This window comes from Canis lupus, chromosome X (assembly GCF_048164855.1).
Source record: "Canis lupus baileyi chromosome X, mCanLup2.hap1, whole genome shotgun sequence".
Taxonomy (NCBI): Eukaryota; Metazoa; Chordata; class Mammalia; order Carnivora; family Canidae; genus Canis; species Canis lupus.
Window position 1 is genome coordinate 114,742,934 of NC_132876.1, and position 72,089 is coordinate 114,815,022.

Below are 72,089 nucleotides of genomic sequence, written 5' to 3' on the forward strand. Positions count from 1 at the left end.
AGTTAAAAATAGACCTGCCCTACGACCCAGCAACTGCACTGCTGGGGATTTACCCCAAAGATACAGATGCAGTGAAACACCAGGACACCTGCACCCCAATGTTTGTAGCAGCAATGTCCAAAATAGCCAGACTGTGGAAGGAGCCTCGGTGTCCACCGAAAGATGAATGGATAAAGAAGCTGTGGTCTATGGATACAATGGAATATTCCTCAGCCATTAGAAACGACAAATACCCACCATTTGCTTCGACGTGGATGGAACTGGAGGGTATTATGCTGAGTAAATAAGTCAATCGGAGAAGGACAAACATTATATGGTCTTATTCATTTGGGAAATATAAAAAATAGTGAAAAGGAATAAAGGGGAAAGGAGAAAAAATGAGTGGGTAATATCAGAAAGGGAGACAGAACATGAAAGACTCCTAACTCTGGGAAACGAACTAGGGGTGGTGGAAGGGGAGGTGGGCGGGGGGTGGAGGTGACTGGGTGACGGGCACTGAGGGGGGCACTTGAAGGGATGAGCACTGGGTGTTATTCTATATGTTGGCAAATTGAACACCAATAAAAAATAAATTTATTTAAAAAAAAGAAGCTGTGGTCTATGTATACAATGGAATATTCTCAGCCATTAGAAATGACAAATACCCACCATTTGCTTCGACGTGGATGGAACTGGAGGGTATTATGCTGAGTGAAGTAAGTCAGTCAGAGAAGGACAAACATTATATGGTCTCATTCATGTGGGGAATATAAAAAATAGTGAAAGGAATCATAGGGGAAAGGAGAGAAAATGAGTGGGAAATATCAGTGAGGGAGACAAAACATAAGAGACTCCTAACTCTGGGAAACAAACAAGGGATAGTGGAAGGGGAGGTGGGCGAGGGGTGGGGGTGACTGGGTGACGGGCACTGAGGGGGGCACTGGACGGGATGAGCACTGGGTGTTATGCTATATGTTGGCAAATCGAACTCCAATAAAAAATAAACAAAAATAACTAAATAGATAAATAAATAAATAAATAAATAATAAATAAAATAAAGTATGGTTAATCATATATATATATAAAAAAAGAATTTGAATATAGGCAGTTGGATGCCAGAGCCTCACTCAGGAGATCAGAGTTCCTTCACCTCAGCACCAGTGATATTTGGAGTCAGATAATACTGTGCCATGAAGGCTGTTATGTGCACTGAGAATGTTTAACAATATTGCAGGCCTCTACCCACTATATGTCAAAAGCAAACCGCGCCCCCCCCCCCGCCCCCCGGTGGTGATGATCAAAAACGCCTCCCACGTTGCCAAATGTCTCCTCAGGAGTAAAATTACTGCCAGTTGAGAATCACTGCTATAGATGGTTGGCGGCGGGGTGGAGGGGGGATACTAGTTTAGAGATTAAATAAACTGCCAATCTATGGTAACTAGTGAACAGCCCAACCTGTATTCAAACCTAGAATGACCTGGCGCCATATGTCATTTTGCTATATTGATCAATACGGCAGAAAAACCAAGAGCAGAGAAAAAGAAAGGAGGAAGAAATGAAAACAATACCCTTATTCTGTTGGACTGATTTGCTTTTGTTTAGAGCAAAAGAAACAGAAACTGTCCCTAAAGGCTACTAAGAGACTGGTGAAGACTGGTAAAGACTGGTAAAGAGTCCCTGATGTTCTTAAGCTTACCTACAAGTAAACAGAGATATTCTAGGGACGACTGGGTGGCTCAGCGGTTGAGTGTCTGCCTTCAGCCCAGGGTGTGATCCTGGAGTCCCAGGTTCAAGTCCCACATCAGGCTTCCTGCATGGAGCCTGCTTCTCCCTCTGCCTGTGTCTCTGCCCCTCTCTCTGGTCTCTCATGAATAAATAAATAAAATCTTTTAAAAATATAAAAATAAAATAAAAAACAGAGATATTCTATAAAGCAGTGTTTCCCAAACTACTTATTACAATCACCTACTGAGCTTAAAAAATACTGATATCTGAGTCCCAACCCCGTTCAGAGGTTCTAATTCAATTGGTCTGGGATGTGGCCTGGCTTTAGGGTTTGTAAGAGCTCTCCAAGTGCTGCTAGTATGAATCCAAAGCTAAGAACCACTGCTATAAATTATTCAACTAGTACATTATTTCTATGGGTCTTATCAATTATGTATATTAAATTGATTGCATTTGTTTCGCTTAATAGAAAACCAAATGGTTACCTAATAAATTGAGCATATATATTACAATCAACATTCAGGGATCCTCAAATTATAAATGTTCATAGTGTTCCCTAGCCAGGAGGAAAATATTCTCTACTTCCTAACTTTTTGGCCATCTTGTTTCTCATCATCATTTCCAGTAGGAAATGAACAAAAAGATGTAAATGATATCAGTTATTTCATAGTTGTTCACAATAATGTAAAATTGTGATGGAAGAAGGTTTTTTTGTCATTATTGGGTAAAATGTGATTTGGAATGGTTTAGGGCTCTAAACACTTTCTTTTGGATTATTCCAATATTTTGATTAGGTGATTTTTTCTCTACAAGTTAACCTTGTCCCTGCCACCAGGAACAATCCAGAATTCAACAGATGCACGAAATGCATTTCTAATATGAGATTTATTCAGATAACAACAGGACATTGTAGGTTTTATAACGTAGCCTTCAAACTATGGATCAGATGACCATTTTCTCAACTTGCTTTCTAGCACAATGACCAGCAAATCTAGTCTAATGGAGTTACAACCCTGCTATTCACTCCAAATAGCCTCCCTTTCAGTCCCTGGACAGTCTACATCTTCTAATCATTTCTCTAGTACTAATGATCATTTCTAATCACACTGAACAAAAATATGTCCAGCAATTTGCATTGATATTTAGGAGATGGTCACTTCTCATACATTGATTTAAGTGTAGGTCACTCCTTACACATCGATCCATGGAATCCATAAGCTTCATCAGAATTAAGCAAAAGAAACCAAAAATTACATTCAATTACAAGTTATCTTTCAAATACTACTCTACTCTGAAGATTAGGGAATGGGTTTGTTTAGTTTGCTTTGTGGTTATTGCCAATTTGGGGGGGATTTTTTTGGAATAAAGAGAAGGCTTGGAAGTGTCATGAGTTTTCCCAGGCCCTGGAAGTAAATAAATACTTTCAAGAGCAGGGTGGAATTGAATAAATTATGGTCAAAACACTCTTCAAAAGAGTTTCTACACATCCACTGTGGCTAATACTGAATTGGAGACTTACTTTAGACTCCAGAACCTAAAGAAAATAGCATTAACCCTCAGATAGCAGAAATATATGAATTCATATAACTCATATATTCCCAGAGAGTTATGTGCCATTTAATTTAATGACACTTAATTCTATTTTAATTGCACAAATAGTCCACTCCTCCAGTTAACTCTTTGCAAACAAAGCAGAGGGAGCATAAATGCCTCCATTTTTTTTTTTTTTGAGTCTGAGTCTTCATGGCATCTGGGGCCTGCTTTATGTGTTCAAAATATGCCTTTCATGTTCAAAATGTGTGCTATTTATTGGTTGGCTAGGGAAACGTTCCTTGAATCACATAAATTATTATTCTCTACGTTATCTTGTATCACTTCTGCTCTTTCTCATTCCATTGCTCCTTTCTAAACTGGAGGTGAATATGGCCCAGGATGAAGTCTGTGAATGGAAGGATGAGGTGACAAGAAAGAAGTATGGAACATGTGTAAGTGTGGGGGTTTTGATGACTATTGATTGCTTGGCTCTGCTTTCAGTTTCCATCGATTTATTGGTGTTGACTGGATCTACCACTGTGATGCTTTGTTTCTAAGAGCCAGTATTTTTTTTCCCTGCAACAGCATGTCCCTGGTACATATAGGTCCTTTCTTAGAGACCTCAACGTAGCCAGGAAACAGCCAAGAGTTAAGAAATAAGCCAAAATACCGCTGAGCAAGCAAAATAGATATGGCCATGCCTCCACTGTCCAAATTTCATAAATAGGAAAGCCCTTTGGAGCTCTCTGCACACAGTTCTAGTAAATTCTACTGTGTGATTTTCTAGCAAAGCACATTAAAACCAGCGAGTTTGTTTAGAGGTTAGGAAGGGAAGGTTGCCAAAGGCTGGGACACTGGCAACTATGAAAATGACACCTGATTGGCTTTAAGAGAGAAAAAGACCAAAGAACAAAAAAAGAAAACCTGGAATCAAAAGGAAAACAGGAATCAAGGAATCAAAACTCAGAGGAGATCTGATCACGCTTCTTAGAAGCAAATAACCATACTTGAACTGTATGTGAGGACATCATTGTATTCCAGCGTGGGAGAGGACTGACATTCATCACAGTAAGCCTGAGATAAAAACACAAGAAGAAGGTATGTTTGGGAAACTCATGGAGAAGGCAGGAAGTATGGCAATGCATTTTAGAAATATTTCTAGCCAAAACGGTTTTGCTATTGTTTTTGCGTTTAAATGAGTAAAGATTGGAGAGTGGGGGAGAGATCTTTTCTCTTAAGATTTATTTAGGGGCACCTGGGTAGCTCAGTAGGTTAAGTGTCTGCCTTTGGCTCGGGTCATGATCCTGGAGTCCTGGGATCAACCCCTGTGTCAGGCTCCCTGTTCATCGGGGGGTCTCCTTCTCCCTCTCCCTCTGCCTGCTGCTCCCCCTGCTTGTGCTCTCTCTCTCTGTCAAATGAATGAATAAAATCTTTTTTTAAAAGGAAAAGACTTATTTATTTTAGAGAAAGGGAGAGAGAGCACGAGCGGTGGGGGTGGGGAGCAGAGGGCGAGAGAGAGAATCCTCAAGCAGACTCCATGCAGAGCACAGAGCCCAACACAAGACTCTATCCCAGGACCCTGAGATCATGGCCCGAGCTGAAATCAAGAGCCAGCTGCTTAACTGACTGAGCCACCCAGTCACCCCCCACACACACACCAAAAAAGATCTTTTACTTTTTAATCTGTGAAAAATAAAATAAAATAAAATAACAGGGAAAAAAAAGATCAAATTCAGAAGATTCAGAAGTCATTTAAATATGCCATTTCTTCCAGAACATGCTGGATACATTAGGCATTACTGTATTTCAAACAAAGCATGAATAGCTCTTTAGAAGTGTCATGTTCTGCAAATATCACTCTAACAGCAATAATGTGATTCCCAAAGGAGAGAGAAACACACAGAGACAGAGAGATACAGAAAGAGAGAGACTACTAACTCTCTGCCATGTCAGGGCTTATTATGTCTTTCTTGCCATTTGCTTCCCAGCCACATATGCTCTCAGTGCCGACCCAGTTATTAACATGACACATAATTCATTCCGCTTTTATTTCACTTATTCATCAGACTTACTTTCCATGCACCTGGATAATATTCATAATTTTCATCTTGATGGCCGCCTAACATTCCATGTTTCCAAATTGCTTCCAATTTTACTAATTATCCGTAAACAATTGTTTAAAAAAAGAAGAAAGAAAGAAGAAAGAAAGAAAGAAAGAAAGAAAGAAAGAAAGAAAGAAAGAAAGAAAGAAAGAAAGAAAGAAAGAAAGAAAGAAAGAAAGAAAAAGAAAGAAAGAAAGAAAAAAGAAGAAGGAAGGAAGGAAGGAAGGAAGGAAGGAAGGAAGGAAGGAAGGAAGGAAGGAAGGAAGGAAGGAAGGAGAGAAAGAAAAGGCTTTTCCCTTGTTGCCTCTGAGACAGCAGGATGGGTCGCCAGCAGCTCTGGCAGAGCCATGGGACGAGGAGATTTGGCCAGGGTTCTCCTTCTTGCCCTGTCCACTCAACCTGGCTGGTCTGATGCAGAAATACAGCCTCAATAGGCACCACCCACGCCTCTGTCAGTATGCTGAGGATACAGGCTGCCCTAAACTGGATTCAGTGAACTTTCTAGAATGGGTCATCCAGGATACCCACCTCAACTGTAGATATCCAAGATACCTACCCCTTGTGCTCACTTCGGCAGCACATATACCAAGATACCTACCCCAATGCTAACTCTTTGTGCATAAAATAAAAATACTTCAATTATCAGTGTTCTAAAAAGAAAAAAACAAGAAGCCTGAAACGGAGTCATTTGCCACCCGCCCCCCCAAAAGCAAATCCAGACTTAATTAGTTTCAACCTCTCCCAGGAATGAGACCTTTTAAAAGTCAGCCTGAAATGTCATGATTAGCACTGGTGAGGTCATCTGCATGATAAAAGTCCTTCTATTCCCTTCCCCCCCAAAACAAAAGAAGTAAAAAAAAAAATCCTTTCTTTTCTTTTGCTAATAACTTTATGCCCCACTCTCTTTCCTATAAAAACCTTCCATTCTGCACAACTACAGTATCTCTCTACAAGTACTTGTTCGCTGGGGAGTCCTGCTCCATGAAGAATCACTTAATAAAGCCAATTAGATCTTCATTATTTTTGTAATGTAAACTCTATGCCTAACGTGGGGTTTGAACTCACGACCCAAGATCCAGAATCACATGCTCTACCGACTGATCCAACCAGGCGCCCAAGACCTTTAAATTTACTCCGTTGCGCCCAAGACCTTTAAATTTACTCCGTTGCACTGGGTGTTATTCTGTATGTTGGTAAATTGAACACCAATAAAAAATAAATTTATTATAAAAAACTAAATAAATAAATAAATAAATTTACTCCGTTGAATTTTGTTTCCTAATACAACACTGTAATAAACATCTATAGCTATAGCGGTATAGATATTTAGCTATTATGTTCTTTTATAGTTTTCGATTACTGTCAAAGGATAAATTCCCCAAAATGGAATTAGCAATCTAAAGTGAGAAATGGGGCTGCCTGGGTGGCTCAGCGGTTGAGCGTCTGCCTTTGGCTCAGGGCGTGATCCCGGGGTCCTGGGATGGAGTCCCACATTGGACTCCCCACAGGGAGCCTGCTTCTCCCTCTGCCTGTGTCTCTGCCTCTCTGTGTGTGTCTCTCATGAATAAATAAATAAAATCTTTAAAAACAATAAAGTGAGAAATGTATCTGAAGCATGACTTGCTTTCAGGTGGTCTTAACACTAATCAAAACCTTCCTCCCCCAGATTAGCTTCAACCTAACCTCCCACTTGGAGCCTGCTTTCTCCCACTGCTCTAAATTGCCCAAGATTTGTTCTTCGCAGAGACAGCTAGAAAATTTTGCTGCCATCTGGCGGACACTTCGTGACGGCTGCTGTGGTGTCCGTTAGTCCCGGCTTACGGCACAGCTGCCCCTGTGCTTGTGAAGAGCACCTGTCCTCGGCGCTTATACCGTGAGCACACATCTCCATCTGTGACAAGGGCCCAGTGGGCATTATTGTTCCTCCAGTAACAGATGAACATTGGCTCTGAGAAGGAGTCACTTGACCCAGGCCACACAACCAGTAAGGGACAAAGCCAGATCCTCCATCCCCTAGGGCAGGTCTGTCCATTTGACCTCCCTGAGCTCATGGTATACAATATCCATGCCAGGCAAAATCGGAAAATACTGGGGGTGGGGAATTATTAACTTGATTTTATTTTTAATAATCCACAAGGAGAGTGCTGCACAGTGCACGTAGGTGTGCTTTACTTCTGCGTCATGACCTGTAAAATACCTTGTGCCAAGAGAAAACATGCCATACGTGAAATCCTGCCCCCAAAATACCCTTACACGTTGTTGGGCTCGGATGATTTTAGCCAGGTGAAATGAACAGTTATGATTTAGAGATTAACCTAAGCCTGAGCTTGTGGAAGATGTAACTTTTTTTTAAATGTGAAGGAATAGAGTTGGGAATGCGGCCCACAAACGCCAGCTTGTTGAGCGTTAGATGTATGGTCCCACTCATTTACCTGCGATGGCATTTGTCACTAAAGCGCGTGGCTGTGAGGTTACCGCACCTCCCCGTTACTTTTTAAAAGGATTTCTCCATCTCTAACTCTATACAGCTGTGCCCTCTGGTGGACGAAGCGGGCACTGTTTTTGCGGAGCTCTACATACTTAACATAGTGCTTTATAATCCCATCTAGCTAAGCAAAAATGTTCATCACTTGAATTTTGAGTAATATTTCATAATTAACTGGCTCTATCCCACACCAATCCCCTAATCCTCTTTCTAAATTACTGTTAGGGAATCTCATCTGCCCAAGATTCAAAACACTGTCAAAGATTAGCTCAGCGCTGTGAGCACTGTCAGCTGATACTCACTCTTGTTACTTCTCCAAAAAAGTACTCATAATTAAATACAATAATGTAAATGGGGGCTAATCTTTTGGGGTTTCCCACATCTCGAGGAAATGCATAATTAATCCTTTCATTGTAGATTTTCAGTTTGCAAAAATCCCGATAACCACAATTATTGTCCCGCTTCGTTTCATTATTTCAGTTCACCAGTATTTATTCCCATGCTAGGTTTTGATGACACAGAGCCAAACAGGCATGGCCCCAATTCTCAGGAGGTTTATCATTGAGTGGAAGATGCTGGGAAGTAAATCAGTAATTGTAGAATAACACAGGTCATGAACACTGGGGATGGCCCCGATCCCCCCTTCAGTGAAGGACTTGTTGCTCCAGCCACAGGAAGCCACCTCACCCAATGCCAGGCCCCTTTCCAGAAGCCATGTGACCATGCCACATGGGAGAATAATGGCCGACCCATCTCCACCCAACTGGTGACCACTCAGAAGAGCCATCCTAGCTCCTGAGAAGCCTATGGGGTCCATAAAGATGGTTGCTAGGCTGCTTCCTAGTTCAACTCCTCTCTCTACCCCCGTGGTTCTCAACTGGGGTCATTTTGCCCCACCAGGGATACTTGGCAATGTCTAGAGACATTTTTGGTCATCACAACTAGGAGGAGGAGGAGAGAGAAGGGGTGTGTGTATATGCACACATGAGCATGATACTGGCATCTAGAAGGTAGAGACCAGAGATGCTGCTAAACCTCCCACAATGCACAGGGCAGCCCCAACAACAAAGTATTGCCTGCTCCAGAACGTCAATATACTCTTCCACCCAATCCTATTTATTCCATTTTCCTTTCATGGGTGTTGGTGCCAAGGTCATTTCTTCGTAAGCACTGTCCACCCTAAGCTCCATCACAGAGCCAACTTTCTGGGGAAGAGTGGCCCAATAGGGATCTACAACAGGAAGCCATCTGGCTCTGTACGTGCACATTCAAGAAAAAGAGTAGTATGGATCTGTTTAAAATTATCAGCATAAAACAAAAGTGGGAGGATATACGCTAATTATAAAGAGTGGTTCTTTTAAAGTAATGGTGTTGGGAGGGATTCTTGATGTTTTCCTTTGTGCTTACGTACGTGTGTCTTCCGAGATTTGTGGTTTTCTTCTTGTGTTTTGTTCTGTGCACTAACACATATTACTTTGCAGTTTGGGGAAGGAGAACGTGATGATTGCAAAAAAAAAAAAGAAAGAGAGAGAGGGGGGTGGGGGTGGGCCATGGCCAATAGTATCAAATACTGCAGAGGCCAGACAATAGTAGGCAGCAGAGAGGAGCAGTCAGCAGAGAGCCTCAGGGACACAGTTGTACTGCAATGAATGTGCTGGAAGAGAAGTGGTGGCAGGAGGGACGAGAAGGAAGGCGAGGAAATTGAGGTGGCCCACTCTGTACAGGAGTAGGAGCAAAAAGACAAGTAGAAAGAACAGTAAGGAGCGAGAGATGAATACGCAACCAAACCGACCGTAGGGATCCGAGAGCCTGAGCAAGGCTGATGCTGATGGGGAAGGGGAAGAAAGAGGCACTGACATGAGAAGAGGTGCGTAACTGAGGGAGCAAGGTGCCCGTGAGGCCATGGGACCGGACCCAGAGAACACGACGACGGATTGGCACAAGCCAGGAAACGTACGTCTTCCTCTGAAACCAGAAGCACGGTGAGTGCAGGGCTCAGATGACGCTGCAGTCCCAAGTCATGACACCTGCACCTGCTCATTCTCATTTCTGTCGGGAGTGAGGGTCCCCCCCCTAAAGGGAGGGCCCGATGGTGGGGCACAGCTGACGAAGAAGGTGAGATCAGGTGGAAAGTGTAGGTGAGACTCTGGGGGTGGGGGGACCAGGAGCCGCCACTAGGCGATGCTCCTGGGAATCTGGTGTGCAGAACAGAAGCAAAAGAAATGCAGAAAAACAATTAAAGCTCCTTACAGCCTGCAGCCCATTGACAAGTACTTGAGACAGGCAGAGTGACCTTCCTCCTCTGCCTCAGTGTGAATACTTTGCTAAGAGCAAGGGGCAACCTTAGCTTGACACGAGCCCGACCTCCAGGATCCCGTAAAAGTCCCTTTGGAAACTTCCTTTATCTCTAGGAGCCCCCCCACCGCCAAGATCTGTGTTGGCAGTCATCCTCCAAACGTGTGGCCACCGATACACATCCGGAGGGTGTCATGAGTGAGGTCCTACTAGACGGTGGTAGGTGAGCTTATCTTACTAGCAGCTAGCCCCGCGAGGTCCTGGAAACCTTGCTCCCAAATTCCCTAGAGACCCACGCTCTCCCTAACCCCCTGCCAACTTGAGAGTCTGTAAACTGCCACTCCTCACAACCCCAGCGCAGCCCTTCCAGCCCACGGGATCCTGTCCCCAGGCTTTAATAATATCACCCCCTCTTTTTTTGGGCCAAAATTCCTTCTCGATCATTCACTCCTGGATCCCAACATTTCAAATCAAAATGGACCTTCCTTTATGCAGCTCCCAGGCAAGAACTCAGACCTGTTTGCAGGTGCTTTAGCACCACTCACTTGACCCACGCAAGGGACTGGCTCCTAACTAACTTCTTGACAGCACCAGGGCAGCAGATAGGTTGCAGGGGGTGGAAAAATCCAGAAACCCCCAGAAGATTAGCCATGGGTTCCCACACCTGGCAGGATCATTAACACCTGTTCCTCCCTAAGAAGAACTTTGGGGGAAAAAAAAAAGAAGGACTTTGGGGCTCCCCTGGTACCACAATCTGGAACTATTCTGTGGCCCTTTGTGCTTTAGACAACGGCCTCTGTAGATTCCCCTGCCCTGAGAGATTTAAAGAAATTCTATGGGGCACCTGGGTGGCTCAATTGGTTAAGTGTCTGCCTTCAGGTCAGGTTATGATACTAGGGTCCTGGGATCGAGTCCTGAATCAGGCTCTGCACTCACTGGGGAGTCTGCTTCTCCCTCTTCCTCTCTCTCTCTCTCTCTCTGGCTCTCACTCTCTCTCTCTCTCAAATAAATAAATAAAAATAATAGCTTAAAAAAAAAGAAAGAAACTCTACACCCAGTTTCCAGGCCTTCTGGCGGCCTTCACTCAATCTCATCCCCAGCTGCTGGGACAAGCGGGAGCAGAGTTCTCCAGGGTGTTACGCAGAGGACACATAGTGCTGCATCTGGAGCCTCGTTTTCTCCCAGAACTGTCTTCCTGTTTCTCCCAGACATGTCCCTCCCACTCCCAGGATACACAGACATGAAACGCTGTGGCAGATGGCCTTAGTAGACTGTGGACTCCTAGATACTCCATTTAAAGGAATGGTCCTCGGAGGGGAGTGATTTGTCCCCCAAGGGTAATTTGGTAATTTGGGGTTGTCGGTAGTGGAGAGGGGAGGGATGGGGGTGCTGCTGGCATCCAGTGGGTGGAGGCCAGGGAGGCTGCTCAACACCCTACAGTACATAGGACAGGGCCCACAATGAAGAATTATCTGGCCCCAAATGTCAATAGTGCAGAGGGTGAGAAACCCTACTTTAAAGGGTTCCTCATCTTTAAGATTTTTTTGAAATCCAGTGAAGGGTGTTTGTTTGTTTGTTTGTTTGTTTGTTTGTTTGTTTTGAAATCCAGTGAAGGGTTATTTATAATCTGAGGTTTACACCTGACACTAGTGAAAGCCCATCCCAGGCAAGAGGGCAAAGAGTAGTAGGATTCATAAATTTCCACCAGATGGCGCGACAACACAAGACAAAAATCCAGCCTTCTGCTGCCTCCATTTCTGAACCGGGTTTCTCTGCCTGGTCAGGCCTCTGGAGCTGACAATGCCCATCCTTTTCAAATGGGAGCCTCACTTTTTAGGTACTTAGTGTTTCCCAGCAACAATATTTTTATGCAAGTGAATTTGAATGAATAATAACTAAAATTCATTCTGGAGGATGAATGAAACAGGGCTGGAAGGACACTGTGGCGGTGCATCATCTCTGACCAGGTCTTTGACCACGTGGGCCGTGCCAACAAACCAGGGAGCGTGGAGGTCCAAGACAGGTGAAATTTGAGGCCCTGGCCCCATGCACCTACCTTACTACTCTGGACACCTGACTCCCAGAGAGAGAGAAATAGTTCAACAGTTTGAGCCACTCTGCTGAGTCTCTGTGACTGACAGCAGCCAAGGTCATATCCTATCTCATTCCACAGTATACTCCTTACGTACAGCTGCACGCGCCCACCGTACCACAGCACATACTGGTCGGTAGCCGCTCACCTGGAACGTATGCACGTAGGCCTGCTTTGTCCCGTGTTTCTCAGCAGCCCCTTGAGCTGTGTCTCCCCGGTGTCTTACCCTTCTTCTCTCTTTCCTTCCTCCCCTGATGTGGTTTCTTCCCTAAGGCAGAGGTTCCAGCAGGCCCAGATGATTTATCAGCCTCATTCCATACCTGACTTTGCCCAGAAGACACCACACTCCCACCATCCCCTTCCCACTCTATCCATAGAGATCTCATTCTTCCCACATCCATTTTCGGAACAGCAGAGGAAGACTCCTCAATATATATACCTTTTCTGCCCCTTTCCCTTATTTTATGTTCTTCATATAACCAAGATGTACGATGACATTATTTAGCTGTTCATTGTCTATGCTGTACTCAACGGAGTGTCACTTTTATGAGGACAAAACCCGTCTTGTTCACCATCGCATATCTGGTAAATAGGCCACCACTGTCCAACAGAAATATATAATAGATGATGCATGGGACATCCGTCGTTTCAAATGTAGCAGTCACATTAAGAAAGCAAAAAGAGAAAGGTGAAGTCAATCTTAATCTCTTTTTGTTTAACCCAAACAGTCCTTCCCTAACATGTAAAATGAGGAATTTTACATTCTTTGTCTCATGCCAATTCTTCAAAATCCACTGTGATCTACACTTAGGGCACACCTCAGTTGAGACTCTACAACGTCTCAACAGGCACAGGCATGTGGTGGCTGCAGTGGACAGTGCAGATGCAGGATACTTGACAGTAGGCATCCAGCACATATTAGTTAATCTTCTACAGTGATTCTTCTGTAATAGAGGAATAACGTGGTAACAGCATTCACGCCACGCGTGGAGCCTAGTTCGCTTAGCCCCCTGCTGTTATTAGGCATTTAAGTTGTTTTGTTTTCACTTTTAAAAATGATTCTGGGGCAGCCCAGGTGGCTCAGCGATTTAGCGCCTGCCTTCAGCCCAGGGTGTGATCCTGGAGACCCCGAATTGAATTCCATGTCGGGCTCCCTGCATGGAGCCTGCTTCTCCCTCTGCCTGTGTCTCTGCCTTCATCTCTCTCAATGTGTCTCCATGAATAAATAAATAACATTTAAAAATAAAAAATAAAAATGATTCTGCAATGACCATCAGGTTTAACGTCTGTTTTTCCTTGAAATAAATTCCCAGACGTGAAAATTGCCAGGACAGTAGTACGCCCCTTCTAGGGCTCTTGCCGCGGTTGGCCAAACTACCCCAGAAAGGGATAGGCCACTCAGGCTGCGGAGGGCTTTGCCTGGTTATTAGTGAATGCTCTGCAATAACCCTGTTCACGTTGTGTCACAGGCACTGGCAGCTGCACTTGCCAATAGGATTGAAACCCAGACTTGAAACTTTATGCATTATTAAATGTCAGATAAATGGGGAATACCATACTACAAATATTCAAGAGCAAAAGTACCAACTTATTTAGCAGTTTTAGTTGCCCAATAGGTTGTGTACTAACTTGAAACATTTCTCTCATCATAAAATGCCTTTAAACATTTTTCTATAACTGAACAGAAAGTTTTCTTTATTGCCTAGTTTCTTGTATTTGAGAATGGTTATCCCATGTGTAAGGCATTAGGAGTTCTTCCATTGCCATTAATTCACTATTGCTCACAAATCATGTAACTACTAAAATATTGTACAGAATTTTTTTCCCTCTAATTAGTGTGTATATGGATAAGAGATCTTGTGATGATCACTTGCAAACTTAGATTTTGAGAATTATGTGATTCTGTGTGGCAAAAAACCTGAAATAAAGAAATTTTCAAAAAAAAAAAAAAATTCCTGGGCGGGAACCCGAGGCTCGGGAGGTCAATGAACGCTAGAATCGCACTCGAACTAGGTCCAGGTGACTATTCCCAAGCCTGGGCGTGTCCTCCTGGGCCACGACCCCCAGCCTTCCTAGTTCAAAAATACAAAATTACAAAAAAACAGGAGAGGCTAAGTAAAGACGAGAGGGAAGATGAGAGCGCCGAGAGAAGGGCCAAAAGCCGAGGGTCAAGGAACTGGCGCGGGGGACGAGGGCGACGCCGAAACGACCGTCGTCTTCCCGCCGCGCCACGCGCGTCCGCGGACCCACAGGTGCGAGAGGCGGCGGCGCGCCGCGGGAGCCCCGCCCCTGCCTCCCCGCCCGTCTCCAGCCGTTCCCCACGCTCCGCCCCGGGAGGCGGAACCGGATCTCGCGACACTTTCCCACATGGCGCAGAACGCAGCGCGGACGCGGCGGCGCGCGCGGGACTTCCGGCGCGCGCGCCACGTGATCCGCGCCGGAACCGCATTTCTGGTCTCCCGGGCAACAGCCCCTCCCCTCCGCGCCCGTGCTAGCTCCTCACAGGAAGTAGGCCCCTGCTCGCCCACCGTCCGAGATCCGCGAGCTACGAGCCCACGAGGTGACTCCGGGGACGGCTGGGTTTCCTTGGGGGAGTGAGGGAGGAGCCTGCAGGCCCCGGAGCCTGGCTTCCGCTGCTACCGGGAGAGCGGAGGGCTTGCCTGTCACGGGTCGTAACGTCATCCCGCGGGGCCCGTGAGATTCTTAAATCCTTGCTGGTTAATGGCGCCTGGACACTGGTTCCAGAGACTCTCAGCTGCAGCGCTTAGGAAATCACTGGATGACTTTTAAGAATTGTCATGCCCGGGTCTCCATCCCGGACCACTTAAATTCGAATTTCTAGAAGTGGGGCCAGGCATCCCTATTCCTATTAAACTCCCCCCGCCCCTGGGATTCTGAGGTGCCGAGTAACACTGTGTTAAGCCAAGTCTGGAAAGTGAACTCGGACTTTGGCCCTACCGCCCAGTATCTGAACAGAACATCACCCAGAGCAGCCTCATCCTTGCAAGGATGTCCGGAATATTGATTGACCCGTCTGCTCAAAACTTAGGGTTTTCTCTTTCCCTTACACTTTGACCTCTGTGGGAGGCCAAAAGCATTCCGGTGGAAGTTACCTAGACAACATTTGGCACCTCTGGTCTTTTATGCGCCTTACACGTGGGGGTGGAGAAGGCCTTCGCCTACTTTTCTAAGTATTTAAGTGCAGTTGAACCAGGGACCAACTAAGTGCCTTTTAGTTCTGAAATCCTGGGAGTTTCTTAGTACAGATCACACGATTCTGAACAGTTTTACCTTTTTCAGGAATGATTTTTTTTTTTAAGTTGTTTCATAGGCTAGGTTCTGTATTCCTAGGGTTTTGCACCTTAAGTCAGAACAACATTACTCGAAAGTCTAGACCAAAGATTAATAACACTTCTGGGTCTTTTTACTCTCAGGGTTTCCATGAATTGTGGGGTGGAGATAACCTTTACAAATACAACCTATAAATAGAGCTTATAACAGCTCCTTTGGGATGGTAATGCCAACAGATACCATGTATTTTTAAAGATCGTTGGTTAGTGACTCGGGATATGTATAACTGAAGGCAAGTTCACGGTAGGGTGTACAGATCTCCTCTATGTTCATTGCTGTGCTGGGAAAGTATATAAAGCTCCAGAGAGAAACGTTCATTCTAAAACTGTTTTGTACATGGTGAAAGATTATTTTGGTTTTTAAGATCCAGCATTAAGGGTGAAGTCAGATGAGAAGGATTGGGGAAAATTGAACAATTAAGGCCGAGTGGAGGCTGGAGAGATTTCAAACTAGGTGTATATGACTCTTGGACCTCTTCTCTCCCAATAGGAAATTCAGCCATATAACAGTTGGACAAGTAAAAAAAGACTGTAACTGGTTGGTCAAAGATCAGATGAATTGAAAAAACTTTTAAAAAATTTTATGTATTTAAACATCTGCTTTTGGAAAAGATTGGGACCTTTATGGTTACTTGAGTGACTAGCTACTCAGTTTATTTAGGAAAGGCAGAAGGAGAAGGAGACACTGTTATAAGGAAAAAACAATCTCACCAGCATGCAAAGGCAGGAAAATATACCTATGGTACTTATGCTGGAAGGAAAATAGGAAATATAAAAGAAACAGATTTCAAAATCCATGCCTATATGTAATTGATTAAATGAGTGGGATGTACTAATTCCCGTATAAATTCAGAAAAGACACTGATTAAATGGAATTACCATGTATGTCTTTATAGACTTGAAATAAAGCTCCTGAAACCTACTGGTGGTTTTAACCATTTTAAATGAGTCGTGCCTTTTGCTGGTAGGCTCCGAACTTGCATAACCTGCTTGTTCAACCCTTGGTCCCTTACAGTCACACTAGGTTTGCTTTGTGAAGGATACACTTGCAGTGAAATGAATTTACTGTTTTGTCCTCTGAGTTCTGTTACTGTTACATCCTTACTGGTTATCCCAGTTTTCAACTATCCCATTGCCTGTTGTGCTCATGAGTCGGAGGGTCACTTTGTTTTTCAGTGGCCTCCTATTTCACTTAAGATTTTGACTTTGGCCCCATAGGGATTTCATGAACTTGCAAATAAATCCACTCAAAAATCTGTCACCCTGCTGATAAACAGTGCCAGGTTGTGGGTTTTGTTTTGTTTACATTTTTATTTATCCATTCATGAGAGACAGAGAGAGAAGCAGGCTCGCTTCAGGGAGCCCGATGCAGGACTCGATCCCAGGACCCCGGGATCACGCCCTGAGCCAAAGGCAGACGCTCAACCACTGAGCCACCCAGGTGCCCCATGTCTTGTCTTGTTTTTTTTAAAGAACAGTGCTTAACTACATCCTTTCCGTCTTTCCCCTTCCCCATGCCACACCTTCCTTTGTGGCATTACTTCTAACAGCAATATCCGAAGAGAGTAAACAGGTTTGGGATTGAAGGAATGAAAAGGAAATAAGACTTTTGGCTCCCTCGCCCATTAGTTTTAACGATGGTTGTTCTCGACACTACAGAACTTGGTCTCTGAACTTGGTAGCATGTGCCCTTGTGGGAGGCCTGTGTCTGGCCGGAAGATAGAACTTGGATTCATGAGGGTAGAAGGCATTCTTGAGCCATCTTTGTTGACCACATTACCCAGCAGGGACCATGGTAAGCCACAGGAGGGAGCCCATGAGGGTATTAAGCCAGTTGAAACTCCCATCAGGCAGCTGGTGGTGGTGGGCAGGAAGCAATGCTGTCAGAAAACCTCCTTTTATTATTATCTTAGTTGAGGAAGTTCCTACCGGTGTATATATTATTGAAAGACATCTTGATAGGGTTATTAGTACATATATGGAAATTCATTAGAACCACACATGACTCAGTTTATGGAATTTCCATTTCTCGTTGTATCTTCATTTATTTTGAGCAATCTCCAGCAGACCCCCTTCTACCCTAAAACATATACCGAAAGCCTAAATTAGATCCTCCGAATTATCTGGTTGATTAAGAGAACCAAATCAACCAGGAATCTTATCAGAAAGGTTTGACGTGGGCAGCCCAGGTGGCTCAGCGGTTTAGTGCGGCCTTTAGCCCGGGGCATGATCCTGGAGACCCGGGATCGAGTCCCACGTCGGGCTCCCTGCATGGAGCCTGCTTCTCCCTCTGCCTGTGTCTCTGCCTCTTTCTGTGTGTGTGTGTCTCTATGAATAAATAAATAAAATCTTTAAAAAAAAAGAGAAAGGTTTGACATTAGAGACTTTAGCCAGCATAACTTAATGATTGATTTCTAATGTGTTTCTATGCAAAATTCAAAGCAGGTGAATTTTCATGTATTTAATATTCAGAATTCTACTGGAAGAAGAGGCTAGATAGAAAAATCCAGTTGCAGACTATGCATTATTGTTTGAGGGGAATTTGTGTTTTTATTTATTGATTGTGATGACACACCAAGATCCTGTATTTATAGGAATATAGACACACAATAAAAAGAATATGTATGATGTCACAACCTCTCAACAAAACCACATTACTTATTTGTGGAATTTTTTAATGACTCGATGGAAATAGTTGAATTTCTTCCATTGAAAACGACAAAGCTCTTGTCTGTTAGTCTTCATGTATATTTATGCATTTAAAAATACATCCCCGGGGCACCTGGGTGGCTCAGTGGTTTAGTGTCTGCCTTTGGCTCAGGTCATGATCCCAGGGTTCTGGGGGTCGAGTCCGCATTAGGCTCTCTGCTCGGTGGGGAGCGTGCTTTTCCCTTTGCCTGTGTCTCTGCCCCTCTCTCTCTCTCTCTCTCTCTCTCTCTCTATGTCTCTCATGAATAAATACATAAAATCTTTTTTAAAAAAAATCTCCAAAGTAAGTAAACATACATCTCCAGGATAAGCAGATTAATTGAAGAATAAGTGTATTCTTTAAGAAAGGCTATATGGGAAAATACATGGTGTAAGACTCAGGGCACTGCCTTGCCTGTGGGCCCCAGGCCTCGGCAGTGTTTCATGAATGACCTCAGCGCTGTTTTTTTCCTTCCTTCTCTGGTGGTTGAGGACAGACAATGAATTCGGTCTCTGTACTCGCCTGGGCTCAGCTGGGTAGTGACTATTATGCCATTGTGCTCACTGGGGAGGGCTGCTGGTTTGCTGGTACTGTGGATCCCAGCCTGCCCTGACATTGCCATTCTCTTTTCTTTCAGCTCCACCATCCCATTAGGAGAAAAGCTGCTGTTCAGTCCATGAAGACGTGTGCCATAAAAGAGTAGGAGATACTCCCAAAGAGGTGACGAATGAAAGATAAAATTAAGGACCATTGAAAGGCATCTAAATCTGCTGCAATCATAAGCTTGCTTTTCTTTGAACTGGTGGCTGAAAGTGTTTTAATGTCTAGAATTAGTTTCATGTTGGCTTTTCAGAAACCCAGGCGTTTTTTTAGGTCCTTAAGTTCTCTGTGTGGAAAGAGTAGCCGCTTTGAAAAAGTTAACAGGACCGATTCTTAGAGGAGGTTTTTGTTTTCCCTTAGGAACTCACTGATGCACTTAGCAAGAAAGGATATGTATTCCTTCTTCCGGGGAAGAGCCGGGAACTCTCCTGCTTCCCATCCTTGGTGGGTTGCTGTCCAGCCCATGGCAGCTAGTAGGGTCTCCATCAGAAATCATGGCAGTACTTGTGCATTCTAAGCCCAGTTGATTGCAGGAGTTGGGGTTTTTGTTTTGTTTTGTTTTGTTTTTTAATTAAGTCTTTAAATACCTATGTAGATCTTTAAGAAATGGTTCCATTTCCTTATTTAGTCGTGGAGACGATTCTTTTATCCCAGATATTAGGAACTGGTCACCAAGATTGTTGGTTGGTCATCATCACAGTTGTCTTGCTTCCACTCATCTTATTCCAAGCCTAATTTACGAGATGAGTGAGAATCACAGAGTTCCTCCACGGCTTGCCAAGTGGAGAATGAGCAACAATGAGGGCACTCTGCGTACTGAGAGCAGAGTCTATACAACTGAATAACGTATTCACATGAAACAGGGGCTGGCAAAGGATGGCCCACAGCTTGTTTTTTGTACTGCCTGGGAGCGAAGAATGGTGTTTATATTGCCAAAGGGTTGTTTTTAATTTTTAAAAAAAGGAGAAGAAGAAGAATGTGTGACAGAGACTGTATGTGGCCCACGAACCCAAAATGTTTACTATTTGACCCTTTATAGAAAGAATTTGCTGGCATAAAATACCAAGAGTAGTGCTGGAAAGTGCAAGCCAATAGTTATAAAGCTGCATGCAAGCTACTACTCCTTTAGATGTTTTTCTAGACCTTCTTTATTTTGTTTCTGAGAGTTTACTTCATTTGTCATTCATTCTCAGGAACTACTTTTAATTGAATATCTGTAGGAATTGAAGAATCTTAAAGTACTCAAGATGTAAAAGAATGTGATACATAGGTTTTGGAATTTGAGGAAGGAGAATAATAAAGCTGGGATGAGTGAGCATATGCGACACACAGCTCCAGGACTCTAAACTTGCCGAAGGATGGCAGCAGATTTGATTAGAAGTGTCCCAATGGCCAAAACCAGAAAGCACTATCAAAATAAAATCGATGTCCAAGATGCCTGTATTCCATCATTAAGATAAATTCGGCTTTCCTTCACGGCCTGAATCTTTTTTTTTTTATATGTATGATAGTCACAGAGAGAGAGGCAGAGACATAGGCAGATGGAGAAGCAGGCTCCATGCACCGGGAGCCCGATGTGGGATGCGATCCCGGGTCTCCAGGATCGCGCCCTGGGCCAAAGGCAGGCGCCAAACCGCTGCGCCACCCAGAGATCCCACGGCCTGGGTCTTGAAAGAGTCTAGTACCTTAGCCGACTAGTTGGTCTGCTGCTTAGGGTGCTGGTACACCGGGCTGAATCCGAGCTGCTTGTGCTCCTGGAATTGGCTTCCTTCAGCCACCTCAGCCCACTGTCCTCGCTTCCTCCTTGCAGAAGCGCTCAGAGCGTGCCTTGTGTGATCTCTGAGACAATATAACGTGGCAGCCCTTCTAGCAAAGTATTTGTCGAATCAAAGGCATAAATAAGTAGCCTCTCCTCAAATTAGTTCTCCCTGCCCCCTTTTAATCACAGTCATTGACATTCGAGCAGCCTGGTGAACGTGATGAATTACACTGGAGCCTCTTAAACAGTTGTCTACTTGATAGCACATGCCTACATTTCTATCTCGGCAAAGTGGAACCTCTCATAAGCCATCTTGTACATTTTCAGAATAACTGTACTATTGCTTTTAAAGCCAGGCTGGGATTTTCCCAACTATAAATAAAAACAAGGTCTGCAGTAGTGTTCAATTACAATAATGTTTATGGCATATTTGAGGCTGAATCCAGACTTCCCAGTTCAGGATAATTAATATTTACGTTGATCCTGGTTCTAAGTATGTTTTATGAGGCATAGAAGTCTGGATTCAAAACTCTTAATTTCTAGAAGACACGTAGATGCCTCCCAGACTTTTCAAATTTAATTCCTGTGCTACTTGTTAATCTGTAAAACAAATTTGATTAAGACACACATGTAGTTCACTTTAATGGCATTATGTGCTGCAGGCTCTCAGAAAATTATTCAGATTTCAGTGATACCAATATGAAACCGGGCTGGAATGAATTAGCCACTTACAGGCTGCACCTTACAGTTCAGCACTCAAATATGTACTGATTTCTACTGTAATTTCATTTGTGTTAGTGTTACTTCTCTGGGTGGTTAACCCCTTAATTGTATTGACTTTTCTATTTCTTCAGTAGCTTGTAAAGCACATAGGCACTTAGCCAGGTTTTCAGATAATTGCTCACATTTTAAACCTTTAAATTATAGTTTTAGAGTAATGTGAACTTTACACTTACATCTTCACTGGCTTGGTTAGCTTTTTTCCAGTTTACATTCACTACATGTGTGTGTATTCCTGAACTTAGAACAGTGAACAGGAAGTGTGGGCTGTGTTTAAGATAAATTTACAGAAGATCATGTCAACCCTCTTAGAAATAGCCTATTTGAAAGCTTGTTATATTTAAAAAAGAAAGTGAATAGTTCTCTTCAGGCTAAATCTTAAAAAGATGTGGTCAATTTAACATCTCAATTTTCCACATTAACCATAGCAAAACATCTGATAGAGATTACAAAATAAGCAAGTTCTTAGAGAATTTTAAATTCTACCCTCTAATTAAATGAAGGAGGAGAAACAGGCCTCCTTCAGCATCTGATTTCCCAGAGTTTCAAAACCCAAGTAGCTGTTTGCTCAGCATCACATTGTGTTAGTAGTTTCATCTAACAGATGCTTAAATTCTCATCCATTCTAGGATAGTACTTTTGGTTTTCTTCTGCTTTTTATTTTAAAGATTTTATTCATTCATGAGAGACAGAGAGAGGCAGAGACACAGGCGGAGGGAGAAGCAGGCCCCATGCAGGGAGCCTGATATGGGACTCGATCTCGGGTCTCCGGGCTCACGCCCTGGGCCAAAGGCAGGCACCCAACCTCTGAGCCACCCAGGCATCCCTGCTTTTTGTTTTTATTTAAAGTAATCTCTACACCCAATGTGGAACCTGAACTCACAATGACCCTGAGATCAAAAGTTGCATGCTCTACCAACTGAGCCAGCCAGACATACCAGGATATTTTACCTTTTTTTTTTTTTTTAAGTACATTCTGATGTTCGCTGGCATTTTAGTAGCTCTGAACTCCTGAACAGGAAGGGGGGAAATCAAATTATTTTAAATGGTTCATAAAAGGTACAGCTGCAGATTAAACTTTAGGTATCTTCTGCTATATCAATACCATCACAAGCAGGTAGGTGGGGGCAAAAGGAGTAAATCCTGGCTGAGCAAGGTTGTTGGGCAAAGGCATTCTATGCGGGCACTTGGTGGAGAGTCTTCATGGAAGTTTCTTCTACAGAGATGCAGAGTGGTTAGGCAGGGAGTATGTGGTGTCATAGGCTGGCTGAGAGATGCAAATTACAATCAAAACCAAAACAAGGCTTGTCTGGGGGCTTAAAGCCCAAGGCACAACCCAGGCTGGAGAGAGATCTCATTTGGAGACGCTTCTCCAAGTCCCAAATCTGGCAGGCAAGACCCAGTAATAGTTTCCAATGAGCTGGCAAGACATACTCTATTCAAGCCGTGGGGCCATCTAGGGTTAATTTAAATTGGCATCGGCATGAGTTAAGGATTAGTAAATAAAGTAATAGTTGTAGATTTTTAGTTCATGTTCTATATTAATATTTTTATATACATATTAACTAGTATGGTTCTTTCCAGTCTTTACTTTGAATAGGTTAACAAATATTGGAAAAATGCAGTGTCTTTTGAACCACAGAATCCTCTATTTAAGGGGATCCCTCGTTTTCAGCACACAAGGTCGTACCCCCGGTGCCAGGGCCCTATAGTGTATGTAGCGTGGAGATCAGGCATGGTACTGGGAAGCCCATCTCTGAGGAGCCGCTTGTAAACCATGAAATAGCCACAGATATCACACACGTGTACTGACCACATGTTTGCACTGTGGTTCTTTCCTAGTTTCAGTGCCCATTTGTACTTCCACAGTCAGAGATGGCAGCAAAGGTAAGACTTTTTTTTTTTTTTAACTCATAAGAGAAAAAGGTAAATTTTAGTCTTGAGAGTCTTGGTATTCTCATTCCATGATGGAGAAGACCAAAGAAACAATTCATCCAAAGGCTGAAAGTAAAGGCACCATTGGGAAAGTTGCTAGACAGCTTTTGTCCAGGCACTGAGGAGTGAGCAGATGTTTAGGGGGCAGTGACGGAGCAATAGAGAACATTAGTCCATGTGGTTCTTAGAACAAATTGCTTGGTTATCATGGGTAGAGAGGGCTGAGATGGTTGACATTGTATCTCTGCCCGTATCTTATGTAAAAATGGTAAATATTAGCCTCTGTTCCCACTTTATCCTGGCCATAACCTCAGACTAATTGTTCTGTGTGTGCCTCATGCACACGTAGTTGGTGTGTGTTGTGGGCGTGGACGTGTCCTGTGTCCTCTTTAGCCCAGCAGTAGTGTCCTAATGTAGAGTAGGTATTTAGTAGATACTCGGTAGATACATGTTTACTTGGTTAAACGTTGGAAGGTTCTCTTGAGAAAGAACTATATGGTATGTAGCCTCCACCTCCCTTTATTCTGTAGGCGGCATCATGGAAAGCCACCGACCCTTGGTTTTCTCATCCAGTCTATGCAAGATACTGGCAACATTACCATCAGGCGATGGCCTGGATGCAAAGCCACCATGGTGCCTATAGGAAGGCCATAGAATCTTATTTCAGTTGTCCGTGGCCCTTCCCTCCTGCGGCCCTTCCCGGAAGCTCATACCCTAACCAGGCCAAATCTCCTCGGCCCTCTCGTGACCATCTCCTGGCTTCCACGGACTCGCACTGCGGTTCTTCGCATTCTAGAAGGTCCCGGCAGCATCCACCAGCCCGCAAGACGAAACACGCAGAGGAGGAGGCAGGGTCTGAGTCGGATGGGGGTGTGGAGTGCGACCTGAGCAACATGGTGATCACAGAGGAGCTGCGCCAGTACTTCGCCCAGACCGAGAGGCACCGGGAAGAGCGACGTAAGTGCGTGCCCCTCCCCCACACACTTCCTTTCCTTGCCCTGCCTTTGGCACTGTCTTCTATCCTCTAGTTATCTTATACCTTCCTACTCTTCCCCATCCAGCCACACCCCCACTGTCTGAGTTTCCAGAGGCATTCTAATACAGGACTTTCTCTAGCCCTAGGACACAGCATGTCCCAGGGGCACCTCTGCTGTCTCCCGGGTGTCAGACCCTCGGGCACATGGGGTGCGGGCCTGCGCCTGTGTTCCCTCATCTACACACCAGCCCTTCGAGCGTATTCCACCCCATTCACAGACAGTGCAGGCGACCCTGCAGAAGGTTCATTCACTTATTCCAGGTATACAACTAATCACTAGCTGTTGGGATTCAAATTGGGTCAACCTGACTCCCAACCCCCGTGCTGCTTCTTCTAGCGCAAGCTTCAGGATTGGGTTTGGCCCTGAGACTGCCAGGTTTTTAAAATACTGCTGCCGCCTCATTGGCACAGAGTGCTGAGACCTCCCTGGTGCCAGAGAGCTACCAGGTTTTAATTATGAAACGCTGTCCAGAGCAGAGGTCACTGTGAACCTAAACAGTCTAGGACTCAAACCTTCTGGTTGGATCCCACGTGGAAGCAGTCAGCTATTAGAGTCAGAGAAGTGTGATAATGCTTTTCTCTGTTCCGTGGCAAAGAAGGAATTGTCTCTTTTTAATTTCTTACCAAGTTGCCACAAAGAACTAGAACTGCTTATTGTGCTCTCCTTACTATGAAAAGTCACCAGACCGTTTACATTTGAAGTGTCTCAAACAGATACACTGTTCCCTTATTATCACCAGGATCTAGTTTCAATGTTGCTTTTAATGACTTCTAATTATATGATATTTTACTTAGAATTTTTTAATAAATAGAAACAAACAGAAAAAAACAGAAACATAGAAGTCTGAGGTTGGGCAAGTTTTGATTCCATCTTTGATTGATCTGTGTTTTCCTGATGAGGGGCTTATCAATCCCCAGTAGGTACCAGGAACTGAGCAGTGGGCTTTGTATACAGTATCATGCCCTTTGGTATCTTAAAAGTAGACAATGATGAGGGAGAGGACATGTTCAGGCATGTCCACATTTGGTTGGAATGCCGTTTTTTACAGCTTTTGAAAAAGAAAATATGATGGATGTGGGGTTTCTTTCTGTTGTCCTTACCAGAGGGTAGAAAAACGTGTTTTTCCAACCAGAGATTGATACTTCTATGATAGTAATTCTAATTAAGGATGAAAACAAACCCCAGTCATCCAAAAGGCCATTTTGAATTATCTACTAATTTAAAATTAATTTGATATATGGTCATCCAATAAAAAATAGATACAAAGATAATGAAAATAAAGTGACTGAGGGTGTCTTTGCAATATCAGCAGTTAAGTTACAGATATGGCTAAGAGCCATTCCAGTTCTTCCTCTTACCTTGGTCAGGAAGGATTCTAAGTAAGTTCAAAAAAAAAAAAAAAGTCATAGAAATTACCTGCTAAGTTGTACCTGGCACTTAATATTGTTTTGTTTTGTTTTGTTTTTTAATTTTTATTTATTTATGATAGTCACACAGAGAGAGAGAGGCAGAGACACAGGCAGAGGGAGAAGCAGGCTCCATGCACCGGGAGCCTGACGTGGGATTCGATCCCGGGTCTCCAGGATCGCACCCTGGGCCAAAGGCAGGCGCCAAACCACTGCGCCACCCAGGGATCCCTTAATATTGTTTTGAATGAATGAGTGAAGTGTTTCAGTATTAATTGTGAGCCTTAATTCAGAGGTTTTCAAATATCTCATAAAGTGCTAAACTTGCTTTGCTTATGTAGGACATTTTACAAAGCAAGTTAGGGTTTGAATGCTTGATAAACTTGATGAACTTCATATTTTGTTTTTTAATTATTCCCAAATCTGCTGAGGTGACTTCAAGGCTCCAGATTGCACTGTTATTATCATCACTGCTGTCAGCTGAATCGTGTTCCCTAAAAAAAAAAAAATCTGGGGATCCCTGGGTGGCGCAGCGGTTTAGCGCCTGCCTTTGGCCCGGGGCGCGATCCTGGAGACCCAGGATCGAATCCCACGTCGGGCTCCTGGTGCATGAAGCCTGCTTCTCCCTCTGCCTATGTCTCTGCCTCTCTCTCTCTCTCTCTCTGTGTGACTATCATAAATAAATTAAAAAAAAAAAAAATCTGTTGGGAGTCCTGTCCCCAACCCCCAACCTCAGGGTGTGAGCTTATATGGACATAGGGTCTTTACAGGGATACTTCAGTTAAGATGAGGTCCTTAGGGTAAGCCCTGACCCAGTATGTATCCTTACAAAACGAAACATTTGCACACAGAGATAGACACGCACCCAAGGAGAAGACCGTGTGAAGACTTCGTGTTACAGGGTCCCGCTCGCCTCCATTACTTCTCAGCTAGAGGTTCTTATCTTGTGGGTCACCTACCCTAACTGGCCTGTGCCTGAGCCACCTCACCGCTGAAATGGGGATCCTAATTAATGGAGTGGTAATTATGAAGATTCGATGAGATAATAAAAGATAAATTAGAGAACCAATGCTTGCTACGAATTTAGTGCCCAAGAAATGTTAGTTGTTATGGTTAGTTGCTAATAACTCATCGTTTAGTGTGGATTAACCATATACTGATTTTACTCTAATGTTTGGGTTAATTAGTGCTTCATTGAGATTCTGCATAATTTTACTAAAAATGTTCTGTGCTTCAAAAAAAGTCATATTTCTGCTCCCCACTTTTCAAATTCTTAAATTGACTTAGAATATTTAAAAAGCAAAAGAGTCAAAGTTTTGGTGTCAATCCAATTTAGTTGTTAACACAGTTTCATCAAAGTAGTCATTAAGACTACTTTGATTCCGTTTCAAGGCCATTCTTGTTCGGGATAACAATATACTAAAATACATGGAAAAAATGAATGTACTTCCATATTACTAATATAACAGCACTAAACACATTGAGCTTCTGCTTCTTTGTTCTTTGTAAATGTGTAGTTGTAACATAATTGAAAACTGCTTGTCATAGGGTCTCTGCGATGCTTTTATCTGTGGTCTGCTCTAAAAATATGATCAGGTCTTTGGGAGATGTGGAGATTGTCTGGCAAGGGTGAGAACATGCTGTGATGTCAGAGTCTACTCTGACTGCTAAAGATTTAAAAGCTGCCAGGGCCTGACCCTGCACCCCCAAAAACAACGGGCCTTATTTTTTTCACCAGCACTTTTGGTGGCGTATAGGATGAATACGTGTTCCTTCAAGCAGTAATGAAGGACGAACTCAGATGTAAGCAGTTTGAATGCCCATGGTGCTTTCCAATCCATTACTTCACTAGAAATGTTCATGGAAGTTAAGTTATATACACAGTTGGGATATATTTTAGTAATAATTAAGGACCTGAGCAGTGTGAATACTTGGTTAAAGATGTTTTGTTTTGCTCTTTGAACCACTAGAAGCTACTTACTCAATAAAGGCAAATCCAACTTTGAATATGGATCATCTAGAGAACATAGAATTTTATGAAGTTTCATTAGCAGGGAGAAACATAGAGAAATTTGATTTTATTTTTCAGTATTATTCACTTCCATGGGAGTATATATGTTATATAATTCATCATCATCTGAGTCTTATATTTTCTTAGAATAAGATCCTTCACACTGGACAGCATGTTCTTGTTTGTGATTACTGCTCTTCCAGATAATCTCTAACATATTTTAATGATAAAAAAATTAAGTAGGGTAAATAAAGAACTCCTTCTGTGCAGTGGGAACAGACATGCTTTTGATTATGTTATATGTCATTTCCTAATGAGATATTTCCGTTATTCAAAACTTCACTGGTAATATTACTTATGGGAAAGTAGATAATCGTGGAGTCTTTAAAGGTCAGCTGTGTTTTCAATTATTTCTTAGGAAAAATGTTTATTGTTAGGTTAAGAAAAGTATCATGTTTTAGTCATAAATAACCATCAACTGAGACTGCAAGGTTATAGTCCTAATACTTAGAAGGGAAATGAGTGAAAGTTATCATTCCCAGTGGAGAAGGCGGCCCTCCGAAACAAACAGCACCACTCTTGTCTCAGGCTTCCCCTGTGTCTTGGGGGTAACAGTGGGGTTAAAACAGAGATATATTCACAAAGAGCTTAAACCCAGTTGGGAAGAGGAGACAAAATCAAATTACAACTGATACCTAGCAGAGCCATCTATGGCATGGTCCCCGGGTACTTTGCAGTGATGGGTAGAACCAGTGAACTCAGCCACCAGGGTAGTGGTAGAAAATGAAGTGTGCTCAAGGCCTTGAGGGATAGGGTCAGTTGAGATCAGGAAAGAAAGGGGGTAAGCCCACTCCCCACTTAGCACTCAAAGTGCTATTCTTACCACAGGGCCCAGGTGTGCTTCTAGACATTTGATGGCAGACATCTGCTCCGTCATGCTGTGTCCACTGGAACTGGAAGGTTTAGATGAGTTTTCATTACCGAAGCTTCTGTCAGTCAGCTGGAACCCCATCCGGTTTGTCCTCACTCCACCCTCTATGGAAAACCTGGAGGACCCAGTGAGGCGTACCGCCCCGAGTTTAGGGAGCCGCTGTGGTCTAGTCGATGGGAGTAAAGCGTGGCGGCTAACTGGCTGAGCACAGTTCCATCGTGTGTGTGTCTCATCTAGCTCAGATGTTCAAAGCACATAAAACCAGTCGGTGGGAAGGTGCATATAAGAGGCCGTAGAAGAGTGGAAGGGAGGAGGGGAAATGCACTTGTATACTAAAAGCAAAACTGGTGATTATCCACTGACTTCATTTGTCACAGAGAGGGATGTGAGGTGACGATGAAGACCCATCAGAAATGGCTCCGGGTCTGCTGGCAAGCACCTGTGTTCTGGGGGTGTTGCTGACGAGCCAGATATGAGTCATTTGTGATATAAATCAAGCCTGTCCTTTTGCTCAGTTGTGCTAAAATCATTAATTCTGGCAACATAGAGAATACAGTCAGAAAGACATGCTAATCCTGGAAAAACAAGGAAAAATAACGTTCTTCAACACTCATTTGTCTTAGCGCTTTGTCTTCCAAAATGTTCTGCCTTTGCACTAATTATCTGTGGAATACTAGATGAATGTTTTATTGCTATGTCAAGTCTTCTAAAACCCAAGTCACTTCTCATGATTTTGTTCTCCTTTGTAGACTGTAAGTCCACCTTGGTAGTAGCATCATGTACATTTATAGATTGAGGGGGAAAATATCAAGGTTACATACCCTGACCCAGATGGGATCCAGTAGCATTTCTCCTTAATAGGAGAAATTACTGTTACTTTTTTTTTTTTTTTAGATTTTATTTATTTATTCATGACAGACACAGAGAGAGAGAGAGAGAGGCAGAAGCACAGGCAGAGGGAGAAGCAGGCTCCATGCAGGGAGCCTGATGTGGGACTCGATCCCAGGTCTCCAGGATCACACCCCAGGCTGAAGGCAGCGCTAAACCGCTGGGCCACAGGGGCTGCCCTGTTTTCTTGTTTTAACCCTATATGCATATTAGCCATTATATTAGTTTCCTAGGGCTGCTGTAGCAAATGACCATAAATTGGGTGGCTCAAACAACAGAAATTTATTCTCACAGTTCTGGAAGCCAGAAGTCTGAAATCAAGGTGTTAGCAGGACCCATTCCCTCCAAAGGTTCTGGGAGGGGCTCCTGGTATTCACTGGCCCATGGGAGCATAGTTCCAATCCTGCCCTCTTGTTTACATGCTTTCCCTCCTGTGTGTCTTTGTGTCCTTTTCTGTCTGTCCTACGGACACTCGTTGGGTTTAGGGTTTACACTAATCCAGTATGATCCCATCTGGATCCTTAATTACGTCTGCAAAGACCCTATTTCCAAAGTAGGTCATATTCTGAGGTTCCATATAGATGTGAATTGGGGGGAGGGGGCACCATTCAACCCACTACAGCCCTGTTTTAAAGCTGGAATCTAAAAAGATACTCTGACTTGTATTAAAACAAATTCCCAGGGCAGCCTGGGTGGCTCAGCGGTTTAGCACCTGCCTTGATCCTGGAGACCCGGGATCGAGTCCCACATCGGGCTCCCTGCATGGAGCCTGCTTCTCCCTCTGCCTGTGTCTCTGCCTCTCTCTCTCTCTCTCTCTGTGTGTGTCTCTCATGAATAAATAAATAAAAATCTTAAAAAAAAAAAAAAAAAGACAAATTCCCATGACTGAATAGGCTGTGAGGAAAAAAAGCACTGGGTAACATTGAGTCCCACATCTGTTTTCAGTAAAAAAAATGACCAACTTCTCCATGACAAGGCACCTGTTATGTCTGAAGTATGATGTTCTGCTTCTCTGCTTCAGTCAGATGATTCTCCATCTGGTTGAGCCCTCACCTTGTTTTGATGGGAAGAAAAACTGCTAGTGATTTAGAATCCTTTCTTTCCTTGAGGAAGGAAGCAATAAAAAGAAAACAGAATAAGTGATGCCTTCAAGTGAGGATATTCTGTTCTAAGGTTTGCTTGGGTCCCGTAAGTCAGTATAAGCTAAAGTACTTTCAGGTGCTTAGCGGTAGCTTCCAGTGTCCAGCCAGTGTGAAGGCATTTGGTTTTAAGCTGACTGGTTTTCAAATTTGTAGTCTACCCTTAGGACTTTCTTTTTTCAATTGTTTAAGTAAGTAGAGGCACAGTGACTCAGATGTAAAAGAACAAGATCAGACCCCATCTCATTGGTGCCCCCGTCTCCCCCATCCTCTCTGCCATGGAACCTACAGGATGAATATTTTCTTGCTAAGGGAGCACTGCCCATCACCTTTTGAGATTTGAGCATTTGTTTCTATCCCTGAATTGTCATCATTTTTCTTCAACAGCATCTGTAAGAAACAGCTGTTTACAAAAAATAATGTATGGCCTCTGTCCCAGCTTTCTCTCAGCAGTCATTTCCTGAGCACCTGCTTTGTATCAGGCATCGTGTGTCCTCCTGGGGCTGGGGGGTGGTGAAGGCGACAGTGCCCTTTCCCCATACATGACTTCCACAGGTGGGTTCTGGTGCTAGCTGGTCAGTGCAGGGAACAGTCTAACCGCCCCTTAGGTCTCTGTTTTAGGGCAACTACCCACCATGCTATGGGCGCCTAGGTGGCTCAGTTGGTTAAGTGTCATCTGCCTTCCACTCACATCATGATCTCAAGATCCTGGGATTGAGCCCTTTGTTGTTGAGCTCTCTGATCAGCAGGAAGTCTGCTTCTCCCTCTCCCTCCCCCTGCATGGTCTCTCTCTCTCTCTCTCTCTCTCAAATAAATAAAATTTAAAAAAATAAATAAATACCCACCATGCTGGAAACCGGGAAAGCTCTAAGCCTCTTGTGAGGCAAGGAGGGGACAAGGGTTGAGCCTTAAATTTTCATAAGGAAACCTGAGCAGGAGGGAGAGACAAGAAGAGAATTAAGAGCAGAGGGCTGTGCCTTTTATTCTGTTTTTCTTATACTGAATGAGCTTCATTAACTAAAACCCTGTGATGGTGACCCATGAGCATGTGCCAAGTGTGAACTTGTAGAGCTGCACTGGCTACGTTGACTGGCAGCTACACTTGGCTCGTATTAACAGTGTTTCATCTACACATGTCAACCATCGGAGGAAACATTTCAACGTAGACTTGTTATACTGATTTACTACCTGTAAGATAGTTTTGGTTGGAAGAGTAGCAGAACCGTGTTAAATTACAAAGAAAAGAAAAAGATGCAAAAATAAGGTTAAATTCACATATCCTGGTGGCAGAGAACAACACTTGCTAAGATAGCGCAGATCCAGTGTTTATTAAAACTTGTAAATGCAAAAACTCAGATTTAGACAGGAAGCTGAACATCTGTTGTGTCACTAGATCTGTCAGTAAGGCTGATTATAGTCTTGGGACAAATGTGAAAGTAAAAGGACTGTGGTCTGGGAACCTCTGTTCTCTAGCTGCACAGGCTCTGGGGCCCCCGCAGCTCCCCCTCGAGGGATTGTTTCTACTGGGCCCAAGGATTGGTAAGCACCCAAGTCTCCCTTAGGTGGCAGAGGGAGACTAATGTGGTCCCCGACTAATGTGGAAATGCCACGCTTTCAGAAGAGTCGTCTTTGGAGGGTGGGGGTATACAATCTCAACACCTGTGAGAACTAAACAGCTCACATCGTCATGTTTCAAACTTGGCAAAAAGACCAAGACTGAGGAAGAAAAACATCTTGACCTCCCCTTTGTTGGCACCTTACGCCACTATTGTGGATCACTTCTGCATTTCACAGTAAGCTGGTTACATCTCCTTTCTGGGATAAGGTAATGGTTACGTTGCACTTGTTTGCTTGACAATCATTTGGCGTATCTATAGATGACCTCCTTGCAAAACAAATAACCTGCAGATGTGCTAAGTCAGAAATGGCCTTCCACATTTATAGTGTTCCCAAGTTTCCAGAACTCCTTCCCTCAACCCCAAGGTGATAACGTGTGAAAAATGGAATTACAGATGTGACTGCCTAGCCACAGACATGCCTTGCTGCTCACTTCTGGGTTCCCTTCTATTCTAAACTTTCTGCTTTAAAAAAAAAAAGATACAAGGAAAGAATGATTTATGTCATTGTTTTATTCCCTATAACCATCTTCACTCCTTATTCAGTAGCATTTCTCTCCGTAGCAATAAAAGCTACAGATGTGTGCATTCTGCTCTCCATTTCTCTCTTCCCAAAAGAGTTGCTTACAAAAATCTGTCAGTTGGATAAATTTTACCTTATACAACGTTGTTTCATTGATATGTTTATGTTATTTCTGTTCACATAATATAATGAATTTCTTGCTTTATAAAAATCTATTTAAATTAATAGGATTAAAATCAAGTAACTCTATCACTTGAAATTTAGCCTAAACAAAACTGAAGTGGAAAGTCAAGTCCCACAGTGAGGAAGTCACTGCACTGTTGCAGATCTGTTAACATAGGTCGAAGCTTAGAAGTCAAGTCCTCCTTCCACTGGCAGGATCGCCCTGGCTCGGCCCTGTTGCCTTGCGCAAGTGTTAAATTATTTGACTCCATTTCCTGATGTGCTCTGTGCTTTGGCTGTGTGGAAGGATCGGGGCTCATCGCTGCAACTCTGTAGTACCAGCACTTGCTCTTTGCCAGATTACCTAAAATCAATACCTTTAACACGGGGCTGAGCTTTGTCCCCCAGCACCTCATTTGTACGCAGAAGTACTACTTCTTGTAACCCTGGACTTTGCAGGAGCCATTTCGTTGCCCTGCTGGCCTGGAACAGTGTGTGAGAACAGGCGAGCTCCCCGCCAGCCCTTCCCAGCTGGGCAGCTCGAGGCAGGTCACATAGATGAGAGAGAGAGAGCTGTATTCGGGGCGCAGTGCAGAGGTTTGAGGGTGCTGGGCAACTTGTTTCTCGGCGGCTTTTTGCCGTCTCTGGCAGCGTATGCCTCCCAGCTAGGCAAACAGTGCGTCTCCTAGGCACGCGGGCAACGGTGTGCGGGTGATGCCTGAGGCCCTAGTGAGCCTCTCGGCAGGCACAGCCGGGCCCGACCTGGCGGCGCAGCTGGCGGCCGCATCCCCGGGCTCACCCCGCCCCCCGCCCCCGTGTTGCTTCGTTCTCAGGACGGCAGCAGCAGCTGGACGCCCAGCGCCTGAAAGACTACGTGAACGCCGACCACGACCTGTACTACAGCAGCCGCCGCTCGGTGGACCCCCCGACCGAGAGGCCCGGCGAGCGCCGCCAGGCCGAGATGAAGCGCCTGTATGGGGACAGCGCTGCCAAGATCCAGGCCATGGAGGCCGCCGTGCAGCTGAGTTTCGACAAGCACTGCGACAGGAAGCGGCCCAAGTACTGGCCTGTCATTCCGCTCAAGTTCTGAGCCCGGGCCGCAGGGTACCCAGCCAGCACCCCCTTCCTTTCGGATTCACTAAATCTCTCCTTCTGTGCATTTTCTCAGGGAAATTTCTCTTATACTGAGAAATAAGCATGTTGACCAAAGTCCCAGGGGGCCGATCTCAGGGCTGGATGTAATATGTTGGCCGCTTGAAGTCGGCAAGACGCATACTGTTGCCAACACTGAAAGATTTTCCTTTGACCTAAAATGATTTCATACATACTATGCTTGATGAAGACAATAATACTGTTCAGTTATTAAAGTCCCCATTTAGAGATACTGCCTGGTGTTTTGCCTTTTTCTATTTTCTTGTCTTTAATCCAACTAAACTCCAACGGACATGCCTTAAATGAGTCAGTTGTCCTCTACTGCTCGAACTCCTTTAGCCCCCACTGAAAATGATCCAGTGGGACAAACACCACTTCTCTCCGAGGCAGAGGTCAGCATGCATGTTCTATAAAGGACCAGAGAGGTAACATTTTCAGCTTTGCAGGCCACACGGCCTTTGTTGCGACTACTCTGTTCTGCCCTGGCAGCCTGAAAGCAGCTATGGATGGTAAGTAAACGAATGGTTTTAAAAAAAAAGAAAAAAAAAAAAGTAAACGAATGGGTATGAGTGTGTTCCAACAAAACTTTATGAATGAAAATGGGCCTCGGGGCAGATTTGGCCCAGGGGCAGTAGTTTGCGAACCCACTGCTCTCCTGGAATAAGAATAACCGTCTGACATTTTTCTTGTTATCCCATTATCTCTACAGGGCTTGAATGTCACACAGAATTGAGAGCAAAGAACAATAATTCCCAAACCTGCTCACCTCCTCTGTTGTAGGAAAGGTATAACTGAGCTCTTACTACGTATGGCGAATGTAGCTTTGAGAAGAGAATACATTTCTGAGGATGAAAATCTAAAAATTGATGGAACAGTCCATTTATAGAAAAGCCAGCTGCCTTTTAAATAAGTTATTACAGAGTGTTGCCAGGGTGAGCCCATGTTGACCTGAGAAGATTAGCACATCCATCAAAGGTTGGTGAAAAGATTTAGTATTGACATGTTTCTCCTGAAGAACACTTAGCTCCACGTTTCAGCCCCTGCCCTGAAACAAATGCATTACTTTCATCAGCCCCAGGTGCTTATTTTTCCAAGCTCTTATTGCATTCCTGGAGTTGCGATTTGTGCTTGGGTATTGCCGACAAAAATCAGAATTAACTTCCCCCGAGGTGACACATGACTAAAATTTCAAATCCTTAGTAGCTCTCGTTTTGTTTTGTTTCTGTGAAACTCCTACACTGAAATAGAAAATAAGTATGGCTCAGGCACAAATACAAACCAAGGCCTGTAATTGCAGCAGCTTCTTAGCCATTTGAGAGTGAAACGTTCTCTTTAGAAAGGACTCTCCTACCTTTCCCCAGAGAAACCACCATGCTGGGCCGAGCCCTGCTGGCTTTGTTAGCACAGGTGCAGGCAAAGTTCCTCACTCATGTGGGTGTTCATGATGCCCCCGCGGGAGGCCCTTGTGAAGACCACATTTGAGTTAGTGCCTGTGAAATACAGTGCTGGCCACATGGTAAAGACTCAGAAAATGCCGACATGTATTTCCTGCCTTTAAAAATTGCCAGAGTGCCAGTGGAAGTCCTGGGTATGAGACTTCTTCCAAATGCAGAGAGATGTTTCCCAGTCAGCTATTCAAATGGATACTCTGGCTTTTTGACATCTGGGAGGGACCCATGATTTGTTCATGGATTTATTCAGCAAATTTTTGAGCCCTTTCCGTTCCAGTTACCTAAGCCATAGTCTCTTCCCTCAGGGAACTTGCCTTCTAGGAGCACAGGCAGACAGGTGTGCAATGATGGTAATCGCAGCCTGTGTGCTGCTGGAGGCATGCATGAGCGTGAAAGTGAGGGAAGGGCGGGGCTTCTCAGCCTCCGCACTGTTGCCATTTGAGGCTGGATCATTCTTTGTTCTAAAAAAAAAAAAAAAAAACATACTATGGGTGCATGTATATATACAAAAATCAAGAAGCTTGCATGCACATGATTCATACCACTTTCAGGAATAGTGGTTCTGAGCCTGGAAAGGATCCCACTGTGATGGAGGCCCCAAGATTCATCAACTTTTCTGATATAAAATAGTTTAACTTCATTCATAGGATTAACTATTACATGAAATGTTTATCAAACACTTCTGTAGGGCTTACTGTAAGCACACACTTTTCTAATGGCTTTACAAATAACTAATTTCTTTAGCAATCAACTTGTGTGACTAAACCTGTAAGGAGCTCTTTTAGCTATACAACCTGTTTTCTGAAACCGTGAGGTCAGCTATGTTGCTGAATACAGACATTGTTTGTACTTTTGAAAAGTCAACAGCATATTCTAGAACTTGTCCTAATGGGCTGGGTTAGCAGCCTGTCCTCAAAGACAGTTGTGCAGTAAAATGGAAGGATATTCTAAGTAGGATAAGTAAAAACCATAAATATCCTCAATTCCATTGAGGTCAGGTTTTGTCATCAAATCCTTACTGTCAAGTCAGGTTTTGCTGCCAAACAAATTATTTAAGACATACACACACCTTCCAGTTTCTAGAGCTTTGGGGATTTCAGAAAAGTGGTGAAGGAATACAATTCCTGTTTTGCAGATGAGGAAACAACACAGAGGAATTAACTGACTTAACTGAGTGCACTTTCAGTGGTGGACATGGGTGTGAGACCTAGATATTCTGACTCTTAAACTCCCCGCTTTGGGTTGCTTCACCCCGCTGAAGCCAGCTTCTACAACCATATTCATGATATGTGTAAAGCACACCAAAGAATCTGGAGCTGATTACAGCCCTCAGCAAGATTCCAGTATATTCTATGCTAGAGCAGGGGGTTGGGTAATAGTCCTCGCTCTGCTTCAGAATGCGCCACCCTGGGTAGGGCAATCGCACTCTTTGAACTGTAGAACTGAGGCTCTGGCAGTTAGAAGAAAAGAGAACATACCTGAGATATCGAAGGTAGAGATGTCCTGTAGCTCGGTGATTTGGACAGGTGAGGAGAAGGGTAGGATGGCTCAAGTTTCTGTTTTGGATGGTGGTTCTAGTCACCGAGGTAAAGAAAACAAGGAGAAACAAGTTTGGGACGAGGGATGACTAATTCCATATGGGACAGGGTTTCAAGAGCTCACAGGGCATTCTGCCAGTCACTAGATATTTGGCTTTGGAATTCAGTGGAGAGGGTCTACATCAAAAATACAGACTTTTCAGGGATCCCTGGGTGGTGCAGCAGTTTGGCACCTGCCTTTGGCCCAGAGCATGATCCTGGAGTCCCAGGATCGAGTCCCATGTCGGGCTTCTTGCATGGAGCCTGCTTCTCCCTCTGCCTGTGTCTGCCTCTCTCTCTGTGTCACTCATGAATAAATGAATAAAATCTTAAAAAAAAAATACAGACTTTTCGAGTCCTCTGCCTCAGGAATATGGAAAAGGGGACCATATATATAGGCCAGTGACAGTGGGGTCCAGAAGACCATATATAGACCATATATATAGGCCAGTGACAGTGGGGTCCAGAAGAACAATGACTTGAAAACATAAGAGTCTGTGAAGGGAACTGAGAAGAAATGGCAAAGAAAGGACAGCTGGGAGCTAGGGGTATCTCAAAAGGGAACATTATAAGGGGACAACCAGACAATATGGCTTTTATTGTGATGCATTGGGAAGTTGACCACCAATGAAATATTTTTCAAAGATATAGATAGGTAAGTAGATAGATAGATAGATAGATAGATAGATAGATAGATAGATAGATGATAGAAAGAGAAATCTCAAATATATTGCAAATACCTCCATGTACACATATAGAATCTAAGACTACATCTAAGAACAAATTTACAGGAAGTTCAAGGAGTAGACTCACATGTTAAGACACTATGAAGATACAATCCTCCAAATCCAGAATGTAGGAAATTTGATAGGACGGAAAACCCATTCTCTTCAACAATGGGGCTTTTAAAAAATCTATGTTGCAGAAAGGGGTGGTGGCAAGTGGCAGAGACTTTTAATGATGTGTGCATTTTGTAGGGATCCTAATTTGAACAAAGTAATAAAATTTGGGAGGAAATTTGAATCTGGACTGTTAGAGGATACTAAATTATTTTGTTAGGTGTAATACTTATTTTGTGGTTACTTTCTTTTTAAGATTTTATTTATTTATTCATGAGAGACACAGAAGGCAGAGAGATAGACAGAGGGAGAAGCAGGCTCCTTGCAGGGAGCCCGATACAGGACTCGATCCCCAGACCAGGATCACACCCTGAGCCAAAGCCAGACACCCAACCACTGAGCCACCCAGGCATCCCATGGTTATGGTTTGTTTTGTTTTGTTTGTTTAAAGTTCTTACCTGTTAAAGATATTATACTCTTTATGGCTGGATTCATAGAATGCCTGGGATTGCCTTTTTTTTTTTAAGTTTTATTCAAGTAATCTCTATACCCAATGTGGGTCTCGAACTCATGACCCCAAGGTCAAGAGGCGCACACTCCTCCAACTGAGTCGGCCTGGCATCCCTGCCTAGGATTTCCTTTAAAGTATTGTGGTGGGGTGCATGAGTGGCTCAGTCAGTTAGGTGTCCGACTCTTGATTTCGACTCAGGTCATGATCTCAGGTTGTGAGATCGAGTCCTCTGTTAGGCTTCACACTGGGCATGGAGCCTGTTTAAGATTCTCTCTCTCCCTCTGCCCCTCCCTCCCTCTCTAATAAAAATAAAAATAAAGTATTCCAGTGGCAGAGCATGCGAGAGGTGACCAGTGAAACAAGATAAGCAAAATGTTGAGAACTGTTGAAGCTGGGAGATGGACACTTGGAGATTGGCCTGTGCTTGAAAATGCCATAATAAGTTTTTAGAAAATGAAAGGCAATTTGAGAGAAAGAGATGAATAGCATTGTCACAGAAAGATCTGGTAAACTGAGAACAGAAAAGTGGACTTTGGCCTGACCATTTAGAAACCATTGTACTCTTAAGGACCTTAAAGCAATTTCAGTGGGTAGGTGGGGAAGAAAACCCAATTGTCCATCAAAAGCTAATACACTGGAGTGGGGGCAGGGGGAGGATCAGGGCCTGTCTAAGGGACACAGGAACCCATCAGAAAGAGCCCCCAGTGGGCAAACTGGAACAATTTGAGCAACAAATAGATGACGTGGTATTGGGTTGTGACCCCAAGTAGAAAAGAAATACGCAAATGATTGAATAATAAATGAGAAGAAAGAAGTCTTCACAGAAGAATTTCAAGTATCTGTAGATACTGTCCCTTTTAGGAGGTAGACCTTACTCTCCCTCCTCTCCTGAGTCCAGACTAACCTGGTGACTGGCTTCTAAACTGAAAGGGAGAAAATTAAAACCTTCAGTAGACAAACGTGGCAGCCACCACATTCTCCTAGTGCTCAAGGTTAACATCCTGAGTAATAATTCTGGGGACACCTTGTGCTACCTGATGTGATTTGATGTGACAAGAAGGGCACTTCTCCTCTAGTAAGGTAAGTCTGAAAACCCCGTAAGCCCAGTCTCATCCTGAGAAACACATCAGATAAGCCCAAAAGGAGGGACCTTCTACAAAATGCCTAACTAGCTCTCCTCAAAAACACAAAGTTATGAAAAATAAGCAAGGACAGAAACTGTCACAAAGGAGACTGAGGAGACATCACAACTAATTGCCATGTGGGATCCTGGTACAGAAAAAGGATATTAATGGGAAAACTGGTGAAATCCATATAAGGTCTGTCGTTTTATTTAATAGGAACGTGCCAGTGTTAATTTCTAGTTTTGACAAATGTACCATAGTTGTGTGAAATGTTAATTTGGAAAACGGGGCAATGAAGTATAGGAACTCTGTATGATCTTTACAACTTTTCTATAAATCTAAAATAATTCCCAAAAAAACATTAATATATGTGCTGCCGAAGCGAGCACTTGCTGCCGAAGCGAGCACCCAAAAAACATTAAAAGAAAAAATACAAATGCCATGTTGATTTTTGGTAACTGTATTTACTCTTGTGCCACCTTTCAAAGAGGAAGATATATTTTTATTTTTCTAAAGGAAGAATTTATAAAGCCTTTTTTTCTTCCTCTGAGTGCTGTGGAATCTGACATCTTGAACACTAGAATGACAAGACCAGAGGGAGAGCAAAGTAAGGATCGGACCTTTGTTAGGTACTCAACATGTATAGTGCTGGACAGTTTTCACAAATTACCTGCCTTGTTTCTTCTAACAACCTGATGTAGTATGATCCCCGGTTTTCTGATGAGCAAATAGATTCAAAGTAAAAAAAAAAGAACATGCCTAATGACTAGAAGTTGGGTAGAAATGGGGAGTGCCTGCTAATGGATACAGGGTTTCCTTTCAAGGTGATGAAAATCTAGTTCTGGAACTGGATAGAGGTGGTGGTGGGGACAGCACCATGAGTGTACCACAGAACTGTTCACTTCAAAATGGCTGTTCTCATGTTATATGAATTTAAGCTCCATGAAAGAAAATATAATAACAAAGAAGAAAGAGTAATCTAGGGATGGGAGAAAAACCCAAAGAGTGATGTGCAGAAATCATCTGGTGTGTAGCATTTCTCTATTTTTATTGATTGATTGATTGATTGATTGATTGAGTACTGGAGCCCAACCCAGGGCTTGAACTCACAACCCTGATTTGAAGACCTGAGCTGACATCAAGGGTTGGCCGCTTAACCACCTGAGCCACCCAGGCATGTCTCAGTTTTTATATTTTGACCAAGGAACCGTTGTTCCACAAAATGGGCATTAGTAGGTGACATGAATACTCTATAAGACACAGTTTGAGAAACACTTCATTGATTGAGGCCTCATTTTAACAAAAAGAATGATGTACTTGGCCACAAGCCACCCATGTGGCTTCAGGAAATTGAAAGAAGAGGATCAGAGCCCAGTTTGAGGAGGAGCTTTATTTGGGTTCAGTCTGTAACTACAATGGATAGATTTGGCAATATGGAAATGGCATGGACACACACTCCAGGTAGAGAGACCAGCAAGAGGCTAAAAAGATGACTATGTGTTGGAAACAATGTAAACCCACCTGCTAAACTCTAAGACTCTCAGACCCCGCTGCCCATTGGAATCACTTGGATCCCACTCCAGCCAATTATATCAGAACTTCTGGCACTGTTTTTTTTTGTTTTTTGTTTTTTGTTTTTTTAAAGCTCTCCAGATGAACCTGATGTAGCCCACTAGTCTGGATGAGCTTTCTCAAATATGGTGTAGGGACCTACTGATGTTCAGTTGGAAGTATGGCGGTATTCATTAGTTCTCAAACTTAAGTGTGTTTAAGAATCATCTGGGGAGCTGTCTATGACACAGATTCCCGGGCCCCACTGGGGTGAGGCCCATGAACTGCATTTCTATCGAGCTCTCAGAGATGTTGATGCTGCTGGTCCATGGACTCCATACTGAGTAGCACTGATAGAAGCAACATGACACAACAATACAGGAACAGTGGATACAAAAGTGGATGAAAGGGTTTGAGTGGGAGACCATGTGGCAGTGTTAGGGCAGCCTTGTCAGGATTCACAAATAATCCCGCAGCTCTCCCTCCTCCTCAGCCTGTGCCGGGGAGAGGGTCATGAAGCCCCGGGCTAGAGTAATGGGTACATGCAAGGGAGTGATGACCCAGAAGTATGGGAAAGGGCCAGTTCCCCAAGGCTCTTCCTGCTAGGCTCTGGACTCTCTAAGCAAGTGCAAAGTCTTTACAAAGGCCTGGACTGAACAAAGCATTTCTCCAGAAGGTGTTTGCAGTATCCGCTCGCAATTACAGTAATGAGAATTAATGGGGCTCGACTAGAAGAGTGGCAGTGGAACTGGAGACAAGATGGATGTGAGGGATGGGGCAGAGATGACAACTCTGCTCAAGCAGCTCTCCTTCCACTCCTGCAACCAATCCATCACACATCCGCCTGGCGCTACCTCCTCTCCCTTTCCCACCGCTGCCTCCAGGGCCGAAGGACCGCCCTCTCTGCTCTGGAGTCCATCAGTGGCTGCCTAAGCACCTTTGCCCTCCTGCCATCGTTTCTCAGCGCAGCCCCTACAGAGATGCTTCTAAAAAAAGAAGCCAGACTACATCTCCACTCTGCTCCCAACTCCTTTACAATAGCTCAACTTCTTACAGTGGCCTTTAAGGCATAGCAAGATCTGGTCCCCTATTCGCTTTGTGACATCGGTTCTGTCTTCTTGCCCCTCTCTGCTCCAGCCCCACTAAGGTCCTCTTTCTAGAATCTTGCTACTCAAAGTGTGCTTCCTGGACCAGCAGCATCAGCACCTACTGGGAATTCGTTAGAAATGCCACGTCTCCAGTTCCACCCTAGACCTACTGAACCAGAATCTGCATTTTAACAAGACATACACACACACACACACACACCGCCAGGGTATCCCTCCACACGTCACTGGGAAGCAGTGATCCAGAACAGCCTGGCACACTCCTGCCCCTAAGATTCTCTATTCATTTCTCTGCCCGGACAGCTTACCCTCCAAGTACCCACATAAATCACTCCCTCCCTCCTTTATCCATATGTCACCTTCTCAATGTCCTGTTGAAAGTTGCAGCCCCTCCACCAGGAGGGCACTCCTTAACCCCTCTGTAGCCTTTATCTCCTCCATGGCACTCAGGACCACCTGAAAATGGTGACCTCTGGGGAGTGGAATGATGGGGTACAAGACTACTGCTTTTCTGAATTAAGTGTGGTGGGATTATTTGACTTCTAAATTAGGTGCATGTAGCCCTTTCGTTCACTTGTTTGTGGAGATTTAAAAATGGCAGAGTCTGGTTCCACATGCAAGGAGTTTGAGAGTCACCACTCTATCCTAATAACAAGTAAAAGCTGAACAGACCGGAAAATCAACAACTCTTCTAGGATCCGTAAGAGAGGGGAAGACAGAGCAAACTGCTGTGCCCAAAGTTGGAGAAAGAGGCAAATACAAGTTGTGGCTTACCACAGCAGACTCACAGGCGGAAGGAAGGCCTGGGAACCAGTGTTGGGGGTGGGAAAACAAATTGCTGGAGGCCTGGCGTGAACAGCTCCAGGGGGCTTCCTGACATAGGGCGGCCGCTACAATATTGTAAGCTTCATCTCCCAGAGCTTGACCAGATTCCAGCAGTAAATATTGGAGGAAAATCCCCTCAGGTTTCTGGCAGGGGGAAGTGGAAGAGGAACCATTTTGAAATAACCCAGAGAACTGTGTTTTTCTTAACAGGGCCTGCCCTCAGGGGAAGCTAATTAACCAGAGCCTAGCCTTCTAGGGAACTCTCAGAGCCTAGCTGACCTGGGGATGGGAAATAATCCAATTCCAGCCATCCTGTCCCACCTAAGAGAGGGAGAGCAATAACTGAGACACACTTGTTAAGTGTACAGTCCAGAGGCCCAGGCTCACTAACAGGGACCTAAACACCAGATTATAGCGTGCTTCCCCTCCCCGCTCTCTTCACTACCACATCCCTAAAGGCCTATTTACAGCAGTTCCTTTTACCTGGAACATCGTGTTCAGCTAGCAAGAAAAACTTAAAAGGCATAGTAAAGGACGAAAAACACAATTTGAAAAGACAGAGCAGCCATCAAAACCAGACATAGCAGGAATGTCAGAATGATCAGACCAGGAACCTCAAACAGCTATGATTCATAGGCTAAGAGCTCTCGTGGATAAAGTAGACAGCATGCAGGAGCAGATGGGCAACGGCAGCAGAAAGGTGGAAATCCTAAAAAAAAACAAAAAAAATGCTGGAGCTCACAAACACTGTAACAAATGAAGAATGCCTTTAATGGGCTTATTAGCAGACTAGACTCAGCTGAGGAAAAACATCTCTGAGCTAGAGGATGGATCAATAGACTCCTTAAACATCAAAAAGCAGAGAACAAAGGGGGGTGGGGTGGGGGAGAAACTAGAACATAATATCCAAGGACGGTGGAACAGCTACAGAAGGTGTGAGATACACATGATGTGAATACCAGAAGGAGAAGAAAGGATCAGAAGAAACGCTTGAAACAATAATGACAGCATTTCCCCCAAATTAATGTCAGACACCAAACCTCAGACCCAGAAGGCTCAGAGAACACCAAGCAGTATAAATGCCAAAAGCAAACCAAAATCACACCTTGGCACATCATTTTCAAATTACAGAAAATCAAAGATAAAGAAAAAAAACTCCAGAAAGAAGCAGAGGCATAAAACACCTTCCCTAGAGAGGAACCAAGGTAAGAGTTACATCCAACTTCTCGGAAAGGGTGCCAGCAAGAAGAGAGTAGACTGAAATATTTAAAGTGTTGAGAGAAAAATCCCACCAATTGAGAATTCTGTACCTGGTGAAATTATCCTTCAGACCTGGAGGAGAAATAAAGCCTTCCCCAGCAAACAAAAATTGAGGAAATTTGTTGCCTCGCATGAAATGCTAACAAATGTTCAGAAGGAAGGAACATGATACAGGTCAGAAACTAGGAATCACACAGGGAAAGGAAGAACATGAAAGAAGGAACCAGTCAAGGTAACATAAAAGCATTTTTTGTATTTTTTTTTCATTTCAAAGTTCAGTTATTATTTTTTAAGTAATCTCTACTCCCAGTGTGGGGATCAAACTCACAACCCCCAAATCAGGAACCACATGCTCTATCAGCTGAACCAGCCAAGCACCCCAAACTACCTTTCTACCTATTTATTTTTTTAAGTAAAGGTACATTACTTAGTCTTTTTTTTTAAAAAAAAGATGTTATTTATTAACGAGAGAGGCAGAGACACAAGCAGAGGGAGAAGCACCTGCGGGGAGCTGATGCAGGACTCGATCCCAGGACTCTGGGATCAGGACCTGAGCCGAAGGCAGACGCTCAACCACTGAGCCACCCAAGTGCCCAAGGTATGTTATTTTAATACAATTTCATTGTTCAAGATAGTGTGGATATGTGAAGTGGTTCATTTCCTTCTTTTTTTTTTTTTTTTGGTTCATTTCCTTCCTGAACAAAGCACTAACAGTTTCTATCTTACATGATTTTGTCAAATTCAAACATGACTGGCAATTTGTTTGTAGTTGTTTTTAAACATTTTCTTTGCATATCTTTATAATATTGTTGTATTCTGGAACTTTTTTTTTTTTTTTTAACACTCAAGTAGTTTGGAAACATTTCCTTTATGCTATTCCCCTGGGCACAGCCTTTCAGACCATTTATCCCACCTCAATTGAAAATCTCTGTTCCCTCAGCTGGTGGTAGGGCTGCTTGATGGAGGTGATCATGGGAAAATGAAGAGCGAGCAAGCTTTGCCAACTACTTCTAGTTCTCTTAATTAGTATGCTGCGATCCACCCCAGTCTCTGCAAGGTCAGACATGCAAGACAAGTCCTTGGCCAAAAAGCAGAATTCTAACTAGTGTAAAAATAGGTTTTGAGTAAAATAGAATCTCTATAGGAAAGAGAATCAGGCTATGCTTTACATTCCCACTCTTGCTTTAAAATATTTGTAATTTATTGGTCCAAGAGGGACTTATAAAGTTGGTCTGCCCCAAGGAAAATTTCAGAATGTCTGAGTATATTAATTTTGCCAAGTTAGAAGTCAGGTTCTTTGGGAAATGCTGCAGTCCATCCCACCAAAATGGATGTGGGTAAATGATACAATTGGTGTGCTAACAAGTCACATGTGAGACGGGGGGCCAAGAAACAATTCTGAAATGTGATCATTTGAAAACAAAACCCATCATTTAACAGTATATCTTTTATTTTATTTATTTTTATTTTTTAACAGTATATCTTTTAATTTTATTTCCAGTAAGGTTAACATACAGTATTATATTAGTTTCAGGTATATAATATAGTGATTCAAGTGTGTGTGTGTGTGTGTGTGTGTTAAAAAATTAACCTATCCAGCTACCACTTTTGGAATCTAAATTCCAACACGGGTCTCACTTTTTGTAAATTAAAAAAACATTTGTTGAGGGGCGCCTGGGTGGCCCAGTGGTTAAGCATCTGCCTTTGGCTCAGGTCATAATCCTGGGGTCCTGGGATCGAATCCCACATCAGGCTCTGCATGGGGAGACTGCTTCTCCCTCTGCCTATGTCTCTCCCTCTCTGTGTCTCTCATGAATAAATAAAATTTAAAAAAAAAGATTGGTTGAGATATAATTGACATATAACATTGTATTAGTCTTAGGTGTACAGCATAATAATTTGATGTATATCTATGTAGCAAAATGACCACCACAGTAAGTCTACTTTAACATCCATCATCACACATAGTTATAATTTTTTCTTATGATGAGAACTTTTGATTTACTCTCTTGGCTGGATTATATGGTAGTTCTATTTTTAATTTTTTGAGGTTTTCCATAGTGGATGTGCCAATTTACATTCCCACCCCAACAGTATGCTAGGGTTCCCTTTTCTCCACATCCTCTCCGACACTTGCCATTTATTTTTTTGATACTAGCCTTTCTAAAAGATATGACATGATATCTCATTGTGGCTTTGATTTGTATTTCCCTGATGATGAATGATGTTGAGCACTTTTTCCTGTACCTGTTGGCCACTTGTATGCCTGCCTTGGAAAAATGTCTATTCAGATCTTCTGACCATTTTTTTAAAGATTTTATTTATTCATGAGAGACACAGAGAGAGAGAGAGAAACACAGACACAGGCAGAGGGAGAAGCAGGCTCCATGCAGGGAGCCCGACGTGGGACTTGATCCTGCGTCTCCAGGATCACACCCTGGGCTGAAGGCGGCGCTAAACTGCTGAGCCACCTGGGCTGCCCTCTTCTGACCATTTTTAATCAGATTGGGTTTTTTCCTCTTGAACTGTATGAATTCCTTATATATTTTGGATATTAACCTTTTTTATATTTATTTACTTGAGAGAGAGCACAGGCAGGCGGAGCAGCAGGGAGAAAGAGAAGTAGGCTCCCCACTGAGCAGGGAGGCTGATGTGGACTCCATCTCAGGACTCTAAGATCATAACCAGAGCCAAAGGCAGATGCTTAACCAACTCAGCCACCCAGGTGCCTGGATATTAACGCTTTATCAGATATATGAGTTGTAAATATTTTCTCTTATCCCATAGGTGTCTTTTCATTTTATTGATGGTTTCCTTTGCTGTAAGAAGCTTTTTAGTTTATATATTTGTTGATTTTTACTTGTTACCTTTGCTTTTGGTGTCAAATCCAAAAAAATCATTGCCAACACTGATATCAAGGTAATTACCCTTTACTCCTTACTCCTTCTAGTTTTGTGGTTTTAAGTCTTATATCTAAGTCTTTAATACGTTTTTCAGTTGATTATTTAACGTTTTTATTTTCTACTTTTATTTCTTTCTTATTCTTTAAAAGATAACAGTTTGCTCAAAATAATAATGGCAGCAATATATTCAATTACGTATACCTGTGTATATATCTTATGGGTGTATATGCCTATGTGTGCTTTTATGTAAGTGAAATGAGCAACAGTAATAATAGAAGAGATGAAAGGGAGGAATTAGGATTATTTTGTTATTTTAAGGCAGTCACACAACATGCGAAGTGGTATAGTGTTATTTGAAAGTGGACTTGGATTTGTGGTAAATGTGTAATTTCAAACTCTAGGACAACCACTAAAAAACTAAGAAAAAAGTATAACGGATATATTTTTTAAAGATTTTATTTATTTATTCACAAGAGACACAGAGAGAGGGGCAGAGCCACAGGCAGAGGGAGGAGAAGCAGGCTCCATGCAGGGACCCTGATGTGGGACTCGATCCCAGGACTCCAGGATCATGCCCTGAGCCGAAGGCAGACACTTAACTGCTGAGCCACCCAGGTGTCCCTATAACTGATATTTTAAGAAAGGAGGAAATAGACTCATATAAAATGCTTAGTTAAAACTACAAAAGGCAGAGAGTGAGTAGATTAAAATGAGAACAAAGGAAAAATGAAGCACAAGTTACTAATATCAGAAATGATATTCGCTACAGATCCCATGGAAATTAAAAGGATGATAATACTCTGAACGTTTCTATGCCCACAACTTTGATGACCTAGATGCAATGGATCAATTCCTTAAAAGACACAATCTTCCAAAACTCACACAAGAAGAAATAGATTGTCTGAATAGGCCTGTATCTATTCAAGAAATTGAATCAGTAATTATAATCTTCCAAAACAGAAAGCACCAGGCCCACCCAGATGGGTTCACTGGTGTATTCTACCAAACATTTAAGGAAGAAATTATACCAAGTCTTTACAATCTCTTTCAAAGTATGGAAGCAGTGGGAATATTTTCTAAGTCATCCTATGGGGCCAGCATTGCTCTAATACCAAACCAGATAAAGGCAGGACAAGAAAACTACAGACCAATATCTCTCATGAACATAGATGCAAAAATCATCAACAAAGAAGATATACAGATGACACATAAGCATATGAAAAGGTGCACCATAGCATATGCCATCAGGGAAATGTAAATTAAAACAATAATGAGATACCACTACACATCTGTTAGAGAATGGCCAAAATCCAGAACACCAACAGCACCAAACATGGGCAAGGACGTGGAACAACAGGAACTGTCATACACTGCTGGTAGGAATGCAAGATGGTCCCCCCACTTTGAAACACAATTTGGCAGCTTCCCACTAAACTAAGTGTACTCTTACCATATAATCCAATAATCAGGCTTCTTTGTATTCACCCAAAGGAGCTGAAAACTTCTGTCCACACAAAAATCTGTACGTAATGTTTATAGCAGTTTTATTCACAATTGTCAAAAGTTGGAAGCAACCAAGGTGTCCTTCAGTAGATGAGTGGATAAATAAACTGTCATGTGTCCAGACTGAATATTATTCAGTGCTGAACAAAAGGTACTATCAAGCCATGAAAAGACACGGAGGAACCTTCAGTGCATACTACTAAGTGAAAGAAGCCAATCTGGAAAGGTACATACTGTGCGATCCCAACTATAGGACACTCTGGAAAAGGCAAAACTAGGGAGAATGTGGAAAGAGATCAGTGGTTGCTGGTTGGGGTTGGGGGAGGAGATGAATAGGCTGAGCAGAAAGGATTTTTAGGGCAGTGAAAATACTCTGTATGGCACTATAATGGTGGATACATATCACACATTTGTCCAAACACCTCAGATGTACACCGAGAGTGGACCCTACGATAAACTGTGGACTTTGGGTAATGGTGACAGGTCACTGTGGGTTCATCCTGTATCACATAGGTACCGCCATAGTGAGTGGTGTGGATAGGGGGGCAGGCTGTGCATGTGTGGTGGCAGAAAATGGGAAATCTCTGTAACTTTCTCTCAATTTTAACATAAACCTAAAACTGCTCTAAAAAACTAAAGTCTGGGGAAAAACACTGCTAGAGAATGGACCCAAAATTAAAGATCCCTGCTCCTAGCAGAAGCTGGAAAAGGGACAGTGCCACCACTATGGCGCTGCTCAGGCTAGCATGAGCTCAGGCATCGAGTGCCGTGGCAACGAGGAGGAAGAAACGTCCTGGAGACTCGATGGATGTCACTCTTGATATTTACAAAACTAAGAATAAAGAGCCGAGCCACATGAGGAATAACCTTATCCAATACGCTGTAGAAATAGAAGAAAGGAATGCACACCTTTGGCTGCGTGGCTGAAGGGGTATGTGCCTCATCGGTGCTGTGCACAGATGTTTCCAGTTCTTCCAGACAGCGTAGGACTGGCCTTGCGGAAGCCCAGGCCACATGACCAGTTTTAGCCAGCAAAGTGCAAGCAGAAGCCTTTAAGCCTCTGCACAAGTTCCCCTTCCTTTTCCCAGCCCAGCAACCTCAGCAGGTGGGGAATGCGAGGCCCTGGCTGGTAAGCCCCAGTCTGGCTGCACAATGAGGATGTGGTGGGGCAGCCTCCAGCTGGGCACATGGTAGTGTCGTGCCACAAGGGACACTTAATATGAACAAGAAATAAACCTTTGCTGTTTAAAGCCACTCACATTTTAGAGTCACTCCCACGGTCCAACCTAACTTACCCTGACTGGTGCGGCCCAGGACCACCACAGTGGAGATGCGGGATGCAGCTTAGCAAGCAGTCACCCTAGTGCCACCTCCTTGGTGTAGAAGCCGTAGCTCCGACATATGGGGTGCACGCTCTCGCCGAAGGGCTACAGGCAGCCCACAGGTAGGCTTTGGCCAAGGTAAAGATATGTTTAAAGATTTCTACCTGGGACATGGGCTGTGTGTGATTTCTTCCCCTCTTAGCTATGGCCCCCACTCCCCTCCACTCCCCCCTTACCTACAGCAGCCTCACTTGAGTCCTGTGCTTGCCTACGAGCCCCCAAAGGCATTTAGGTTTGCAACTCCTGGGGCTTCTTGCCTCAAAGCCATGGAGAGAGGGTAACATAGGTATTACCTTTCTCACTGAAGAGACAAGAAAACAGAGGCCCTCAGAGGTCAAGAGACCTCCACGGTGACACAGCAGGTCCATGGTAGAGCTGGGGCCCGAACCCGGGACTCCTGATGCCTGTGTGCGGGCAGGCTGCAGATGCCCTGCCCCAGGGACAGCTGCCTTCTGCTCAGGCGTCAGCCTAGGAGGTTCATCTATTGATTGCAAACTCTATTGTCTACTCAGCCCGCACACCGCCTGAGTTTATCACCCAGCAACTCCTCATTTGTTTTTTAACAGGAACATCACACCATCCTGAAATGGCTTGAACCAAACTGCAGTCTCAACAAACAGCTTGCCTTTTAAATCCATAAGCTGAACACCAAGCTCTTTGCATTCTTTCAGCCAAGCCATTGCAGCTCTTTTTCTCTTTAAGTCTGAACTGTTTCGTGATAAAGACAGCCAGGCACCGGAAATTAAAGCAACAGCTACGACGAAATAGCTCCAGGATATACTATTAAGTGCAAAATGCAAAGTGCAGAAGAGCATGTATGGAATGATCCCGTTCCATTTGTATAAATAGAAAACTACAAAATAAATACATATTTATGGGTATTATGTGTATTCATGTTTATATATGGAAAAATGTTTCTAAGGATATGCATGAAACATTATGGTCATGTCTGGAGAGCAGACGGGGTGGGGGCACGTCAGGAGTGGAAGGAGGTAGGCACTGCCAGCACCCCGAGCACTCAGGCCCTGCCAGCCTGACACTGCTCTCTGTGACCCAGCCTGAAGGCTCCCTCTGGCCCCAGAGCCTTCTCGGGCTGTGCTCTGGACAGGTGGAAGTGCTTGAGAATTAACAGCCCCTGAGAGCCACCCTCAATCAATGGCTGATGGGAACTGGTGGAGAAATACAACCAGTCCTGCACCTCTTGAGGGGGATGATTCTGAGGTCATCAGTGTGTGCTCTACATTGATTCCCAGAGTTCCCTGCATCACTGGGCTCTAGGTCCCCACAGTGCGGACGTGTTCTTTTCTGGCTGCTTCCTTTCCTGTCTCATCTTTCCCCTCCCTGACCCTTCCAAATAAATTCCAAACCCTGTCTCAGGGCTGGTTTCTGGAAGGAACAATGCTGTCTAATAGAAATGTCTCCAATGATGGAAATGTTCAATGTCTGCACCGTTGAGTACAGTAGCTGCCAGCCACATGTGGCACTTAAATTTAAATGACTTTAAAATACAGTTCCTCAGTCACACCGGCCATACCTCAAGTGCTCAGCAGCCACATGGATGGCACAAAATGGAACATTTCCATCATCACACGAAGTTCTATTGGACAGTTTTGGTTTGTAGTTGGCTTTGGAGGAAATGAGTAGAGATTTGTACCATGTGTGTCAAGAAGCCAGCAGATGTTTTTCAAGGGGGAAAGGATATGATCTCACCTCTGCGAGTCCTTCTGACATCTATGTGTGGGGTCTGTATCTGATTCTGACTCAGGTTTTCTCCCACATCTGTTGCCAAACCTTACCCTTTCTGTTCTCAGCTGAGAAGGCTGTTGCTAGCCCATAGGGCATCTTGGCACAAGTAGGACCAAAGTGGTGAACACAGCCCCTTGCCAGGGCACCCTGGACCTCAACAGTGCCATGGAGCAGGGCCCACCTAACAGCTCTGCACAAATTGGGTGGAAGGACTAGGCTTTGGAAATTTAAAAGTCAGGATGAGGTTCTTCCTTGCTCCAGTTTGTGCATGTCAACCCTTCCCTTGGTAATGGGCAGAGCCAGAATGGCAGGGTTCAAATTTGTAAGTTTGCAGGAGGGCCAAAGGATGAAAGAAATACCAGGAACAACAGTCTTTATAAAAGCAACACTAATAATACTGCAAGTCAAAAATACGGCCTTACCGTGTGAATATTACTTTTCAAATAGCACAGATATTTTAAGGGAATTAATAATCATCCCCTCTCGTTTTTCTATATGACTAGACAATGGCCTACTTATGTGATTAGGCCTATTTAATGATAAATACGTGTTTCTTCAGTCCGTTTAACTGTAGCAATACTACTTATGAGGATGATGAAATTCACGGCCACATACAATATCTGAATATTAGATAATTCCATCTATGTGAAATGTCTGGAATAGGCAAATCCATAGAGACAGAACATAGATTGGTGGTTGCCAGGGGCTGAGGAGATTGAGGGGGAGAGAATGTTAATGAGTTTGGGATTTCTTTTCAGGATGATGAAAGTGTTCAAAAATTGATTTCGGTGATGGTTGCACAACTCTGTGAATATACTAAAGTCATTAAATTGTACATTTTAGGTGGGTAAGTTGTTCAGTATGCTGAATATATCTCAATTAAGCTGTTATTTAAAAAGTCTGAGAAATACAAACAAGGTCTTATAAAACAGATAGGCCTTGAGGGCATTATGCTAAGTGAAGTACGTTAGAGAAAGAGAGATACCACAGGACTTCACTTCTATGTGGAATCTAAAAAAACAAATGAATAAACAAAAAGCAGAATCAGACCAGTAAATACAGAGAATGAACTGATGGTTACCTGAGGGGAGTGGGGTGGGGGGGAGGGCAAAACAGGTGAAGGCGAGGGGGAGACACAGGCTCCCACTTGCAGAATGAATAAGTCACAGCAATGAAAGGTACAGTGTAGGGAATATAGTCAATGGTATTGTCATAGCGTTGCAGGTCACAGATGGTGGCTACACTTGTGGGGAGCACAGCATAACGTATAGAGTTGTCGAATCACTACGTTGTACACTTGAAATTAATGTAATGTGTCAGCTGTACTCCAAAGGAAGGAAGGAAGAAATACAAAGAAGGCCTTATCTAGGGGCGCCTGGGTGGCTCAGTTGGTTGGGCGTCTGTCTTTGGCTCAGGTCATGATCCTGGGGTCCTGGGATGGAGCCTGCATCTGGCTCCCTGTTCAGCAGAGAACCTGCTTCTCCTTCTCCTCTCCCTCTGCCTTCCGCTCCCCCTGCTTGTGCGCACTCTCTCTCTCTCTCAAATAAATCATTAAAATCTTAAAAAATAAAAAAGGTCTTATCTGCAGTGAGAAGGAAATTTTACACTATATCTCGATAACGCTAATCTTGGACCACCTCTGCGCTTTTTCTAAGTTTCTACTGACTATAGACAACAGCTTCCTGATCCTCTGTGTTAAGAAAGCTCTTCATAGGTAGGCTTTAATTCTCAAGCCGCTCTTCCTCGGGGTATAACAATTTGCATAAAGTCAAAGGATTCTGTAACCAAGTTCTCCCGTGTTTCCGTTGGCATCATAGCCCTAGAGACAATCCCTCCCATGTTGAACACTTTGCAGCTTTTGCAGTCTCTTCGCATGCCCTTTCTGCGAAACAGACATGATTTATCAATCCTGCTGTGACTCAGATGATATTCTAATCAGCTTGGCTTCAGCTAGTGTGCCCGTCCTCCTGATCTGGATACTCCCTTTCAGGAAAATCAGAGACTTTGGGGGAGCTGCAAGGTCATCCCTCCTGGCTTGTGAGTGCAGAAGGTAGTGTCGGAAGCTGCTGACTTATTCGACAGCTTCCTCTCCCGCCCCGCCCTGGGAGAGGCCTTGTACCCTTCCCACCTGTACTGCTTGAGCACTTACTGCTTGAGCACTTACTTACACTTACTGGTGCTGTCAGGTGTGGGGACATGAGAGCAAGCTTCTGCCCTCCAGGAGGGTAGACACAGTGAATGTGACCAGACGGTATCCTCCCCTGTAACCCAGCCCCTGCTCAGTCATTCATTAACCCTGGGAAAAGATGAGATCCAGTAGAGAAAATGAGAGTCATCTTTGGGCTTTTGAGTTCCAAGAGCCTTCCGCTCGAGGGGGATGGGTGGAACTCGTATGTGCACATACCATGGATTTTGGAGAAGATGAGCTCAACTTAAGGAAGGCATTGCCACCTTCTCTGAGCCATTCCTCTCCACCAGATAATGATCCCCTGCGAGGAGCAGTTGTCAGAGGGGGCAGTTACACCTGCTGATAGATTTGGGGCTTTATAACCCCTCCTCCAGAAAAGCCTGAGGCAAGAGGGGACAGCAAGAACCTGTGGCAGACACCACTGGTTGTCCTGAACCCTGATGCTGTTCAGATATTGGATGACAATGTGCTGAGCCCCAGGGAATGAATTGTGATTGTTCTAAACCAGCCATGGTAATCCTGCCCTTGGCCAGCGGGTGGTTTAGGGGGTGCCGTGTGACCCAGTTCTGCCCAATGAGTTGTTAAGGAAAAGAGTTCTGGAAAGATTTTCCTCCTTGAGAGAAAGCAAAGGACTACTCTTTCCTGCTTTGGATGTGGTCCTGAGAGAATGTGATACATCGTGCCACAGCAAGTATTTTATGACTAAGGGTAGGAAGCCAAGAGAATGGCAAAGAAGTAGCCTGTCTACTTCAACCTTCTTGTCATATGAGATGATTCAATCTATACTCGACTTGCAGCCAAAAGCTTTCTAATTAATGCAGGCCCCACAGGGATCCTAAAGGAGGCTATGTCTCGCCTCCTACGTGGAATCCCATGGCAGGAGCTAGACCCTAGAAAAATTATGGCCCCATAGCCTGTGGCAGAGGGGTCTGAGGCAGCCAGGCATGGGCGTAAAAGGATGTTTCATGTGTCCTAGGGTGGCAGAAATGGACAGTGCCTTAGGGAGCTCCACAGACACTCTTGTGGACAGTCCCTTAAAAAAATCAACCAGGGCAGCCCTGGTGGCTCAGCGGTTTAGCACCGCCTTCAGCCCAGGTCCTGATCCTGGAGACCCTGGATCAAGTCCCATGTCGGGCTCCCTGCATGGAGCCTGCTTCTCCCTCTGCCTGTGTCTCTGCCTCTCTCTCTCTCTCTGTGTCTTTCATGAATAAATAAATAAAAATCTTTAAAAAAAATTAAAAAATCAACCACATTGCAGATTTGTCTACATTTCAACAGAGCCCAGTGAGTATTTTTTTGGAAGTCGGCACTGGTTGTAAGGACCAGCATTTGAGAACAGCACATGGAGGGCACATACACGCCCCAGTGATTGATTTCCAGCTCCCTGTGGCAGGGACTGTCAGTTGTCCCCCAATATCCAAAGCACCTTCTTCCATAGTAGCTGGACGTATGGAAAGACTACATTTCCCAGCCTCCCTTGCAGTTAGGGGTGGCAATGTGACTAAGTTCTGGCTAACGAGGTGTGAACAAAAGGGTTCCATGGCTGCTGCCAGGCTCCTCCTTTAAAAAAAAAAAAAAACAGCTGGCCCATACCACGGTGAGGTTTTCTTCTTCATGCCTTTCCCCTCTTGCTGCCCAGAATTCTCATAAGATCTTCATCTTATACCATAGATTAAAGGTTTGGGGAGCAGTGAGGATGAAAGGAGCTTGGATCCTTGAGGACTTCATGAAGCACGACCGCCACACCAGCTCGGGACCTCCCTGTCCTGACTTCTGCATGAGGGAAGTACATTTCTATCTTCTTGAACTACTATGATTTAGAGTCTTTTTTCAACCTACAGCTGTACCTAATGCTCTTTGATACATGTAGCCACCACCCATACTGTGAGAGAGCCCATGTCAGGACAGCCAGGAGCTGGGCTAGTCAAGATGGGGGACAGCCATGGCACCCTCCTCCCATTTTTGACTCACAGCCTCCACCCACCGTAAATCACATTTAGAACAGTGCACTTTGTCTGACTCTTCTCTTGCCCTACATGTATCATTTTTCCTCCTATTTCTGTCAGGACCCCATTTCATGAGATGTGTTAAGCCTTTTTAAAAAAATGTATACTAGAAATAGAAGTTGTTACCAAATAGAACACAAGTAGCAGAGAATCTCCTTATAACCTTGCATGAAGTGAAAAGCAAAAGAGTCTAAGAATCAAGTTCCCAGGGGTGCCTGGGTGGCTCAGTCAGTTAACCATCTGCCTTGGGCTCAGGTCATGATCTCAGGGTCCTGGGATCGAGCCCCACATGGGGTTTCCTGCTCAGCAAGGAGTCTGATTCTCCCCCTCCGTCTGCCTGCCACTCCCCCCATTTGTGCTCTTTCTCTCATTCTCTGTCAAATGAATAAATACAATCTTTTTTTAAAAAAAAAAAAGAATCAAGTTTCTAAAAAGAACCCATAAAAGGCATTACTGTTCTCTTGTCTGTGCCCCCTTCCACTTTCTCTAGGGCAAATGGCACTCCCTGTGCAAGTCTCTCTCCATGGTGGACATGCACATCTGTTATTTCTGTTCTAAAATATAGTATGTCTCTTCAGGTCACAAAAGTCCATTGTTGCCCAACTTATGTGGAAAGAGCATGAATCTATCATGAGCATTTTTCAGTACACAGCACTTTGCTGTCATCTTTCCAGGAAAATAGTTTTGTGTACTAGTTCAGAAAGCAGATTTCTGATGCAGCATTCTATGCTCTGTGCTTAGATCTGTTTCATATAAGGAAACACAAATATGGAATAAATAGAACCACGATACCCATTCCATACATTGAGTATTGTTTGAGATTTTCACAGTAAATTATTACATTATGTTAAGAACCTAAGTACATCAGTCTATAGAAGCAATAATCATCTGTGAGGTCTAAGAGCTGAATCAGTTACAACCCTCCCGGGGCACCTGGCTGGCTCAGTTGGTACAGCAAGTGGCTCTTGATCTTAGAGTTGTAGGTTCGAGTCCCATGTTGGATATAGAGATTACCTAAAAAAATAAAGTCTTTTTAAAAAGTTGCAACCCTTGGATCCCTGGGTGGCTCAGCGGTTTGGTGCCTGCCTTCAGCCCAGGGTGTGATCCTGGAGTCCCGGGATCGAGCTCCACATCGGGCTCCCTGCATGGAGCCTGCTTCTCCCTCTGCCTGTGTCTCTGCCTCTCTCTCTCTGTGTGTCTCTCATAAATAAATAAAATCTTAAAAATAGATAAATAAAAAGTTGCAACCCTCCTTCCACCCAAGTTTAAGACCAACTGAGAAATAAATTCAGGAGTCCAACAAATGCAGATAGAAATTATCAACTTTGTTACTGAGGAGATGATTGAAGAATGTGGCCTTAACTCCGGAAGCCAATGGACTTTCCAATATACTCTCACTGACTTGAACTTAACTGTGGGCTCTGCTATTTCTGGGGCAATGCCCACCCCACAAGCTTCCCTCATAACAGAGAGCAAACCAGAATGGACCCTGCGTGGGCAGACAAATCTGGAAGAGAAACAACTCAACAAACCCTGAACCAAGCATGCTCACCTCCTTCTTCCAAATTCACCAATTAGATATGCCAGTCCTCCTCTGGGGAGAGGTGAGCAGTGGGCTGGGGGCGTGGAGAGAAGCTGGACTCATACACATGTCCTTTGCCCTCTAGTAGCAAACCCCATTCTTGTTCCACCTCTACCTCCTGGGACTTAACCACTCAAGGCTGACTTCCAACTGCCTGGATTGACAATTTTTTGCCCAAGGACTTTCTCCAAAGCTACAGAAGTGGCCGGCAACCAATGACTGATGGGAGTTTGTAAACACCCCAGTGCCCCTGCCTGTCACATGGACACCCCCGTGTCCCTGCTGCTCCCCAGAGCTTTGTGGGCCCAGATTAAGCCTCAGTTACCCACAATGACAGCCAGTTCAACAAGACACTCTTCCTTCCCTATCTCACCTCCCCCACTTCCCTGGGGCTTCAGGGGATCACCACCCAAGTAAACTGCTTGATTTCAAGGGGTTATCTCAAGATCTCCTTCTAGAGCAGGGGGTCAGCACATCTTTTCCATAAAGGACCAGACAGTGAATATGTTAGGCATGGCAACTACTCAACTCTAGCGTTGCAGCACAAAAGCAGACAGAGGTACAAAGGCACTACGTAAAACAATAGGCATGGCTATGTGCCAATAAAATCTTTTATTTGGAAAATCGGGCAGCGGGCTGGATTTAGTTTACCGACCCCCGATCCAGAGGAATCAAGTTCTACCATCCTCTGTCTCAGTTCTCTAGAGCTGTGTAACAGATTGCCACAAACTAATTTAGCAGCTTAAACACAAATTTATTATCTCACAGTTTCCATAGAGCGCACAACTCGAATTACCTTTTGTCAGAGAGAACAAACACCTCTGTCTCTTTTAAGCCACTGTTGTTTGGGATTTGCTTTATATGCAATTTAGCAACTGACACAGAGGGATTCAGTAACTTCTGGGTCACCTTGTAGTGGTGGATGGGGAATGCAAAGCTCGCTCCCTGGGGCTGCAGCCTGCTTGCCGCCAGTCGCCAGTCGTCCATGTGTTTGGATTGGAAAGTGGAAATGATGCCCTCTGACCTCCAGGGCTTAAGTCACGTCTTTATTTCACAGATTCTCTTTGGATTCCAGTTTCCAGCCTCTGCAAAGCTCTTCTTGTTTTTGCTAACAAAGGTGATTAGGAATGAGGAGGAAGCTACCTTCCCTAGTTGAACTATGGTCCTTAGAGGTAGGACAATTTTTAGAGTAAATGTTAACTTTCCTTTTTTTTTTTTTTTAACTGCTCTAATACATGTAACACATGCACATTGCAAGAAATGAGGCCCAGAAAGGGGCTACAAAATGAAAGGCAAAGTTTTCTCTCCCCCAACATAGACCTAAGTCCCACTACCTGCTACATCATGGATCTTTCCAGAATGCTTTTTATATGGATACAATAATATATATGGATATCCATTCTACCACAAAAAGAAATACTCTACACATGTTGTTTTCATTTACTATATATCTTGCATCACATAATCACATATAAGATCCCAGGTCATTTAGGGGCGCCTGGGTGGCTCAGTTGGTTGAGCGTCTGCCTTTGGCTCCGGTCATGGCCCCGGGGTCCTGGGATTAAGCCCCATATCAGGCTCCCTGCACAGCCAGAAGCCTGCTTCTCCCCTTCCCACTGCCTGCTGCTTCCCTGGCTTGTGCTCTCTCTCTCTGTCAAATAAATCAATAAAATATTTCAAAAAAAAAAAAGATCCCAAGTCATTTATGAAATAGCTACAGAGTCTTCCATTGTATGGATGCAGAAGTTTATTTACCAGTGTTTTAGGGTACCTGAGTGACTCAGCTGGTTAAGCACCCTACTCTTGGGACACCTGGATGGCTCAGTGGTTGAGTGTCTGCCTTTGGCTCAGGGCGTGATCCCGGGGTCCTGGGATCGAGTCCCACATCGGGCTTCCTGCATGGAGCCTGCTTTTCCCTCTGCCTGTGTCTCTGCCTCCCTCTCTGTGTCTCTCATGAATGAATGAATAAATATATAAATAAATAAAAGCACCTAATCATTTTTAAAAATATTTTATTAATTTATTCATGAGAGACACACACACACAGAGAGAGAGGCAGAGACACAGGCAGAGGGAGAAGCAGGCTCCATGCAGGGAGCCCGATGTGGGACTTGATCCTGGGTCTCCAGGATCATGCCCTGGGATGAAGGTGGCGCTAAACTTCTGAGCCCCCCGGGCTGCCCAGAAGCACCTAATCTTGATTTCAACTCAGGCCATAATCTCAGGGCCATGAGATCCAGCCCCTCATCAAGCTCCATGCTGGGTGTGGAGCCTGGTTAAGATTCTCTCTCTCTCCTTCTCCCTCTGCCCCTCCCCACACTTGAGTACATGCACTCTCTCTCTCAAATAAAAAAGAATTATATATTTAACCAGTGTTTCCTTATTATTGGGCAATCGAGCTTTTATTTTTTTGTTTTTATTATATTTGAGAGAGAGAGAGCATGTGCAGTGGGAGGAGGGGGAAGAGAGAGGGAGACAGAGAGAACCCTAAGCAGGCTCCATGTCCAGCACAGAAGCCAACGCCAGGCTTCATCTCACCCCTGAGATCATGACCTGAGCTGAAATCAATAGTGGGACACTTAATCAGCTGAGCCACCCAGGGGCCCTGGGTTTCTATTCTTTAATGCAAACAATGCTGCAATGTACATCCTTGATCTTTTTTTCCTTGCCTCTAAAGTACAGGTTCCTAGATGTGGACTTGCTGGGTCAAAGCATCGTCCAGCTTTAATTTTCAGAGATACCGCCAAAGTGCTCTGCAGAGGTCACCTGAAACTGCCCTCCGTCAGCAATAGGTGAGAAGGCCATTTCTTTTCTTTGCCAGTATAGCTCTTAACAAATTGTTGGATCTTTGCCAATCTGATATGGAAAAAATTGTATTTTCTTGATATTTTCATCTGCATTCTTAAAACTATAAAGGAAAGTAAGCCCTTTGTCACTATGTATTGGCCATTGGGATTTCTCGTTCTGAGAACTGCTTATTCATGTCCTCTCCCATTTTTCTGTCAGGTTCTTTATCTTTTTCTTATAAATCAATAAGACCTTTTTGCAACTTTAGGAAATTAGTCATAAGTCATATATCTTGAAAATGTTTCACTAGTATGTGTTGTCTCTTGACACTGTTGATGGTAATTTTCCCTGCAGAGGCTCTTTTGGTTTTTGTGAAATGTATTCATCTTTTCCTACATCTCTTCTTAGTTTCTGTTCTGCAAAGAGGTTGTCCCCATGATTACAAATTAATTCCCCTAAATGTTCGTGTTGGATTTTTTTGTGATTTATTTTTTCCATGTATATCTTTGGTCCTCTAGTATAAGAGGAGACATAGAGTTTTCATTTTATTTCTCCAAGTGACTAGACAGATTTCCCAAACCCATTTATGGAATAATCCATCTTTTCTTGTTTTGATTTCATATGGGACTTTCGTCATATTTCTAATTCACATATGGATTTGAGTCTATTTCTGAACTCTCTGTTCTTCTTCTCAATTTATTCTTGGTCCAGAAACCAACATGTTTTAATTACTTTTGCTTTATAATATTTTACTGTTTAGTAAATGTTTATAATATTTTACTGTTTAGTAAAGCTAATAACTAACCACTTACCCATTAATCGTTTCCCCCTTCTCCCTGGAGTTCTTACTATTCTCACATGCTTATTTAGATCAATAAATGTTGACATGGCAACTACTAAGCACCAGGCACTGGTCTAAGCCCTAGGGATACAGCAGCAAACAGAACAGGGAAAATCTCTGCCTACATGGTGTTTATGTTCTAGCTGTATGAGAGAGAGAGGCAAATTAAATCAGTCAAATACATACAGTGTCAAAGGGTGATAAGTGAGATGGAGAAAGACAAAATAGGGAAAGAAGATAGGAAGTGGGGGAGTACCAGGTGATCAAGACAGGCCTCACTGAGAACATGGCAGTTGAAGTGAGAAAATGAAACTGCACACAAGCAGGAGAAACACATGCAAAGGCCCTGAGGTGGGAAGCCAGTGTGCCTGGAGCTAAGTGAAAGAGAGAAGGAAACAAGGTCAGAGAAGTAACAGGAGTAATCAAAGAGGGCCTAATGGGCAATGAAGGTTTGGGATATTTCTCTGAGTAAGGTGAGGAGCCAATAAAGCAACTGGAGCAAAGGTGCATCACAAGCTGAATTATAGTTCCAAAAATTGATATTATAGGTATTTGGATTGCAATGACATTGAAATCTCACATTAATTTATAGAGGACAACATCTCTCTTTTTTTTAAAAGTAATCCCCACACCAAGTGTGGGACTTGAACTCATAACCCCAAGATCAAGAGTCGCACACTCTACCAACTGAGCCAGCCAGGGGCCCCAGATGATGACATCTTGAAATTCCTGTGTCCTCGTACCGAGAAATAAGATATGCAGTAATATTATAAAAGCACAAAGTGACAAACTGATCTAGAAATGTATTCTACAGATAAAGTCATCTATGTGCAAAATAACATATGCAAGGATTGTTTATGATGCCAAAAGATTGGAAACAATGCAGACATCCAGACATCTACCAATATGGGATTGGTTAAGTAAATTTTGACACACACAAGGGGCATCTGGCTGGCTCTGTCTGTAGAGCACATGACTCATGATCTCGGGGCTATGAGTTGGAGTCCCACATTGGGTATAGAGATTACTTAAAAATAAAATCTTTAGGGAAGCCTGGGTGGCTCAGTGGTTGAGTGCCTGCCTTTGGCCCAGGGCATGATCCTGGAGTCACGGGATCAAGTCCCACATCGGGCTCCCTGCGTGGAGCCTGCTTCTCCCTCTGCCTATGTCTCTGCCTCTCTCTCTCTCTCTCTCTCTCATGAATAAATAAATAAAATCTTAAAAAAATAAAATAAAATCTTTAAAAATAAATAAATAAATAAATAAATGAATAAATAAATAATAACATCTTTACAAAATGTTTTGATGCATGCTCACAGTGGAATAATATGCCACTACAAAAGAATAAGGATAATCTTTACTCATTGAGAATGATCTCCTAGAGACACTAAGAATAAAAGCAGGGTAGAGAATGGTGTGTGTAGTATGCTGCTATTTGGGTAAAAAAGGGAACTGTGTATTATGTGTGAATTTACTTTGGTCGGGGTAACCTCTTTCTACGAGAATACCTAAGAAAGTGCTAACAGTAGTTATCACTAGTGATGGGTACTGGAAAACCGGAAGGCAGGGAGGCAAATGAAATCTTTCACTGTCTACCTTTTTCTGTGTTTGGACTATTGAGCCATGTGCATAGACTATCCTTTCAAAAAAACAAATAAATATAAATTGTAATGGAAATTAAGTGTGTCTTTATATGAGGGCCATTTTGAAAATGGATTGGACTTTGACTCAAAGGGACCTAAAGCATATACAGTGACCTATATGATGGACCTTTACACGTTCAGTTGTAAGAAATACACAGAGACAAATGTGTGGCGAAATAGACAAGGTGCTCATTTCCCTGCCAAAAAACAAAAATTAAAAATTGGAAGAGGAAAAAAAAGGCACAAAAGGTGACTGGCGATTTGCACATTATCACAGTGCAGGTGAGCTAGGAGAGCTCCATCTCTTGGCCTGCCAATTACAGATTAAAGCCTGAATAAGTGAGCTGTGCTATTAAAAGATGATGTGTGCTGCAGACAAAAGAAAAATGAATCCAGTAAAAGGGATGAGGAGTGTAGGATGGATCTCTAGGATGCGAGTGGGGTGTATGGATCTGAACTGGCAGTTAGGAAGGCTCCCTGAGAAGGTGACATTTGGGGAAGACACGCAGATGGGGAAGGAGCGGCCATGCTGGTGTTTGAGAGAAGAGCCTTCCAGGCAGAGGGAACATTCCTGAGGCAGGAGTTTTCCAGGCCTCTTGAGAGGATGGCAAGGAAGCCAGTGTGGCTGGAGTAGACAGATGCAGGGAGCATGGGTGGTGGGGAGGAGGCAGCAGATGCCACAGGGCTTTGTCAGCTCTGCTAACGACACTGCCTTAATGAGATGGGAAACCACTAGAGAATATTGAGTGAAGGAGTGAAATTTGTTCTTACATTTTAAGAGCACCCCTCTGGCTGCTGTGCGGAGAACAAGCTGTAGGGAATCGAGGATAGATGCAGGGAGGTCAGTGCCAGAATGATTCTGTTATTCCTCACTTCACCCCCTGAAGCATATTCTTAGAGCTATATCCAAAGTAGATGCATGTGAAGACCCCACACTCAACACAGAAGCACAGTCTTTAAAAGCTCAGTTTTTCCTGGTTGTAGGAATAGCACACACTCACTGCAGAAAACTTGAGAAAAACCGAAAAATATGCAAAAAGAGAGAATTTGCCAATATGGCACCTCCCAGACACAACAACTGTTGACATTTTGGTGCGTTTCTCTCTTATCCATGTGCTTTCACCTAGCCAGGTTCATAATATGCATAGACACATTCCACTTGATCTCTTCACTACAATGATAAGCATTTTACCGCTAAAAGAATTATTGATTCTAATGAAAGCATGGTATTCTATTTTATGACTGTAAAAAATTGAACTCAACCAGTCTGCTACATAATGCATCGGTGATGATTTGTGCCTAAATTTTGGTCTGCATTTTAGATTGCTTTCCATAAGACAGATTCCAGAGGTGGAGCTAACAAGTCAAACAGAGGACGTATTTTAGGTCCTTGATCCTCCCCGTCAGATTGTTCCCCCAAAAGGTTGCACCTATATAAATTCCCATAAGTTTACTGAAGTCATCAACCACCCTTAAAAGGAAAAAAAAAACCGTCCTCCTTAGTATCGTCCTCTTAAAGAAAATTTCTTTTTAAAATGAGAAAATGTCAGAATTTCATCCATCATATGCATAGCAGAGAGGGTGAAAAAAAAAAAAAAGATCCTGCATATGAAAGAGTGATTAGAGTTTTCAGACCAAAGCTGTAGTTAAATTATGATCCAGCTCAAGGAATACATACGAAACCAAGCATGCTTTGGGTATGCGTTATGGGCGTGGAAGGAGTCACCACTAAATATATGTGGTTGCTAAGAAACTAAACCGGGGACTGAGACATTCTCCTCAAATTGAGTTATTCCAGGACTAGCTTTCTCTGCTTTCTAAATGGTATGACATGGAGACATTTGTGACAAGCTGGCGTTCAGCCAGAAGGAAAGAAATATGTAGAAAGATGAAATAAGGAGTAGGAAGATGTGGGTTCTAGAGCAATTCATTACTTCCTTACTCCAGGTCAATCACTTGACCCTTTGAGTCAAGTAAAGTGGGAATAATATTGCCTGTCTTCTCTCGCCTACCTCACAAAGCTTTTATGAAGATCAAATACGCTAATAAATGGCAAAGTGATCTACAACCATTGAGTGTTATTGCCAGCTTGAAGTCCCAGGCGCGCTGCTCGGCCTACTCACATATAATGAGGTGCTTTCATTCCTCTCACTGGGTTCGTCTTCTGTTCAGTTGTAGCAGATTCAACAATCTGCTTTGGGAAAAATCCTTTCAAAAAAGAAAGCATGGACTGCAGGTCCATTCTGATCCCCCAGTGAAGAAGTGTGCAGCCCACCCCATCACTGTGTTAGGAGAAAATAGGCCTATAACCCTGTTTTGTCTTGTTTCTTAATGGCATAATATAGATGAGGGCAAGATGGAGACCCATGTAGGAATTTTTTCTTTTCTGCCTCTGAGCCTACCCTATCCCCATCCTGCTATTCCATCCTCACCCTTAGCTGCCAGGCAAGCAACCCCTCATCTCTCAAGTCTCTTCTAGCTCTTTCCCCAAAGCCATCCTCTCATCCCAAACCTCTGTTAACACCCAATACAACACCGTCTCATTGGATGTGGCTATGCTCCTCCCCACCTCAGACTGGTTGGGCTCTTATCTCCTTTGTACCTGCTGCGGCACCAGTGCAGGCAAGCACATGCTCTTCAAATAAAGGAATGGATGAATTTTCAAGGGCCCAGGTCACAAAAGGAGGAGAATACCACCCTGATAAAAATGAAGCCATTATGTAGCTTTGGTTCCAGAAAGATACTGAGAACCCAACCTCTCTATATAGATGCATTCCTATATACTTACACGTGTTTACACATACACATAAGCAGTATTCTCTGGGTAACATTCTCAAAATGTTGAGAATAATAAGTCAAGGTTACTGAGGCCTCACACGCATCATGCCGGGGTCTTATATTTAAATAGAATTGGAGCATACTCAGAAGAGCAGGGGATTTTTAAAATCTAGTACCTCCTAAATCCTCTACCAGAAATCTAATTCGGTGATCCTCAGTTGTCTGATGACTGTATAGCAGTGGAAATGCTAATAAATACTGATGTCTGTGAACCACCCCCAGAGATTCAGATTTAATTCATCTGTGGTAGGACTTGGGCATCTGTACATTTTAAGAGCTCCCTAGGGGATTCTCATGCGCAACCAGGCTGAGAACCGCTGCTCTGAAGTGTCTGGGGTTGAGATGACAGATCTAGCTAATTAAACCTCAAGGCTGAACACACTGGACTTTCTGGACATGTGCGTAAAGGCTCTCACTTCCTCGTTCCCCTGCTCTCTCGCTCTTTCTTCTGTTTATTCAATATATTGCTTTGCAATGACTCTGCAGTTTTCCAAACCATCGGGAAAGGACTCAGATCCTGATGGTTCACACTGAAGCAACCCAGGATCTTTAAAACCCAGGACACGGTGGTGTAAACCATGGATGAAACAAAGCCATTACGTTCCCTGTCCTACCTCAGCTTGTGTTATGCGAGGTGGTCCTATTAATGAGAGGGGACAGAAGGAGCCTAGAGCAAACACTGACGTACTGAGATTTGCCAACCCTCATAAACTTTCACTCCCAGAATCAGGCAGGGACTGAGTGGGGCACCAACTGTCATATGGCGGCTGCCACATGGCCAAAAGGTATCCTGAGATTCTCTGACCTGGCAGTTCCTGCCTTCTTATCCTGACCCCCAGGATCCTAAGGAGCTGTGGCTCTTGGGGTAGGGTGAAGTACGGACTGAGGGGTCTCAGGATCACTGACACAAAAGCACTCTTTATATAAGATCCCCCTTGAATGAGGTGAGTCACTTGTACTTCTTCAAAAGCCGGTATCAGACTGTCCATTCCCGGAGGGCGGGGGTCCTGTTTCCCGACCCTCGCAGCCTCTCACCCAGAGATGGTCCTCCGACAAATGCTCAATGAGGATTTATAGAACAAATGCCCTCCAGCTCTTCAATATTTCCATAAACCACGATTTGCTTTGAAGCCCATGATTGGCTTATTTGCAACATCAGAAGTGGCAAACCTAGAGATGCACAAGCCTTGAGGTTTCTACCATTGGCCTTCTGCGAGCTAGCTGTAAGATATGAGCCGCAAGAGACAGAATTGAAATAACACGGGGGCCGTGTCGTTCTGAGGAGGGGCTGTGCCCTCCTGGAGTGTACTGATGAGCCAGGAGGTCCTGGAAGGCTTTGGACTGCAGGCCGCCAGGACCCCCACACTGGCCATCTCCCTGGCAGCCAGCATGTCACATGATTCTGAAGAACATGACTTCTAAAGCTCTGAGCTCAAGGATTCTCCCGGAGTTGCATTATCCTGGGAGCTGATTCAACTGGTACTCCACCCGACTTTGATTGCTACAATCAGGGCCTCAGCCATCATGAGGATGAAAGAAGTAAAAATCTACTCAGATCATGGTACTTTTCAGAAAACATCAAACGGAAAAATTGTGCTCTGCCTTTTATCTCAGTGTCTTGGTTCCATTTTTTTCCCTGTTATTTCTTCTATCATTGTTATATCATATAACCAAGATGTTTATGGTAAAAGAAAGGGTTATAAGAGAATGCTGTTTCCACTGCCCGTGAAAGTAGAAGAAGCTAATCCTAAGGCTTCCGCTGGAAGGAAGCCCTATCTAAGCCTGTTTTCATTGGAAGGTTCTCAAAGCAAGACGATGAATTTCTCAGGGCCATGGTCTTCCCCTTCTTCCCCTCCATAAAATCGGCTGATTCTCACACAGATAACATTTTATGTGATCCCACGACAAGGATACATTTTGTAGAGCCTTTTCCTACAGCATCATTTCTTGCTAATTCTGGAACGTGCCACTCTCCTGACGGATAACAGGACTTTTAATTGCCCTGGACAGCCTGACTCAAAGCCACATGCAGCAGGGCTGAGCCATGAGGGTGCCAGGAGAAGCCTCTTGACATCCATACGCGTTTTTGAATTGTCAGCTCCTAAATTCTGCTTTTGCATTGGATTTGGGGTTTAATCATCTGCCAGAAACAAGCCAACACTTTTACAGGGTAGGAGGCTGTAGGGTTTTAGGAAACCCTGCCATGATGAGTTTTAGGAAAACTGTCAGAGCAATGCATTACTTTCTCTACAGCTGATGCTGAATTTGACTCCTAGATTTTTAGACTTTGGAATCAGCCTAAATTCTGCTAGGTTTTGGAGACGTTGCTAATCATGATAATGATATTTATCAAACATCCTTTCTTTATGAACCAGGCATCATATGTGTAGATATCCCACCCCAGGGACAGGGGCAAAAGCACTGGGCAAGGAGTCCAGAGACTCAGGTTCTAGCCCCAACCCTGCCACTCACTAGCTGTGCTGTTTGGGGCACTTTTCTGAACCTTCATTTCTTCATCCTAAAGGTATCTGTTGAGCCACATGATATCTCTTGAGTTTCTTCCACCGTCTACAATTCTACATAGATACAAATTTCCCAAACTCCCTTGGCCTCATTGGACAAAATGCAAGCAAGAAAAGAAACAAGAAAGAAAAGAAAGAGGAAAAAGCACCAAACAAATCATTCCAGGCTTTCCTCCTTTTGCCATCCTTTGAGTTCTGGGATGATCATTTTTCTTCTTGTCACTTAGTGGGAAGGAGAGAAATTTTAAAAAATAATAAAAATAAGAATGAAAAGGGCACAAACAGAAAGCAGAGGCACAGGAAGGAAAGAGGCAAAGAGGAAGAGCCAAATGGTACATTGACAGAAGCAGCGGCCCCCAGGCCTGCTGTTCCCCCCTCCTGCCAGGAGCCTTGCGAACCGTGGCAAAGCACAGCCATATGAGATGGTGAGAGCTGGCCCAGCAGTATTTCCCACTCTTATAGGTCATGATATCACTCACTTCAACAGACATTTCTAGAATCTCTTCTTTGTATATCAGGAACAGCCTCCGGCCTTAGAAACTTGCAGGGAGATGTGGGAGACAAGACGTTAACAGAGAAAACAAGTCTCAGGAAGTAGAGAATCAAGGCCAAAGTCATGTGGGGAGGGAGAGAAGGCCCTCGGGGTGGTCAGAGAGCAAGGTGATCTGTGTGGCTGCTGAGGTCTCAGGAGCACGCAGGAGAAAGGTAGGACTCGATTGAACTTGAGAGTTGGGTGGTAGGCATGTGTGCCACCGGGAAGAAAGGAAAGGACATTCTAGATCCATCTTTCTCCCGATACTTCTCCGTTACGTGGCAGGGGCCTCTGGAAGAGTGTCCCTACTTTTCTACAGATGCTCAGCTATTGCTTTAAGGCAACCTGCATATACATGTCATTAGTATAAGAATCAGCACTTTTCTCCAGAAAGGACCATTTGTCCAACACATGGAACAGTCCTGTTTCTTGTCTATGTGGGGCTAATTTCCTGAAAATGTCTATTATTTTTTTCCATTAGGACAATCTGTGGTCGATTTCGCAGGTTCAACTGATAGACTCATCCTCTCAGCTGAGGTATTCATTGTTGTTTGCAAGGTGATCCTGCCAAAACATAGGTGATTTATTGCCTCTTCTTTACATTCCCCCGTCTCTGGAGATCTATGTTTAGGTAGGAAGGCTGGGGGCACAGGAGAGAGAAAAGAAACTGTCGTTTTTGGTGTTGGTTCCGTTTCACTTACCATAAGAATCAGATCAGCAAAGGGCTTCTGCTCTGGCACTCCATTTTAAAATGATGCTGAGGGAAACCTGGGTGGCTCAGTCAGTTAAGCACCTGACTTGGGCGCCTGGGTGGGTCAGTGGTTGAGCGTCTGCCTTTGGCTCTGGCCGTGATCCTGGGGTCCTGGGATCAAGTCCCAAGTCGGGCTCCCTGTGGGGAGCCTGCCTCTCCCTCTGCCTGTGTCTCTGCCTCTCTCTGTGTCTCTCATGAATGAATAAAATCTAAAAAAAAAAGCACCTGACTTGGGCTCAGGTCATGATCCTGGGGTCTTGGATCGAGCCCCATGTCAGGCTCCTCGCTCAGCAAGGAGTCTGCTCCTCCCTCCCCCTCTGCCCCTCTTCCTCCTGCTTGCACTCTCCCCGTCTCTCTCTCAAATAAATAAATCTTTTAAAAAGAAAGGAAAAGAAAATTTCCAAATGCTACAGCTTCTCTGATGTGTAGATTGAAAAAGAGGTGGCAGTGAAGACAACCCACAAACTCGGAGAAAATATTTGTAAATCACTTTTCTGGTAAGAGACTTAGAACCAAGGTATGCAAACAATTCTTGCAACTCACTAACAAGAGGACAAATAGACCAATTTAAAAAATGGGCAAAGGATTTGAATAAGACATTTCTTCAAAGAAGATACACAGATGGCCAAAAGACAACAAAAGATGTTCAACAGCATTAATAATGAGGGAAATGCAAATGAAAACGACAGTGAGACACCCAGTGGGATGGCTAGAATAAAAAAGGACAGACAAGTGTTGGTGAAGAGGTGGGAAGAAATGGAATCTTCATACAGTGCAGCGGGGATGTAAAATGGGGCAGCCTCTTTGGAAAACAGTTCTGGTGGTTCCCCAAAAAGTGAAAAACAGACTTCCCATACCACCCAGCAACTGTATGCCTGGGTACTTGAGAAATGCAAACATGTCCACACATAAACTCGCACACAAATGTTCATAGCAGGACTTACTCATAATAGCAAAAAAGTGGAAACAACCCAAGTGTCCATCAACAGATGAATGATTAAGCAAAAGATAGTCTGGCGATACATCCATGCAACGGAATACTGTCCTGCCATAAGAAGAATGAAATACGGACATGCTGCGCTGTGGACCAGCCTTGAAGATGTGGTGCTGAGTGGAAGAGGCCCATCACAACAGGTCACGTATTGAATGGTTCCATTTATATAAAACGCCCAGGGTGGGCAAACCGCTAGAGAGTCATCTCTAGATTAGTGACTGTCTGGGGGGCAGGGTAGAGGGGGAACTTGGGGACAATTGGAAGTGGCTGCTATTTGGTCTATGGTTTCTTAGAACTGATGAAAATGTTATAGTGATAGTTGCTGTTTCAAACTACTGAAATTGAATTGTACACTGAGAAAAAAGTGCACCAGGGGGCCTTGGCTGCCTCAGTTGAAAGAGCGTGCAACTCTTTTTTTTTTTAAGATTTATTTATTTTATTTTTGAGAGAGCGAGAGAGGGTGCATGTGCACAGAAGAGGGGCAGAGGGAGAGGGAGACAGAATCTCAAGCAGACTCCATGCTGACCAAGGAGCCTGACTAGGGGATCAATCCCATGACCCCAAGACCATGATCCAAGCCAAAACCAAGAGTTGGACGCCCAACCGACTGAGCCACCTGGGTGACCCTAGGGAATATGACTCTTGATCTTGGGGTCGAGTTTGAGCTCCACATTGGGGGTAGAGATTACTTAAACAAAACCTACCCCAAAAAGTGCACATTACAGTGCCTGTGTGGCATGGTTGGTTGAGCTTCTGACTCTTGGTTTTGGCTCAGGTTGTGATCTGAGGGTCATGAGATCAAGCCCTGCATTGGCCTCCACACTCAGTGCAGAGTCTGCTTAAGACTTTCTCTCTACCCCTCCCACTTGTTCTCTCTAAAAATAAATAAATAAATAAATAAATAAATAAATAAATAAATAAATAAATAAATATTTTTAAAAAGGTACACCAGGAAAACCACCCAAATCCTTTTTTTTTTTTAAATAAGGTTTTATTTATTCATGAGAGACACAGAGCGGCAGAGACACAGGCAGAGGGAGAAACAGGCTCTCTGCAGGGAGCCTGATGCGGAACTCGATCCCAGGACCCTGGGATCACAACCTGAGCCGAAGGTAGACATTCAATCACTGAGCCACGCAGGTGCCCCTAAAATCACCCAAATCTTTGTCCCACTTTTGCTTTCTGACTGGTGTGAAAAATGAAGGAACCGGAATCAAACGACAGTTACTTAGTCACTGTCACTTTCTAACATGCCCCATCAAAACAGTTAAAATTGGCACCCCTCTAGCTCCATAAAGCAGTCCTGTTGGCATAAATGCCCACAGGGGTGAGCATGTTCCATGACCCACTTTGTCAGGGATGATGCTGATGACCAAGGTCATGGCCTTAGAGGACAGAAATCCGAGGTTGGGAGTGGGTGCTTCCTCACAGCACTGTT

At 43.8% G+C, this 72,089-nt stretch overlaps 1 protein-coding gene across 4 annotated transcripts; it reads left to right on the forward strand.

The window, feature by feature from the left end:
* The first annotated feature begins 14,612 nt into the window (after positions 1-14,612).
* On the forward strand, positions 14,613-34,421 carry GEMIN8 (gem nuclear organelle associated protein 8). Of its 4 annotated transcripts, none has more exons than XM_072817911.1 (5): positions 14,613-14,771; positions 18,888-18,970; positions 23,232-23,276; positions 23,855-24,281; positions 33,871-34,421. In XM_072817911.1, the coding sequence occupies exons 3-5, from the start codon at positions 23,265-23,267 to the stop codon at positions 34,125-34,127; spliced, it is 696 nt and encodes a 231-aa protein (XP_072674012.1). In that variant the 5' UTR covers positions 14,613-14,771; positions 18,888-18,970; positions 23,232-23,264; the 3' UTR covers positions 34,128-34,421. The 4 variants fall into 4 exon arrangements, with proteins under 4 accessions (XP_072674012.1, XP_072674014.1, XP_072674013.1 ...); XM_072817912.1 differs by lacking the exon at positions 14,613-14,771 and adding an exon at positions 17,216-17,356; XM_072817913.1 differs by lacking the exon at positions 23,232-23,276.
* The last annotated feature ends 37,668 nt before the right edge of the window (positions 34,422-72,089 follow it).

Excerpts from the sequence above, each read along its gene's own strand:
- GEMIN8 (XM_072817911.1), top strand. Across the intron at positions 24,282-33,870 it reads GAGGCACCGGGAAGAGCGAC|GACGGCAGCAGCAGCTGGAC; the intron begins GTAAGTGCGTGC and ends CTTCGTTCTCAG.